Genomic DNA, 72089 nt, shown 5'->3' on the forward strand with positions numbered 1-72089 from the left:
TCCATAAGATGCGGAATCCCATGAAACCTTAGGGGGTGAATTTGCACCCTGATTTAAGATTCTGGTGGAGCATAGCAAAGAGAAATTCAAATCAAGGGAAGAAACTATTTGCATTTTTCATGACCTACCGAAGTTTAGGTTCAAAGTAAAAATTGGTACTAAGGGGTTTCAAGAGGTTCTGCTTCATGTGGACCATTCAGATTTTCGAGACTCATCAGATATGATGAGTTCTCAAAAAAGTTCGTATGTAGTCCGTGCGAACTGGTTCGCAGGTGAGCGTTTCGCTATATATATATATATATATATATATATATATATATATATATATATATATATATATAGGCATGCTCACCTACGAACCTATGCATGTGCGCACCTTTGCACACATGTCATGGGTGTCAAATCCGAACGGTCCATAAGACGCGGAATCCCATGAAACCTCATGGGGTGAATTTTCACCCTGATCTAAGATTCTTGTGGGCCGTAGCAAAGAGAAATTCAAATCAAGGGAAAAAACTGCTTGAATTTTTCATGGCCGCCGAAGTTTTGGTTCAAAGTAAAAATTGGTACCAAGGGGTTTCATGAGGTTATGCTTCATGTGGCCTGTTCAGATTTTCGAGACTCATCAAATATGATGAGTTCTCAAAAAAGTTCGTATGTAGTAGGTATGAACTGGTTCACAGGTGAGCGTTATATATATATATATATATATATATATATATATATATATATATATATATATATATAAATATATTATATATAGGGAAAAGGTACTATGCGCTCGACCTCACGAGTTCATCCCATGAGGTCGAGCTGTGTGGGCCCCACCGTGATGCGTTTCAAACATCTACCCCATTAGTCAGATGCAACATTCCATCGTGGGCCTAGATCTTAAAAATCAAGTCAATCCGTGACTTGTGTGGGCCACACCACATACAGAAGTGGGGAGGGGCCGTGCACCATTAAAACATTCATAATCATTTTTTGGGCCCACCGAAATATGGTTTGCAAATCCAACCCATCCATTATGTGTGTCCCACTTGGATGAGGGTTCAGACCAAGTTTCAGCAGCATTCAAAACTCAGGTGGGCCCACCAAGTGCTTTTATATATTTTAACGATGTCTTCACATGATTTTAGATGGTATGGCCCACCTAAGTTCCGTATACGGCTGATTTTTGGGATATCCCATAATTTAGAGGGCACCCATCAAATGCACAGTGTTGATGGTCGACACGCATCATGGTGGGGCCCACACAGCTCAACCTCACGGGAGCTTATCGTGAGGTCGAGCGCATAGTACCTTTTCCCACACACACACACACACACACACACACACACACACACACACATTGGCCACACCACCGTGAGTTGTGGCGGCATGAGTTTTGAGTCAGGCTAATGTATGGAGTGCCACTTCATCCTATAGACTGGCACCTGATGAACATGTTCTATGCAAGACAAACAATATTGTGGGCCTCACACATATCTATGAATGGGTCGGCCTCTTCATTGTTTCCCATGGCGTCGCCCACCTTAGATATTAAATAAGAATTTTTAGTAAGTTGTGTTTTTTTTTTTTTTTTAAAGCATTTTAAACCTTAAACATACTCAACATTCATCAACACTTGTTAATATAGTCCATACGATGAGCGTTTTCTCATACGGCAAATAAGAGAGTTATCACCTTCATCCAAACCCAATCTATGGGCATCTTATCTATTTTATGCATTTCTAGTTTCATTGACAACAGGAAATATGTTTACAGATCCAAATGTGCTATCTTCTTTAGGATAATTGTTTATTTCTTCTAAATCAGAATGTGGTGAAATTTTATCATTATGTTTCTGTATAGATTTAGCTTAACTTTTTGAAGCTTTCTTTTTTTTTTTAATCATCGACGTAACCTGATCTTGACTCAACCTGACACAACCCAAGCACAACTATAGATAATCATACTTTAAAGAGAGAATCAGAGGAGAAAGAAATCAGGGAAGGAGAGAGAGAGAGAGAGAGAGAGAGAGAGAGAGAGAGAGAGAGGTGGTGTCACTCGTCATCACTTGTCGAGTGGCGGGGTCCTTGCCAGCGTGCCGCTCAAGTAGGGTAAAAGTAAAAAAGGAAGAGGAGCCAGGAGAAGGGCAGGTAGGGTAGATTTAGGTTTTAACTTTTTTAGTTTTTATAATATATATAATATAAAATATATAAAATTCAAGTGAGTCAAGTTCGAGTTTTGTTTCGAGTCGATTCAATTTAAGCTTGAAAAAGCACGAACTTGACTTGTTTTTTTTTTCGAACTATGGTTTAGGCACTCGACTTGACCCAAATTAGTCTGCAAGTTGAGTTAGATTGAGCTCAATTGAGTCGATTCAAGCAAGTTTCTCGAGCTCGCTCGACTTATGTTCAACTCTACAGACCACCACGGTGTGACAATCGAGATCATTCATTCAGTAGTGCCCAATGTGTCAATCTACGGCCAAAAAAGCTTGTAGTGATAAAATCCAAACTTCTGGTATAGATCCACATAAAATCAATTCATTTATTCAGTCAATTGAATAAGACGACTAGTCCAGTGAGAACCGTGTTTTGGGTGAGCACGCGAGGACGACTATACGACAACCAAAGTCCAGAACTAGGTTGATTTAGAGAAAGACTTTAATAAATATTCTGGCAGAGCGTGATGGGTGATACGCAGGTGGTTACAAATTACAAAGAAATTACATACGCGGACTGAAAATAATTTAAAATGAACCGTCTAAATTATGGGTACAAGATATATAGATGTGTCAAGATAAAAAAGAAAATCTCTTACCTGATTATCTAGCTATGATCAGATCGATTGACATTTATTTAACGGTTAGAAATTAATACCAAGTAATGGTCATTAAACAAAATGTCAACCGAATCGGAGGTTAGGATTGTTTGAACAATCCACTTACAGATAGTGGATTCAACAATTCCGTCGGTTTAATTAATTTGAGTGAATACTTGCCACGTTTGCCATTTCTAAGTGTCTGTATATCAAGAGTCGTATGTAACCATCGTTCCCCTATATTTTATCATCCTAAAGATCCTTGACCCATTTGGGCCACTGATCAGAATGTGTCCATATCTAGTTGGACATGGATACCGGTTCTGAAATGGTGGAGCCACTCATCTATCCTCAATCGGGCCCATTGCATGGACCGTCTGGATCTTCATACTTATATGCCTCCCTTAGAATAGGCCCAATTGAGGATGGAAGATAGCATCAAAATTATTCTAATTGGATGATCTGAACCATCCATTTAGCATGATAATTTTAGTTTTGAACCTTCCATTTGATAGGCCACCAAAGAGATGGTTTGATTCATTTGATTAGCGTTATTTTTGAGCTTGATATCAATGGCAGGCCCTATAATTTGAACGGTCTAGATTATTTATATGAATGACCCGTGTACTCTAGATGAAAATGGTGATGACCCACAAGGGAGAGAGAAAGAAACTTGGGTTATGAAGGAAACCAGCGTGTGCAAATAAGAATAACACTGCTAGTAGAGAGAGTTGACTCAGTGTGTCAGATGACCAAGTGAGTTGACCTAGTGAGTCAGGTGAATCCCACATGGGTCATGATAGAAACTGGCTATGTATATAAGGATAAAACCGCAACTCGAGCGAGTCAACTCAATGAGTCAGAATGTTGAAACACCTCTTTCTATAAGTCAAAAAGTAGAAAAACACACCAACCTCCTTGTATGACTTTTAGAACATAAAAATGAAAGTGTAGAAGAGTCGATTTCTTTAATCATCAAAACTCAATAAAGTTAATACAGTCAATGGCATTATTCCCGTGACTCGGTAGACCAGTCTCTCATGTGAGGATCAGCTGATTTCTAAGCAATTACATGGCAACTCCCAATTCATGGACCCTAAGGAATATTAATCTCCACCCTTGGAAAGTCAAGGCCACTAGCTTAGTCTACATAATCTTCGTGGAAGCACAGTGAGGTATTGTTGTTCCCAAAGGCCTATAAGTAGAGGGTGCAGAAGATTTCCTAGAAAAGATCAAGAAAAAACTAATTTTTGCATCCCTAATAGTAAAATAATTAAGCAGCTTCCGACGCAGTTGGCTACTAAGCATCGACTATGAAGGTAAATTTCCAACAAGCTTAAGGCCAATGGCAACAAGGCAGATGTCACACACAGGCTATCTTTAGACATCTATGCAAGATTGAGGCCATTCCTTAGAAGCTTCCCACCTCGAACAACCCTGGCTCAAAAGTCGGGCTGGTCCGGCATCATGTACATCAAATATCTACACTGGTCATTTTGTCCTAACCATCCAATTTGATTATACATGTGTAGCTTACTTGATGAGTGGACCACCTTGAATTTGTAGCTAGGAATATTTATGGTGGGCTTATAAAGTAGAATGCAATGAATCCCATAATGTTTAGGGTTTTCACTTAATCTGTTTTTCACTGTACTTTTAAGCAAATAGCCTTAACATCACCCTAAACCCTATATATTAGGGTTCGGATTTTTTTATGTGATTTTGTGCATCTAACTTAATAACTGATTTGTTACAGCAAAAGATGGTGTTAAAAGTCCACATGTGTAGCCCAAAGTGCCGAGCCAAAGCCTTGAAAGTTGTAGTTGGTGTACAAGGTATCCCTATATTTTAAATTCTATGCATTAGCATGAACGTCGGATATTCAGGTGCAGTCGGTCCATGGTTATGTCTCTAGACCATCTAATTAGGGTATTGCATCTTGCATGACCCATAGCCCTAAATCCATGCTTATTAGATGTTCATAACCATCTGAGCTATCATCCATTTTTTGTATGGTAAAAAAAAAAAAAAGCCAATGGTCCACTAAGCTATTGTGAACGAAATGTCCAATTATTGTGATATTTTAATGGAAGGTCATTAATGATGCAGAAAACAACCATGGAAATCTGATAATGCAAAAAATGATGAGATTGAAATCTGCATCTGCGAATGCCCGCCGTTGAAATCTGATAATGTGGAAAATGATGAGATTAATATCTACTTTCATAGGTTATTTTACCATGTTATTTATTATAGAAATCTTAAAAGGTCAATGGTTTAAAAGCTATTTATGACAAATTCAATGGATTAGCATTTTGGAAATAAATCAATTCAATCAATTCTTGAAAAAAAAAATGTATAATAACTACTTTATGTCTCCACATCTGCCTTGTGCAAGACAAATGGCTGAAAAATCATCATCTTTGGAAATCAATTTTATTTCCAACCATTTCTACTCAAACACTGCTCATCCAGCTCATTGTGATGAAGTTATTATCCATAGAGATGTATTGCGCAGCACGCCAATAACGCAGTGAACCGAGATCTAATCTCAAGTCTCACCCATAAATGATAAACAAGAAAAAATATAATCTATGAGAAGAATCAAAACATTTCAAACTAACCACAAGACAGAATATATGTGAAAAAATCCCAAACAAGAGTAAAAAACCACAGGTGCAAACTTCCACTCTGAAGAAAACAAGATTACAAGCAATATGCTAACCTTTTCCCCTAGATATATACAGAAAACCATTTGCCCACACTTTAAAATAACTCTCATTACCCTAAAAAAGCTACAGGGACCCCTATTTATAGTTTAGGCAACTTTCCTTTCGCACTTCTGTGAAAACTAACTCAAAAAATTCGCAGTCCATGCAAAATTCAGAAACGAATCTGCGTAACCTCGATTAGTCAAGCAGGCTGCTCGACTGGCGGACCATCAACTGGTCGAGCAGGGGCCTCGACCGGTCGAACACTTCGGACCCCAAAAAACATAACTCGCTTGACTTCGAGTCGAGCCAGTCCTCGACCGGTCGAGCAACGCCCTCGTGTGGCTCCACACCTCAACAATCTTCTGCTTGGAGACACATCACTATAAACCTTCATCTTCTATATCTGGAGTGCACCACCTCCCCGTCTTCAAGCCTGAAGACCAATCAAAGCTGAATAGAGATTCAGCTTCTCCTCTGTGACCGCCTTGGTCAGCATATCCGCAGGATTCTTACTTGTATGAATCTTCTCTAAAGCAATCCGCTGTGGTGTCCTGTTAATGCGCTCAGCCACACCATTTTGCTGTGGTGTCCCTGGAATCATTTTCTGATGTTTGATTTCATTTGCTACACAATACTCCCCAAATCTCTTATCACAGTACTCTCCCCCATTATCAGATCTAAGACGTTTTACTGTTTTACCTATCTCGTTTTCTACCATTACTTTTCACTTCTTAAATACATCAAATACATCAGATTTATTCTTTATGAAATAGACCCATAGTTTTCTACTAGCATCATCAATAAAAGAAACAAAATAACGTGAGCCACCAAGAGATGATACTGGTGTCTGTCCCTACACATCAGTGTGTACAAGCTCCAACAGATACATCTTTAGAGTGTGTCATGTCTTCTTGAAACTTACCCTCTTCTGCTTTCCATATATGTAGTCCTCACAAAATTTCAAATTGATAGACTTCAGCCCTAGTAGCTTCTCTTTTAATGATAGCACTTTCATCCATTTCTCACTCATATGTCCTAACCTCTAATGCCATAACTGCCCATTCACTCCAGTTGATGCGACTTCGAGTGAACTATACGATCCTAAAGTCACGTACAAAGTACCTTCCTTTTTGCCTCAAGATATCACCAAGGCACCTTTTATAATCTTCAAGGAATCACTACTGAATGTCGTCACATATCCGGTATCGGCTAACTGTCCCACTAAGATTAAATTCTGTTTCAAACTCGGTACATGTCCAACATCCTTTAATTTCAACATCATTTCATCTTTCTGACTTATATGAATGTCTCTCTTTCCAACAATACTGCACGGCTCATCATCACTCAGGTAGACTCTCTCGAAGTCACCTGACATATAATTACGCAGAACTTCTTTACACGAAGTGGCATAAAACGAAGCACCCGAGTCTATGACCCAAGACTCATTCATCACATCAAGAGATAAGATCAGCGCCTCTGTGTCACTCTCCTCAGATAGATTTACTGAATATTTCCCACCTTAAGAGCTTCCTTCTTGTTTCTTAAGCGCCCTGCAATCGCATTTCATGTGCCCATTCTTGCCGCAACGTTAACACCCGTCTTTGTCTTTCGCTCATTTGGACTTCTTCCTCGACTTAGAACGTCTGTGTTTATTGCCTCCTTTGTTTAGCGATCTTCCTCTTCCTTCAACATTTAGAGCATTCCTGGAATCCCTTGAAACTCTTAATGCCTTTCTTTTAGATTCTTCGCTGAGAATTAGACCGGTTACATCATCAAATTTCAGCTTTGTCGACCCTGAAAAATTGCTTATAACAATCACCAAACCATCCCAACTGTCTAACAAACTGGACAAGATCAATAACACCCTAACCTCGTCCTAAAAAACAATGCCAACGGATTCCAATTGGCTCGTGACTGTATTGAACTCGTTTAGATCTTCAGCCACACTCCCATTATCTGACATCTTCATGTTAAATAGTTGTTTCATAAGATGAACCTTATTGGATGTTGAGGATTTTTCATACATCGTAGCTAGGGCTTCCATTAATTCTTTTGTAGTCTTTACCTTGGATATATTGAAGGCGGTGTTCTTAGACAAAGAGAGTCGGATTGTTTCTAAAGTCTTCCGATCTAATAAAGATCATTCATCATCTGTCATCTTTTCTGATTTCTTCTCTTTTCCTCCTAAAGGAATATAGAGGTCTTTCTAATACAGATAATTCTTCATCTGCATCTTCTAGAAGGCAAAGTTTAAACTATCAAACTTCTCAATTCTAATCTTCCCTTCTTCCGTCATCGCTCCCAATAGAACTAAACCAATAGCTTTGATACTAGTTGCGCAGCACACCAACAAAACAGTGAACCGAGATCTAATCTCAGGTCTCACCCACAAACGATAAACAAAAAGAAATATAATCTATAAGAAGAAATAAAGCATTCCAAACAAACCACAAGACAGAATATATGTGGAAAAACTCCAAACAAGGGTAAAAAAACACGGGTGCAAACTTCCATTATGAAGAAAACGAGATTACAAGCAATATACTAACATTTTTCCTTGAATGTATAGAGAAAACATTTTGCCCATACTTTACAATAACTCTCGTTACCCTAGAAAAGCCCTAGGGACCCCTATTTATAGTTTATGCAACTTCCTTTTCGTACTTTTGCGAAAATCGACTCAAAAAATCCACAGTCCGTGCAAAATCTGAAAATGAATTTGCGTAACCTCGACTAGTCGAGCGGACCCTCGGATGGTCGAGCAGGGGCCTCGACCAGTCAAGGACCTCGGACCCCAAAAAACATAGCTCGTTGGACTTTAAGTTGAGCCCGTCCTCGATTGGTTGAGTGGGTTACCTGACCGGTCGAGTGGCTCCACACCTCAACAAGATGTTGATGAACTTAAACTAAGAGCTTAAATAATAACTGACATGAAGTGGCAAGTGGTGACCTACCAAGTCAACCATGTCGAACAACCCACCGAGTCGATCATGTGAAATCCATGTAAGCTTAGTAACCTGTTGAACTCTAGCTATGACCCACTGAATCAACTGTAGTGTCCAAATCCATGTTGCCCAAGTACCTTTCACTACCGAAGAAATGAGTAACGCCGACAGTCATGTGGTGGTTTTCCCGACGCTTTGTAGCCATCAGAGTTTTTAGAAGTGACATTATTTTCTCACCTTGTCTTTTTTTGGTAACTTGTCCAAGCCCATTGCTTAAACGACTCGGTGAGTTACTGAGTTTGAAGTATGATGCAAGATCAACATACCCTCATATTCATCAACATTTTTAGATACTCATGAACTTTAGGGTCCCCACTAGAATGGTCACATTAAAAATCATTAATATGGATGTTAATACAGTCTACTGCGTTTCGCAGGGGTAATGTCGGCTACAATAGAAGGGGAAGACATGAATCAGATTGTAGTTATTGGCAACGAGGTTGATTCTATCTGCTTGACAAAGTTACTGAGAAAGAAGATTAATTATGCAGAGCTTGTTACTGTGGAGCCTGCTGAAGAGAAGAAGGAAACGGAGACCGAGAGTGACGAAACGAAGGCTCAACCGTTAATCTGGACTTACCAATCAAGCATGCCGGTTTATGCATATGAGGTCCGTGGCTGGTAAGACCCTTGTTCGATTCTATGAGGTGATGATGAAAATATCAAAGAAGGATGTAACAAAATTCAGAAATGGCAAGGAGATTCATTTATTACTGTTGATCACGGACAATGATTTTTGTTCTAGCTGTTCATTTTTTTTCATGCATGTGTAGCACATCTGATAGCATATTTGTGGCATGAAATAGGGATCTTCTTAGCAATTCTTATCAAACATGTAATGGGATGTGTGTGTGTGTATAACTCAGCTGCGCACCAATTTGCACCGAACTTGTGCGAACTCAACCCCAACCATCAAAGCTCGGATTAGATGCCTATAACACATGTGCAAAGGTACACACGTGGGTAGCTATATATATATATATATATATATATATATATATATGGTGATGTTGCTAATAACACTTAAGAAAATTCAATATAATAATTGAGCTTCTTACTGCCTAGATCATAGGACTGATGAGATTCACACCGTCCATCAAGTGCGCGGCCATATTTTCAACATGGATCCTTAAAGATCAGTCTGATTCAGGGCTTAGGTGGCCAATATGGCAGGAATCATGTAAAATCGTGCCTAAAACCTGTAAATTCATTTGGTGTGGCGGAATGAGTCTTGAAATGTTCTGATTTTTGGGGGCGTCCTTCATCCTCGTGGGACTCGCCAGATGAATAGATTGGATGGCATATATATACACAAATGTATAAATCAGACACAACTCGGATGATTTTAGTAGTTGCCCTCAATGTCTCATTATTCCCCATTGTGTAGCGCCACCTAAGTTGGACACCACAGGAAACACCAGTGATTGAATGTTCACCGTTAAAAACTTCCTAGGCTCACTGCAATACTGCAATGTTTATTTGTCATCCAACCTGTTGGTTAGGTCTCACAGATCTGGATGAAGGGAAAACACAAATATCAGCTTGATTCAAAACTTCTGTGGACCCAAAATGTTTTTAATGGCGGGCATTCAATCACCACTGTTTCCTATAGTGTGGCGCACCTAAGATCTGGATCTGCCACTTTGAAGCCCTATTCCATAAATTGATCCCAGAAAATGGATAGACAGCATGGATAAAAAACACACATCATGGTGGGGCCCACAGAGCTTTTCCAGTAGTTCACAATACTCACTTCTGTGTTGTGTAATTCGTGTATGTATTCGGCCTCCATCCCCATCCAAATACTCAGGCGGGTCCCCATAGGGAGCACCTCGAAATCATATATGAAACCACTAAATTCACGTGGCATGGCCCACATCAGGATTGGAATAGCCTGATTTTGGGGATTTTCTTGATCAGGTGAGGCACGTTGGATAAGTGGATTGGATTGTACATATAAAAACATAAGAGACTCAATACATCTGAGGGCGAGCTTGACCATTACAATTGTTACCTATGGTGTGGCTCACATGAGTTTTGTATTGTAATAGATTTTCGTTTCTAGTGTGAGCATAGGGCGATACACCTGATGAACGGCATGGATCTCAGTTCTTATAAATGGCACAGGCCGCCCAAGTGAGAGCCTGAAAAATGAATGGGCCTGATGGGGGCCCAGATTCGGCCCATAAACGAGCCCAGTTAGACGTCTGTTTGATGCAGTCTGGGCCGGACGCCGATTACCTACTGAACCCGATAGTAGCGAATCTCCACACTGAAGTTACGTCACCACGTTCTTTGAGCCCCACCATGATGTATGTGTTGTATCAACCCCATCCATCCATTTGGAGAGATCATTTTAGAGAAGGAGCCAAATAATGAGGCAGATCAAAAGTTCAAGTGGACCCCACCAGAGAAAATAGTGGGGACAGTGTCGCCCACCGTTGAAACCTTCCTTGGGCCCATCATGAAGTTTATTTGAGATCCAACCTGTTTATAAGCTAATACAGACAGGAAATAAATGAAAACATAAATATTAGCTTGATATAAAGCTTCTGTGGACCAAAGATATTTTTAATGGTAGGCATTCATTTCCCACTTTTTTCTATGGTGGGGTTCACTTGAGATTTTAATATGCCTCATTCTTTGGTCCATACCATAAAATGATCTCTCAAAATGGATGGACGGTGTGGATACAACACATGCATCATGGTGGTGTCCACAGAACATGGTGACGTCACTTCAGTAGTGAGACTGCTACTGACGGGTTCAGTAGCTAATCCGCGTCCGTCTGGGCCTGCCAGAACCGTGCCCTTGCTTTAAAAACAGGATAGCTTGAGCTGAACTGGGCCTAGGCATGCTTTGGCCCATTAACTGCAGGAATATCTGCAGTATGACATTAGTCAAAACATAGGCTCGGCCACTCATCAGGGGCCATTGTAATATCTATCTCTCAAATAGAGATAGTTCTCATTCTTGTAACCGCCTGTTTCCCACACACAAGTATGGCCCACCAGCGATAACTGAATCTGGGCCAGTATCTGCTCATAGTGGGCCCCAGTAGTTAAATGACCTGGATCTAAAACCCAACCTGAATTTCAAATGGGCTTCAAAAAATTATCCCAGGCCCGTTTAACCAGATGTCGCCTCTTCCAAACCCAAGTATCCCAAAAAATCTACCGGCATGTATACAAGTAGGCCGTGTAGGCAAAAATAAGGAAATCGGACATCGTACAGAGTAAACTCAGTTGTGCCCACCTTGAATGTATGTGGTCTATCCACGCCGTCCATCCGTTTTTTCATCTAATTTAAGGGTTGAGACCAAAATTGAAGCATGTCCAAAGATCAAGTGGATCATATAACTGAAAACAGTGTGGATAATGATTTACACCGTTGAAACCTTTTTAGGCCCCACAGTGATGTTTATTTGTCATCCAACCTGTTCATGAGATCATAAATAAATGGAAGAAAGAAAAAACACAAATATAATATTGATCTAAAACTTCTGTGAGCCCCAGAATTTTTCAATGGTAAAAGTTTAATTCAATTGTTTACTATGGTGTGGTCCATATGAACATTGGATATGCCTCATTTTTGGTCTCAAGACCTAAAATTATCTAATAAACTGGATGGACGGAGCAGATCAAATATATAAATCATAGTGGACCTCGCATAGTTTACTCAGTAGGCTAAGCGTAGTGAGTTACCACACAATCCACTTCCAAAAAGAATAATAATAACAATTCGAAATCAGGACCAAAACCGTCCTTCTTGCTAGAGTTGGGCAAAATAGACCCGATTCGGTGGATCTGACCCGATCAGACCCGATCCGACCCAATCAGAACTGATCCGACGGTTTGGATCGGTACTGATCGGGTAGCCCCATCCAGATTCGAAATCTTTTCGGGTCGAATTTGGATTGGCCCTGATCTGACCTGACCTGAAAACCGATACGAATGGATCCGGACAGATCCGATCCTACCCGATCCGGAGTACTTCTTTTGATACTTCTACCTTTTCCTGTGGTATAGTCCACTTGAGCTTTGGATATACATCAATTTTGGGTTCAACCACTAAAATGATATGCAAAAATAAATGGATGGCGTGGATACATCACATGCATTCAAGGTGGGCCCCAACTGAGATTGCTATGTACAATAGCAAAATGATTTTCTGTGTACCACACACTGCACACAGCTACTATATAGCTGGCTTTCAACCTAGGTGTAGGTACGTGTCGTGCCAAGACGATGCTACTCTATTCAAAGGAGATCAACATTATATGGCCCCATAGTGATGTTTTTATTATATCTACACCGTTCACATATATTTACAGATTAATTTAGAGCATTATACAAAAAAGGCGACCCAAAAAGGGTTTCAATGATAGACGTTTAATATTCACTGCTTCTTTTAGTGTGGCCCACTTAATAGTTAGATCTATCTTATTCTTCGTCTCAAGCCATAAAATAAGCTTGAAAAATGGATGGATGGTTTTGATAACACATGTACCATGATCAGACCCACCTAACTTGCTAACGTGACGTCAATACCATGTACTACCAACACACAGGACAATCCCATTGATGCCATTCACAGTTGTAAACAGCTGTAACTTTTAAACGTCAAGCGTTGTACGAACAGTTCAAACGAATTCAACATGGGCCCCACAATGATGTATTTATTATATCCATACCGTTTAACCATTTTTCATGATCATTTTAGAGCATTCGGTAAAAAAAATGAATCATATCTGAAGCTCAAATAGGCCAAACCGAAAATAACAACGAGGATAATGATTTTCACCGTTAAAAAATCTTATCTGTATCGTACTTAATCCGATCCGACTCGGTTTCCCTGGCCGAGTCAGACTCGGTTCGGGTTAAGCCAACAAGGTGTCGGATCTGATCGGATGGCATGCCCAGATCCAACCCCGGATCGGAACGAGTTCGGGTCAGCATATTTAGATATCAGACAGAATCGGGTTAGGCACAATCCAATCTGACTTGCTCCGTTGCCCACCTCTACTTCTCGCTGCAGAAAAACACACATGGTGTCAAAGGAAAACCATCCAGTAAAGTGGCCTGGATTTTAAACCTGACCTAAATTTTAAATGGTCGGGCCTCAAAAAAATGTTCAGAAGCCCATTTAATAAGATGTCATCTCTTGCAAATCCAAGTATCCCATAAAATCTACTCACACGTGTACAAGTTGAGCATGTAGCCTTTGTAGGCAAAAATGCCAATAAATAAATAAATGAAAAGAAAACTGATTTAAAATGAGGAACAAAATTACCTTGAGGACATGACTTCTAATGTCTTCTTCAATGAATGATGAAAACATGAATGGTGATAAAGGGAAGTCTAAGAAGATGTTAACTCCGTTTGCAAAAGAAAAAGAATACTATATATATAATGAGATCTCTAAATTTGTTGTGAGGAAATGATTTCTTTATGTCTAGGGCTAGAGGGGGAAGAAAGAGAAATATCTAAGAGAAAGGGTTTACACCTATATTTATAAACCCTTCTCTTAGAAAAATTTCAATTAGAGGGGAATTCTATGTGTTTTAAATTATGGTAGTAACAAAGCGTAATGAGTTACCGCGCCCCCTTAAAAAAAAATGCAATCTACATCCTCCAATCAGCTAGATCCAATGTGAAACTTATGAAACTATAATTCTCTCTCTAAGAGAATTACATAGTGCCCGTTGATGCTGAGATCTGGTTGTCTCTGCTAAACTGTCATGTACTTGCAAAACCAAATGACAATGCGGGCTCTAGTTGTAGTCGGGGGGACCTCCGATGCCTAAGTTAGAATAACACACAGACTCTAGTCGAATTAGGGTAATAGTGCATACATGTTCCCATAGGTTGAGTCCTTATTTACAATCTTTTGGTACCCCTTACGTATATGATAATGCCTCTGCTAGGCAAATGTGTATCCAGATATGTCATGATTTGGCAGGATCCTCAGTGATGATTTTAGGGAGGTAACGCTTTTCGTATATGAACAGGATCTCCTAGTGGTCAGTATTCAAGGAGGTCAAGGTTGATAACCAAGACAGTCCTCTAAGTCGCTAGTTGAGGTCTTTCTAACCAAGGTTGATAATTGAAGTCGATGACTAAGGTTTGAATCTCTCTAAAGAATAAGTTCTCCACATGTGTTACATCGAGGGTCTTTTTACTTGAGATAAAATACGCCATCTTTGAGAAACGATCTACCGCTGCGAACACTTAATTAATGCCGGTCTGTGTTCATGGGAGACTAAGTATGAACTCCATAGATAAGTCCTCTCAAGGGCCTTCAAGCACAAGTAACGGGGTGTAAAGGCCAGTATTCTAAGACTACCCCTTGAAGGTCTAACAAACATGGTAGCATTGTACTGTTTTACCCACGTCACTTACCAATTGCAGTTAGTAATACCGCTCCTCCACAAGAACCTGAGTCTTATCTTGCCCAAAGTGTCCACCAAGGACACTTCTATGTAACTCTTGAATAATCTGCTCACTCAGAGAACTTTTGGGGTTGCACAGCCGATCCCCTTTGAAGAGGAAATTGTCTTGCATATGTAAGTCACTGGGATGACCCTCTTGGTACCTCATCCAGCATCTTTGAAGTCATCATGCTCGGCATATAAATCCTTAAGACAGTCGAAGCTGACTACCTCAATACTCATTTTAATAAGTAGTGAAGCGTGTCAGCTAAGTGCATCAGCCACCTTATTTTGTTGCCCTGACTTATATGCTTCAAAAAGAATATGAATTCCTACAAAAACGAAACGCATTTAGCATGCACACGATTCATATTAACCTAACTATTAATGAATTTGAGAAATTGATGGTATTTGTAAAAAAATGGACTCCCTTTGATTTAAGTAATGTCACTTATGTCATAGCTATTGGATATAACTTGTACGTTAACCACTTTTTGTGTATATCATTAAGCTTTTCACTGTAGAAAGCCACCAGCTTGCTTTCTTGAGGTAAAAATCTCCCAATTTTGACATCTGAAGTATCATATACGACCTCAAATAGTTTGTCAAAGCTGGGAAGTACAGGAACCGAGATTATGGATAATTCGAGCTTGCTTTCAGCAAAACTCTTGTTCGTTTCATCAATCCACTAAAATGGCCCATTCTCCATGCAATTTGTAATTGGTAATATAATTGTGCTAAAATTCTTCATGAACTTACGATAGAATATTGACAATCTGTGAAAACTCTGTACTTCATGGATGTTTGTTGGAACCGGCCATTCCTTGATGGCTGTTACCTTTTCGTTGCTCGCCAGATGCCCGTGAATGTCACGACAAAGTCCAAAAACAACAGGCCATCAGTCAAAGCTATATATTTTTAGATTGAGATACAATTTGTTTTCGGTGAATACTTGAAAGACCTGTTTAAGGTGTTCCATATGGCTTGCTTCATCCTGACTGTATATCAAAATCTTGTCGAAGTAGACTACTACGAAAAGCCCAGTAAATGGTTTTAGAACTTTGTTTATCAACCTCATTAATGTACTAGACGCGTTCAAAAGACTGAGAGGCATGACCAACCATTCATACAACCATTCCTTGGTCTTAAAAGCTACCTTCCACTCATCACCCGACCATATTCAAATCTAATAGTAGCACTCATTAAATCTAATTTAGAAAAAAAATTACACACCCTCAAGCATGTCCAATATATCGTCCAGTCGTGGTATAGGAAATATGTATTTATAGTATTCTAATTGATCGCCCGACTATTGACATATATGTGCTAACTATCATCTTTCTTTGGAGTTAATAGAGCTGGTACGGCGCATGGGCTCATACTTTCTCGGATTAGAACCTTACGGATCACTTCCTCCACTTGCCCTTACAGAATATTACACTCCTTCAGACTTATCCAATAGTGAAAACGATTAAGTAAATTGGACCCGGGGATAAGGTCAATATGGTACTGAATATCTCACATGGGAGGCTATGCATCGGGAAGGTTAGAGGTGGGCATCGAGTCGATTCAGACTAGATTGGGTCCAACTCGACTCGATCCAATTTTTTCAAAAACCTGACCTGAACACGATTCGATCCGAGACCGAGTCTAGCAAGGCTAACTCGATCCGATCCACATCCTTACTGGCTTGACCTGAATCGAGTTCAATTCGGTCAGGGAAACCGAACCGAGACGGATCGAGTTAAGTTTGTCTAGTCGAGCTAAATCAAGATCGGGAGAGAGGGAGAGAAAGAAAGAGGGGAGAGAAAGAGCGAGAGAAAGGAGGAAAGATGGGTGGGTGCGGTGTCGTTCGGGTAGAGGAAGAGAAGGGAGGGATTAGGGTTTCGTTCGGGTGAGGCGGGTAGGAAAAAATGAAAATAAAAAGTATTACTTATATAATACCCAACCGAATCGGATCTGATCGGATTTCGGATCTGATCGGTTCGGATTGACAACGATCCGAACTCGATCCGATGTACGATTGGATCTAAGTGATCCTACTCCAATTGCATCGATCTAGGCCTTTGGTTCTATTTAGATCGGGTCGGATTCGGCGAATCGGGTCGAATTCTGCCCACTCTAGGGAAGGTCATCGAGCCAAATTTCTTTGAATTCATTTAGCAATGACCATAAACTTGGAGGAATCCATAAGGGCTCCAATTCCTAACCCTTTACCACCACGGTGAACACCTCATCGGTTTCCTTAGATTCCTACATGAAATCCTGAATGGTCAAGAAGGAACTCCTCTCTACTTTAGAAGCCTTGGGGTGGTTCTTTAGTGCCCTAGGGGCAATAACCATTTTTTGACCGTCCTTGATGAACACATAAATATTGTCTCTTCCTCGATGGGTCGCATTACGGTCCGATTCTCATGGTCAACCGAGTAACATATAACATACTTATACGTTGACCACGTCATAAAATGCTTGACTCTTATAAATTTTACCAATTGAAAATGAGACAGTACATTGTTTGGTTAACTTGGTCTCATTCATCTTTTTTATCTAGCCAATCGAATAAGAGGAATAATGTTTTGTCGTAGATAGCTGCAACTTATCCATCTTCACCTTCGAGGCGATGTTCTCGTTACTACCACTGTCTATGATTATATCACAGACGTTGCCGTTAATGGTACACCGCATATAAAATATATTGTTGCGCTGTAGATACAACACCTTCTATGGAGTGTACAATAATCACCTCACAACCAAATATTCACCATGATTATCGGCAAACCATTCTTCATCACCAGCTCATTCGTCGATGGTCTAATCATCTTCATCAAATGCATGATCTTTTCCGCTACATCACCTTCAGTGCCTCCTTTGTTAATGGTCAAGTGGGTTACGGGACAGGTGTTTGATAAGTGGCTCGATTGGTTACAGCAGTAACAAGTATTTTGCCTTAGCCAACCATAAGGATTTGGAATTTTACTTGGACCCGTTGTTGTGGGTGCTACATGTTGAGTCCTAAATAAGTCGATCCCCATGTCACGGTTTGTGGTTGTGGGATGTTGAGGACATTCTCTTATTGATTCTTTTCCCCGTGCCAGCACTGAATCTTGCATGGGACCTATCATGGAAGACTGAGTTGAAGGATAAGACTGAGTAGGGACTCTTACAAAGCTACGTTTCCACCCTTCCTGTCAATTGAACTGTTTTATCCACGGTATTGATCGGGTGCCTCTAAACTCAGTCCTAAATCGTTGATCGTAACCTACCTATAAATCGTGCAATCTTTTGTGATTCGGCTTATGATGGGTCATTTCGCATTGCCAAGTGTTAGAATTCTTCGGTGTAATCTGTGATTATTTGATTCTCCTGTCGACAATTTTGGTATTGCTAGAACAATGCCTACTTGTAATCAGTAAGGATGAATCGTGATCGAAGAAGGCGTCTCATCCGTGGCAATGATCAGATGGGCGCCTTGTTCTGTCAAGCACGTGAGAGTTGTAATTGCTACAACCATGTAGAAGCACCAGATTTTAATTTGAATCCTATAATTTCACCTTTTTATGTTCTGGCACGTCCATGTAATCAAATATCGTTCTACTTTGGCTAACCAGTCGAAGAAATCTTGTATCTAATAAGTCATTAGAACTGGGAAGTTCAGCCTTACCTAGATAGTATCTTTCAATACGATCTAGTCGATTACCTCTATGGACTAGTCGTCGAGCAAAGCCGTCATCGATGTAATCAGCTTTGGCCCTACGATTCACCTTCGGTAGTGCCCTACGAAAATCTAGGTTACCTTACAACAACCACAAGTGGCTAAGCATCACCTTTGTCTCCGGAAAAAAATTAGTACATCCTTAAGATGGTCGAGGGTTGCCTGCAGCTCTTGCATGGTCAATTGACTCTCCTAATAGAAAGCTTCCATTCTTTCTAAAAGACAACAAATCCCTGAATCACCGTCTACAAGATTTTGGTCCATTCCTGCATTATTTGACATCGGTTCGAGGGGAGTCCTCACTCTGATACCAATTGACATAGGGATTGACATGCATGAGATCGATCACCATCTTCCTCAAGGGGATAATTACTTCAAATCCACAAAGCTTCTCTAGAATCCTCATAGAGATTCCACGAATCCACGAGAAAAAATAGAAATAAATTCCAATAAATCTGAAAATAAATTGATAGGGCTTTTTTTCTGTAAGTCGACTGAGCATCCGACAGTTGGTGATGGCCACCGGTAAAAACAGGTGGGATATGCCTCACTTTCTTGTAGTGCATACCAATGATTGAAATGACAGCACGCCGTGCATCTCCTTCAATCAGCCGCCCCACTTGTGTCTCTGTCTCATCTTCAACACCAACCACATCGGCTTCCTTGGCGATGGGAATCCCCTTCTCCCTCGACATCTGGCTTTGATTTGAGGAAGATGAAGCTTCTCCGCATCCTGGTATATTGTCGATGCCATAATCTGATCTGTTGGATGAAATCTCGTTGAGCCTTATTTCTATGTCACTGATCTCCTTTCCAATCTTGTGGATGGTGGGTATGTCTTTGATGCAACAAGTGAAACTTCATATGGATCCCATGAATCCAGCACTTGTCTCTCTTCCTTGCTTTTCAATGTTAAAGATGTAGGAGTCGATGATGTCATCAGCATCATAAGCTGCTTCTCTTATTTGGGCCACCCAAACCTTAACTCTATCAATATCTCTGCGCTTCCCATGGAGGTCTTTGAATAAGGCATGCATCCATCCAAGTCTGTCTCGAAGTGATCTAATCTTCCCATCTACTCCGAGTAGCAATTCTCCTTCCTGTGCTAGAAAATCATTCCGTCTTTGTATTGCGAACTGAACAGCAATACCAGCCATACTCTCTTTCTCTCCCCCTTCAAAAGCTTCTAAGCTCAAAACAAGCCTTTCTCAGGTCAACATTCAATAGGGAAGATAACTTGGTACAAAATCAAAGTCACTCAAGGATTTCATCCTTTTGCTTTAAGAAACAGCAAAGGCGCTCAATTATTTTGGACGCAGATTGTGACCTACCCTGCCATGATGTACGGGTCTTATCCACACCGTCCATCCAATTTTTGCGTATTGTTTTAAGATGTTGTTTAGAGGCAGATCCAAGGCTAAAGAGGACCACGCCACAAGAAGCAACAGTGACAATGATTCTCACCGTTGGAATTTTTTTAGGGCCCAACGTGATGTTTATTCGCCATATTTAGTCCAGATGGACGATTTGGATCATCAATCCATGCAACTATGTAGGACCTTCCAATGATTAACTCTTTCTTTATTAGGTGGATTGGATGTAGGAAGTCAATGCTGCTCTTCGTCTAATTTTGCCAGCTATATCCAGATTTTAGGTAGGATGTGATGTAGGAAGGTGGGCCTCCCTCTCTTTCTCCCTATATCTATCTGGTCAAAGAGGTGCCTCAATCATTCTGATCGATCTCATGTAATGTGGCAAGATGTATTGCAAAGATTATCTAGTGGTCCTCCTCCCTCTCCCAAAATTCAGAGTTCCTTGCCCCGCGGCTGATTCACGGGACCGGGTTAGGAAGCATGTGAGCCCCCTCCCCTCCCCTGCAAATAAGAACCATGTTGAGGTCATTCGCTGGATCGGAACGAGGCAAGGCTGGGTAAAGATAAATGTGGACAGCTATTCTAGGGGGAATCCAGGGCCATCTGGAGGTGGCGGGATTGTGCATGGCGACAAGGGTGAGTTCCTTTTTGCTTTTGTGGCTGCCTACGGTTTTGAGAGAAACAATTCTGCGGAGCTGAGGGAGGTGCATGATGGGCTTATGTTGTCCCTCAACAAAGGCTTATCCAACATCATCATTGAATCGGATTCAAAACTAACGGTAGACAGTCTCTTGGCTAAGTTGGCGGTTCCTTGGAAATGGCGCCCCTATCTATCCAGGACTTTGAGCCTCATGAGCAGAGGCAGGGTTCATATCCACCTCATCTATAGGGAGGGCAATGGTCCAGCTGATGGCCTAGCCCATGTGGTGAGTGCTAGACAGGAGTCTTCCCTTATCCTCTGGGAGCAGGACCTCCCCGACCCTGTTCGGGGTAGCTGTTTCTTAGATAGAATGGGGCTCGGTTCCATTAGAATCGCCCCCAAGAGTCCTTAGGTTGGTTTTTTTCTGATTTTTTTTTTTTTTGTAAAGAGGTGGCCCGCCGGGCCCCTGTAGATGATAGGATCATCGGTTTTTTCAGGGGATCTCGAATGTGTGCAGCCTAGTGTATAGCTTTTCTTCTCATATATGAAAGCTCTATTTTTGAAAAAAAAAAATCATTCTGATCAATCGTTTCAGAATCTTGATCTGTTCAAATCATGTGGGAGATCTGAGTTTTTCATCTTGTTGAAACTAATGTATAAATTCTCTCCCCCTTAAAAAAAATCAGGCAGTTTCAATTAAATGGGCTACAATTTATGGAACAAAATGATAGTTAAAACAATTTCCTTTGTCGATAATTTATATTCTGTATGTTGTGACTACCTGAGCTTGAAATAATTGATTATAGGCCAAAAGATATAAATAGTAAACCTCACCTGATGGAAACATCTGATCACCTTCTCTTGTTCCATTTCATCACTTTGTTTCTGAGTGTAAATAATAATGAGCAAGGCATTAACCTACATGTGGTGTTAGCCACCCTCTCTTTAAATGGCATGTTTTTCCAAAGGTTTAACATCTTCTGCTTCATTCCCATAGGATCTTGATCTAATACAGATAAATAATTAGTAAAACTTGATGAGAGGTTGGGTGGGAATTCAATAATTCATGCAAGTCCGGGTCCAGTAGTGCTGACTAAGGCTGTCAATGGGCTGGGCTGGACTGGCCTATGGGGCTTTCAGTCCTGTTATTCCTTAGGGTGGGCTTAATCTAGAGCATCAGGCGAGAGAGTTACATCATAAGCTTTTCGGCCATGCTTAGGCTGGACTATTTTGGATATGGCTGAAAGTCGGGCGGGTTCAACCTGACCGACCCGTGACTAACACGACATTGGGTTGGGCTCGGGCAGGATGTATCAGGTTCAGTCTCGGGCTTGGGCTATACAAACACCAACCCGATAAAACTTCGGTCGGGCTCGGGTTGAGATCTTAGGTTGCTTGACCCAACCCGAACCCAATCTATATAAAAGTTACTTACAACTTATAATTGACTGTGGATCGTCTGTGTTGAATGCACGAGATATTCTAGTGCCATCAGGTCTCATTGGTCCATGTCATTTCCGATGACTCGAGCTAACAAGATATGCTGAATTTCTCTATCGCAAATAGATTGCATGCCACACAACACAACTTTTAAAGGAGTAGTCATCCTATATTTTAGCCCGTTTGTTTAGAAAAAACGAAGTTCTTTATGATAAATAATTATATATATATAATTAATAAAATCATAAATACAAAAAATAAGATGTGCATTGAAATATAATAGACTAATGTTATAATGAAAATATTAGCATGTATTCACCCAATGAACCCAACCAACCTGACCAATCCTGCTTGGGTTGAGAATTCCCAACCCAAGGTTGGGTTGGATTGGGTTGGGTTAGGGTTGAGGTATAGGAACCTTGGGTTGGGCTAGGGTTGAGCACCAACCCGCCCGACTTTCAGCCCTAATTCTAGCTCGTCCATATAGTCCGGGCTTGGCCTATATCGGACAATGCAAGCCAGGCTTAGACAGAGGTTGGCCTGATCTTAACCGGTCCCATTTATACCAATAATGCTGACAATTTGGAAATGACAATGAAGCTTGTTATACCATTTAATCAATATGCAGGAAAGTGATCTTCTATGATCTCCCAATATTAATTGACTGGGCCTATTTGGGAATGTGGATTTGGAACTCCCATTTGGAATCCTTCCGGCATGTTTGGTACCTTGGATTCAGAATCCCAGTAATTCAAAAGTAGTTATTGTTGAGGGTCAAATATTGCATATCAGACCCTATTATTACCTGGGTTTTCAAACATGATACTGTTTAACGGCCCGATTTAAAACGTGTTTGTGTTGCAGGGCGTGTTTACGAGCTTGGACTGGGAAAAAGGTACTAAAAGCATGGTTTTAGCGGTCTGAAATCACCAAGGCAAGCGACAGACCCCAGGAGACCAAGATCGACGGATGTGCATGCTAGGGATTCAAGAAAATCAAGAAATTGGAACTTAAGTGGCCCAAAAGACGTCCAAAATGCAAGATCACAGGGTTATCGCCATCCGATCAGCTCAAAACTTTATACATGGCCTGAGGGTCATAAATTAACCGTACACGTAAATTTTCATCCATTGGATCGCTGTGGAAGGGGCCCAACGGACAGATCAGCCCACAATTTACTAATCTGGGACCCACTTGATCTTCGGATACTCCTCATCTTCGGTCTCAACGCCTTAAATCATGAGAAGAACAAGATGGATGGTGTGGATTTCTCATAATCATCATACAGTGTACATAGTACACTTTTTGCACTAAGACTGCATAGCAACACAGGGACGTCTCCCTCTCCAATTCAAATTCTCGCCAGCGCGCAAACAGAGCTCGCGGCTAGCGCTTGTGGGGCCTAGGCATTGTTCAAAAGACAGATCTGGACCGTCCATGTGAATCACAAGGGCCATATCATGCATGCTTAGGTGGAAAATTCTCAAAAGGTCCCAAAGATTCATTTTTGATCGTCTAAAAGAAAGATAGACGGTGAATGGATCTGGTCCAATGGGCCATGCATAATTTAAAGAAAACCCACTCTTCCTGACCAATTTTTCGTCAGGAATCTAAATAACGGAGTGGATTTATCATTCGAACTCAACGAGTGGGTCCCACCGACAGCCAGCGCAAGAAGCACTGGCTCTGTTTCGCACGTCCGTGAAATCCGGCGCTGAGGGACCGTTCTGTGAGCAAGAGGTCGTCCGAATCCATGATCTGGACCGTTCACAGGCTAAAATAGGTACCCATAAGACCGGCCAAGAAGTCGGTTTTGAGGACTGGACGGCGAGCCTCCCAAACTGAGGCCAAACACAACTTCTTTTGCGTTGCCAGCACGCTGCTGCATCGCTGGCTGCGTAAGAAACTTTCTAGGAGCTTTCCGCATCGACTCCAGGAGCCACGACATGCGCCTAATGCATATATAAAGTGGGGAGCTGAAGACAGAAAGGGAAGAAAGAGAAGAAACGTGAAGACAGGGAGCGTTTGGAGGAGATCAGCGTTTGAAGGGAGGTGGCTGGACGATTGCAAGAAAGAGAGATCCAGTTTTTTTTCTTTTCCTTTTATTTATTTCTTTCCTTTGATATTTTTCCTGTGGTTCTAGCATGATCATGCTAGGCTAAACCTCTTAGCTGGGGCTAAGAGGTGAAGCTTGTAGCCTGATGGGAGTTTTTACTTATGCCTTTTTTTTTTGGTTTAAATAGAACTGATGTTGCTTTTAGTTTAATTAAAGGAATGTTTCTTGTCTTTAATGGTCTGTTGTGACTGAAATTACAATGGATCTGCAATGGCCTTGAATATCTCTTTTTCCCTTTTAATGTATATGACGTCAGGAAGCCCTGTTGTTCACCATCGCCTCCTGGGCATGGTCGGATGATGATACCCTTCCTAACTTTCATGCATTGTTGATTGGTTGGTAATTAGTTTAATTCTGTTGTTTGCTTTGCCTCCCGGGCATGGATTGATGATGGAATCCATTCTAATTCATATACCTATCATCTTTTGAAGACTAGATCAAGTAACGTTCAGTTTAAATTTCATAATTCTTGATGTAGGCATAAGATCTCCCTGATCCCTACAAGTGGATCCTCTGAATCTCTAGTTTCCTTCCGTTGAATTCCTTAAAGTTTTACATTAATCTCTCACCATTATTCATCAATTTATATTTGATTTAGACTGCATCTTAGGCTAGTTCTATTTCTACCTAGTTCCAGGAAACGTACAAGTTTCAGTCCCTGTGGATTCGACCTCGGTCTTACCGAGTTTATTACTACATCACAACCCTATACTTGGGGAGTAAACAAGTTTTTGGCGCCGTTGCCGGGGACTGACGGTTACGTTTTTCTGAAATTAATTAGTTTTAAAATTAGGTTAGGATTAGGATTTTACTAACTTTAGGATAAAGGTTTTTTATTTTTTTTGGAACTAACCTGTTTTCTTGATTTTGTAGGACCCTGACATGAGTTTCTAAATTGGTAATTCCTTCCTAATTTCTCTACTTTTTATGTTTTTAGAATTAGGGTTTAATTCTTAGAAATTTTCTAACTCTAGTATTTCTCTATTTTGTAGGAAATAGTTTATTTTTAGAATTTTCCTTTTGTTTTTAGAACTTAGGTTAGTTATTTTCCTTTTTAGAAATTAACTTTCTATTTTATTTTTTAGTAACTTTCTAATTTTAACTCTTTTGGAATCTAATTTTGTTTCCTAATTTATTTTTAGAATTTTTGTTTAGAAACTAACCTTCCTATGTTGTAGGCCTTTAAGATAGAAATCTCTAATTCGGTAAGCTCTTTCTCTACTTTATATTCTTCAGTTTTCTTTTAGTAATTCACCTTCTAGTTTAAGGACTTTCCTAATTTATTTTAGAAATTTCCACTTTCTTTTAGGAATTCCTTCTTTTAGAAATCAGTTTACTGCTATTTTTCTTTTAAATGATTATTCTTCTTTTTTTTAGAATCTAACTTATTTTTATTTTATTTTGCAGGTTTTTAACTTAGGACTCTAATTTGGTAATTTCTTTCCAAACTCTCTCTTTCTTCCTAGATTTTCTTTTCCCTTCTTAGGATTAGGTCTCAAATTTAAATTGAGGGCAGCGAGTGTTTCATGCCCAAGTGGGCCCGTGACAACACTCGACTTCTCTTGACTGAAGGAGGATTGGTTGAGGGGTTGACTATCCATCATAGGACTAGACACCGCTCGAAATCCCCTGAGTTAACTGAAGTTATGGCTGAAGACCAACCTCCTCTACTTCCACTTAGGGGGGAGGATACCCAAGATGATAATGAGGTGCAACAGGCACCCCCGCCTCGTACTTTACGAGATTATCTACAACCGGCGGGAGTGAGTACGCCCCATGCATGATTTTTTCTGAAGACACAGGATAAATGGACATTAAGCCAGGATTTATTCAACTCCTTCCCAAATTCCATGGACTTGAATCAGAAAGTCCATATTTACATTTGAAAGAGTTCGATGAGATTATGGCAACATTATGTTTTCCTAATGTATCTGAGGATACAATCAGGCTGAAAGTCTTTCCTTTTTCCTTAAAAGAGAAAGCTAAGACGTGGTTACATTCACTGCGTCCTAGATCCATTGGCACATGGAACGACATGCAGAGGGAATTCATAAAAAAATTCTTCCCACATCATAAAACGATTACCCTCAGAAAAGTAATCATGAACTTTGCCCAAAAGGAAGATGAAACATTCTTCCAATGTTGGGAAAGATTCAAAGATTTGGTCAGTTCATGCCCACAACACGGATTTGAAACGTGGCGCATTACAAATTTTTTCTACGATGGACTGACATCTTCCATGCGCCAAATGGTCGAGACAATGTGTAATGGAGAGTTCATTAATAAAGATGTTGACGAGGTATGGGATTACCTCGATAGTCTAGCTGAAAAAACACAATCATGGGACTATTACCCAATGGCGAACACCACGTCTAGGCCGACTCAATTAAAGGAGAAAGGTGGATTATATCTCTTGAAAGAAGAGGATGATCTCAAGTGTAAAGTGACTACGCTCATAAGGAAAGTTGAGGCCATGGAAGGAAAGAAGGATAAGGTTAATGAAATTGTTTGCGGCATCTGTGATTGCAACATTCATACAACTGAAAATTGTCCTACAATACCCGCCTTTCGAGGAGTGTTGAATGAACAAGCTAATGCCGTAAACAACTATCAAAGACCTTTTACTGGACCTAACTCCAATACGTACAATCCTGGTTGGAAAAATCATCCAAACTTTAGTTGGAGGAATGGACAAACGGCTACCCCTCAAGGTTTCTTCAATCAAAATCCAAATCAAGTGAAACCTCAAGAGGAACCGGTTCAAAATTCCATACAAGAGCTGGCTCAGGCAATGCGGGGAATTACAGATTTTATGTAAAAGATAGATTCTCGTATGACGGTTATAGAAAAGGGGATGCTTCCTGCACAACCGCTCCCCAATCCTAAACCGCAGTACGAGATTAATGATCCCAGCTCTTCAAATCAGATGGGGCACGCTAAATCCATCACCACTCTTAGGAGTGGAAAGATCATTGATAAAACTCTTCCAGTTAGGCCCGAAAAGCCTCAAGAACCAGAAGAGGACAACAATGATGGATCCAGTGATACCCCACAAAAATTAGAACCGGAACTTCTAGAGAAGCCAGTTGCTCCGTTCCCCCAACGGTTGGTTTCACCAAAACCTCTCTCTAACTCTCAGGATATCCTAGAGGTGTTGAAACAAGTGAAAGTCAACATTCCTTTACTTGATGTCGTGAAACAAATACCTTCATATGCCAAATTCCTGAAAGACTTATGCACGACCAAAAGACGGCAAAGTATTCAAAAGAAAATCTTCTTGACTGAGAAAGTGAGTGCCATCCTGAAGCAAGACGTGCCGCAGAAATTCAAGGATCCCGGTAGCCCAACCATATCATGTGTAATCGGGAACCATCGAATTGATCACGCACTTCTTGACTTAGGAGCGAGCGTAAATCTGATTCCCTACTCGGTATATAAACAGTTAGATTTGGGTGAGATAAAACCCACCCTGACCACACTACAACTTGCTGATCGCTCTGTTCGTGTACCAAGAGGGATAATTGAGGATGTGTTAGTTCAGGTCGATAGATTTTACTATCCTGTAGATTTTATCATCCTGGACACCGAACCCATCAATAACATGAGCACTCAGATTCCCATCATTCTTGGTCGCCCATTCCTTGCCACGTCAAATGCAATTATCAATTGCAGGAATGGTGTCATGACTATGTCTTTTGAAAATTTGACATTGGAGTCAAACATTTTTTTCAATAACGGCAGCAACTCAGAGGATGATGACGATTTCCACGACATTAACATGATTGACTCTTTCATGGAAAATACGACACCTCTGACCTTATCATCCGACCATCTAGAGACGTGCCTGGCCCACTCCCATGATTTTGATGATGACATGATTAGGGAGACATGCGCCTTGCTTGATACTGCACCGGTACTTGAAGTTAACCGGTAGAGGCCACAATTTGAAGAATTACCACAAACCAACGTAGTGCCTCTACCGTCTAACCTCAAGCCACCGAAGCTTGACCTAAAACCTTTGCCCTCTGATTTGAAATATGCCTATTTAGGTCAAGATGAGACGTACCCAGTGGTGATCTCTGCCCACCTAGAGAAAGAACAGGAGAGTATGCTCATATCTACTCTCATTGAGCATAAAGGAGCCCTGTGATGGATGATAGCGGACCTCAAGGGAATCGATCCCTCGATTTGTACTCACCGCATATATCTTGAGGATAATGCAAAAACCGCTCGGCAACCACAACGTAGACTAAATCCAAACATGAAGGAAGTGGTTAAGGCCGAGGTTCTTAAACTATTAGACGTGGGTATCATATACCCTATATCCGATAGTCAATGGGTGAGTCCAACTCAAGTGGTCCCTAAGAAGTCCGGAATCACCATCGTAGCCAATGCCAATAATGAACTCGTGCCAACTAGAGTCACTACTGGTTGGAGAATGTGCATTGACTACAGGAAGTTGAATACCGTCACGAGGAAAGACCACTTTCCTTTACCATTTATTGATCAAATCTTGGAAAGGTTAGCTGGTCATTCCTATTACAGTTTCCTTGACGGGTATTCGGGCTACAACCAGATAGAGATAGCCCCTGAAGACCAGGAAAAGACCACATTTACATGTCCCTACGGCACCTTTGCCTATCGAAGGATGCCATTCGGACTATGTAATGCCCCTGCCACCTTTCAGCGATGTATGCTTAGTATCTTTTCTGATATGGTAGGGCAATATCTAGAGGTCTTCATGGATGATTTCTCTGTTTACGGTCCATCTTTCAGCAAGTGCTTAGAAAGTCTTAAATGTGTGCTGAAAAGATGTGAAGAAAAGAACTTGGTACTTAATTGGGAGAAGTGTCATTTCATGGTTCAGAAGGGAATTGTCCTTGGGCATATCATCTCGTCCAAGGGAATCGAGGTAGATAAGGCAAAAATCGATCTTATCTCTAACCTACCTCCACCCAAGAACATCGAGACGTGCGATCCTTCTTACGACACGCTAGGATTTTACAGCGATTCATAAAGGACTTTAGTCTCCTCTCTCGCCTTTATGTAATCTTCTTCAAAAGGATGCTCCATATGAGTGGATTGAGCAATGCCAGGAAGCTTTCACTAAGCTTAAGGGCACGTTAACCACGCACCTATCATGCAGCCACCCGACTGGAGCCTTCCTTTTGAAATTATGTGTGATGCCTTCTGATTATGCTCTTGGGGCGGTCCTAGGCCAGAGAAAAGATAAGAGGCCCTACGTCATTCATTACGCGAGTAGGACTCTAAATCCTGCCCAAGTGAACTACTCGACTACGGAAAAGGAACTCTTAGCCGTAGTGTTCGCCTTGGATAAATTTAGGTCCTACCTGATCGGATCCAAGATCATTATCTATACAGATCATGCGGCACTGAAGTATCTTCTTTTTAAAAATGATTCTAAGCCCCGCTTGATACGATGGATCCTTCTACTCCAAGAATTCGATTTGGAAATTAAAGATAAAAAGGGAGTAGAAAACGTTATGGCCAATCACCTCTCTCGCCTTAATACCTCTGATTCCCTTGAGACGCCCCATATCAACGACATGTTCCCTGATGAACAACTGTTCAGAGTCTCCCATTCACCTTGGTTCACTGATATTGCTAATTATCTTACTACAGGTGTCATACCGACACAGTGGACTGCGCAAGATAAGAAGAAATTTTTCACCGAAGTGCGCAATTTTTTCTGGGATGATCCTTATTTATTTAAATATTGCCCAGACCAAATCCTAAGGAGATGTGTACCAGACGATGAGCATCAGAGTGTCATCTCCTTCTGTCACTCACAGGCCTGTGGTGGTCACTTTTCTGCTAAAAAGACCACGGCCAAGATTCTGCAGTGTGGCTTTTACTGGCCCACTATGTTTAGGGACACTCATGAGTTTTGCAAAGCTTGTGAGCATTGTCAGAAATTGGGAGCATTGTCCCATCGAAATATGATGCCTTTGAATCTCATCCTTATCATTGAAGCATTTGATTGCTGGGGCATCGATTTCATGGGACCATTCCCCCAATCATTTGGAAATCTGTATATTTTGCTCGCTGTGGATTATGTCACTAAATGGGTCGAAGCGATTCCGTGTCGAACTAATGACCATCGCACGGTCATTAAATTCCTAAAAGAAAACATCCTTTCTCGATTTGGAACGCCTCGAGCCATCATTAGTGATGGGGGCTCACACTTTTGTAATAAACCATTTGAGAGCTTAATGAAGAAATACGGTATCTCTCATAAGGTGAGCACCCCATACCATCCACAGACAAGTGGACAAGCTGAGATTTCCAATAGGGAGATCAAACATATCCTAGAGAAAATGGTTAACCCTGATCGTAAGGATTGGTCAATCCGATTGACCGATGCCTTATGGGCATACCGTACTGCCTTTAAAACCCCTATTGGAATGTCTCCCTTTAGACTTGTCTATGGGAAAGCTTGTCACTTGCCTGTGGAGATGGAACATAAAGCGTATTGGGCGATCAAAAATCTTAATTTCAATCTAGACATCGCTGGCTCGCTACGCAAACTTCAATTAAATGAACTTGAGGAAATCCGGAATGATGCATACGATAATTCGAGAATTTATAAGGACAAGATGAAAGCATTTCATGACCAACATATTTTGCGAAAATCATTCACGCCTGGTTAGAAGGTCCTTTTGTACAATTCTCAATTACATCTCTTTCCAGGTAAGCTTCGATCTCGTTGGACCGGCCCTTACATTGTTGTCACTGTTTTTCCGCATGGGGCCGTTGAGATAAGAGATCCCGACAATGGCAAGGAGTTTAAAGTCAATGGACATCGATTGAAACCATTTGTCAAGAAATTTGATTCAGAGGACATGTCCATGCCTCTGACTGATCCTGTTTACCAGGATTGATCTCCTAGTCTGATGGAGGTATAGGTAGGTTTCCTGTTTTCTTAGGACTAGGGTAGTTGCTTTATTTGTCTGGCTAAAGACGGTAAACTTAGCGCTCCTTGGAGGCAACCCAGTTCTTCATTTCATTTCATTTTTATCATTAGTTAGTTCAATGTTTGTGGGTAACATTACTGCAAACCCTCACGAGACTACAACTCGTCCACTAGGGGCAACCTAGGGGTTTAAAGGCTTGTTGCATACGCTAAATGCAATCGAGAGCACCTACGAAAGTGGTGTAGGTAGGATTTCATTTTTATTTTTTCTGTTGGTTTCTCTCTTGTGCTGACCCGCTCTTATGTAGATATCTTTGGAAAGCCTATTGATTCCTTCGTCCAGGTACTATCTTTTCATCACTTCTCTTATAATTTTGTTGTCCCATGTGCATTGCATGCTTATTTCTTTTACATTGAGGACAATGTAGATTTTCGGTTGGGGGTGGGAGATTAGGTTTCTTAATCAGTGTTTTCTTAGTCTTGAGCAGAAATTGTGAAATTTTTTAAATTTTTCTAGAATTTCGTATGAATTCGAAGCGATTTTGACGGCCATCTTGGACTTAGAATTACAAGATAAGTGATGTTGGAATTGATGACTCTTGGATTCAACTATTTGTTAGATTTCACAGTAAAGTTAGAACTATTAATCCATGATTACAAGTTTTAAACATTGAGTGAATCATAATTTTACATGTCACATCTCGCTTACACATTAAGGTTTCATTCGATATTGAAGGATTAATTTGGTGATCACGAAGCTTGAAAGGAACCAACTTGAAAAATTGAAAAGATTGGGCGAATGGTTTTCACCATAGGTTTGCTCCCTACAGGTGAAGGTTTGATTCCCCAAGGTTGACATTCATAAACTTTTTGGCAACCGGTCTTTACCATAGGTTTGCTCCCTATAGGTGTAGATTCGATTCTCCTCCTTGGTTGTACTTTTAAACAAGTTGACATAGTGTGAAAATCATCAAAAGCTGGAAGAATGAATCAAGCTTTGGTTTAGGTGTTGGTTATCATGAATTCTCTTGTGGTTACCAATGATATCCTGAAATTAAGAAGTGAACCTTAATGATAAGCCGAGATTACACGATACACTCATGGAATTCAATATTTAGAATCGTTCTAATTAATGGATTAATATTTGAGCTTGATTATGAAGTTTACCATGAGCTTGATTTCAGGAGAAATTAATGCCAACATTCATGAATCTTAGAATTTGAGTATCTGAATTGTTTTCATAAATCTCTTGAGTTTGTAGAAATTGTCCTGTAATTCTCAATTTATTTTTCGCATACCTTGCTCGGGACTAGCAAGATGCTGGTTGGGGGTTGTGTTGAGGGTCAAATATTGCATATCAGACCCTATTATTACCTGGGTTTTCAAACATGATACTGTTTAACGGCCCGATTTAAAACGTGTTTGTGTTGCAGGGCGTGTGTACGAGCCTGGACTGGGAAAAAAGTACTAAAAGCATGGATTTAGCGGTCTGAAATCACCAAGGCAAGCGACGGACCCCAGGAGACCAAGATCGACGGATGTGCATGCCAGGGATTCAAGAAAATCAAGAAATTGGAGCTTAAGTGGCCCAAAAGACGTCCAAAATGCAAGATCACAGGGTTCTCGCCATCCGATCAGCTCAAAACTTTATACATGGCCTGAGGGTCATAAATTAACCGTACACGTAAATTTTCATCCATTGGATCGCTGTGGAAGGGGCCCAACGGACAGATCAGCCCACAATTTACTGATCTGGGACCCACCTGATCTCTGGATACTCCTCATCTTCGGTCTCAACGCCTTAAATCATGAGAAGAACAAGATGGATGGTGTGGATTTCTCATAATCATCATACAGTGTACATAGTACACTTTTTGCACTAAGACTGCATGGCAACACAGGGACGTCTCCCTCTCCTATTCAAATTCTCGCCAGCGCGCAAACAGAGCTCGCGGCTGGCGTTTGTGGGGCCCAGGCATTATTCAAAAGACAGATCTGGACCGTCCATGTGAATCACAAGGGCCATATCATGCATGCCTAGGTGGAAAATTCTCAAAAGGTCCCAGAGATTCATTTTTGATCGTCCAAAAGAAAGATAGACGGTGAATGGATCTGGTCCAATGGGCCGTGCATAATTTAAAGAAAACCCACCCTTCCTGACCAGTTTTTCGTCAGGAATCCAAATAACGGAGTGGATTTATCATTCGAACTCAACAAGTGGGTCCCACCGACAGCCAGCGCAAGAAGCGCTGGCTCTGTTTCGCACGTCCGTGAAATCCGGCGCTGAGGGACCGTTCTGTGAGCAAGAGGTCGTCCGAATCCATGATCTGGACCGTTCACAGGCTGAAACAGGTACCCATAAGACCAGTCAAGAAGTCGGTTTTGAGGACTGGACGGCGAGCCTCCCAAACTGAGGCCAAACGCAACTCCTTTTGCGTTGCCAGCACGCTGCTGCATCGCTGGCTGCGTAAGAAACTTTCTAGGAGCTTTCCGCACCGACTCTAGGAGCCACGGCATGCGCCTAATGCATATATAAAGTGGGGAGCTGAAGACAGAAAGGGAAGAAAGAGAAGAAACGTGAAGACAGGGAGCGTTTGGAGGAGATCAGCGTTTGAAGGGAGGTGGCTGGACGATTGCAAGAAAGAGAGATCCGATTTTTTTCTTTTCCTTTTATTTATTTCTTTCCTTTGATATTTTTCCTGTGGTTCTAGCATGATCATGCTAGGCTAAACCTCTTAGCTGGGGCTAAGAGGTGAAGCTTGTAGCCTGATGGGAGTTTTTACTTATGCCTCTTTTTTTTTGGTTTAAACAGAACTGATGTTGCTTTTAGTTTAATTAAAGGAATGTTTCTTGTCTTTAATGGTCTGTTGTGACTGAAATTACAATGGATCTGCAATGGCCTTGAATATCTCTTTTTCCCTTTTAATGTATATGACGTCAGGAAGCCCTGTTGTTCACCATCGCCTCCTGGGCATGGTCGAATGATGATACCCTTCCTAACTTTCATGCATTGTTGATTGGTTGGTAATTAGTTTAATTCTGTTGTTTGCTTTACCTCCCGGGCATGGATTGATGATGGAATCCATTCTAATTCATATACCTATCATCTTTTGAAGACTAGATCAAGTAACGTTCAGTTTAAATTTCATAATTCTTGATGCAGGCATAAGATCTCCCTGATCCCTACAAGTGGATCCTCTGAATCCCTAGTTTCCTTCCGTTGAATTCCTTAAAGTTTTACATTAATCTCTCACCATTATTCATCAATTTATATTTGATTTAGACTGCATCTTAGGCTAGTTCTATTTCTACCTAGTTCCAGGAAACGTACAAGTTTCAGTCCCTGTGGATTCGACCTCGGTCTTACCGAGTTTATTACTACATCACAACCCTATACTTGGGGAGTAAACAGTTATGCATAGTATATTTATAAGGGTTTGAATTTAATTACTAAATCGGCTACAATATCTCTAATTAGTGTACATATGTAACGTTTGATAGAATAGTTGTGATAAGTCTGTTGAAATATATACCTTGCCCAAAGGTGATAAAATTCTAAGTCTTGTATGGGCCACAAGTACAGGATCACATCCGAGTTACTTACCAACGATTTTTAACTGTTGATTTACATGGACAATGTTTGGATGACACAAGCCTCACCAAAGTGGCCCTGCCATGATTGGGGCCATAGCAATATTTTAGAGTAATCCAATCTGTTCACAAGTTTGGCAGAACTTTATACATGGCGTATCAAAATATGGAGCATGTCCAGAGGACCGTAGCTCTAAGTGGGCCAAAATGTCAGAAACAGTGAACTATTAATTACCATCTGATTTTTGTTGCCGTTGGTACACCTGTACCTAAGATCAGCCTCAATTTTAACCCACACCATAAAATGAGATAGGAAAAATGGTGAATAGATTGGATTTATCACAAGCCTCATGAAAGTGGGACCCGTCAAGATTGAAGGTTGTTTCAGGACCTGATGCAATTCACATCAATGACTACTGGTGTAGGATTAGATTCGAGATGGATACGGTGATCTTTGGGCCCACCGTGCCGGTTGAGAGAAATCCAATCTGTCTATAAGATTTTCCAGGTCAATCTTTGTATGGCACCGAAAGATAAAGATGGACCCTTAAAGGCCACCATTCTAATTTTTCCAGCTGTGGGATCCATCTTTGCAATGGATTAGGCTCAATTTTGGACCATGCTCTAAAATGTGATGCAGAAAATGGTGGACGGTCCGGATTTGTCAAAAGCCTAATGAAAGTGGCCCACCTTCCTCAATGGTATCATTTAAGTTAGATTGGAAAAGGTTTTTTAAGTCTATAAACCAAAACTGAGGAAGTATCAATTTTTCAGTGTATAAACCAAAACAGAGGCGGCTTATGAGAAAAATCTTTCTTTTTTTTTTTTTGTATAGAAGGGTTGGATGAGTAAGATTATTTTATCCCACCATGCTCCAATATGAACAGTGCCCAGCTGTGTGAATGGTCTGGATGGAATTACATCCGAGCAGTTCGGTGGCTTTCATTTGAGGAGTAATTCGGTGTTTTGGCAGTGGCCATGCTTGATAGTAAGCATTGGAATATGAATGTGACCTCCGTGTAGCCCGAATCTCTGTAGGGCCGGCCATGATGCTTGTGTTATATTCATCTGCTTTGTCATCTCGTTTTAAGACCTGGGCCCAAACATGAGGGAGATCCGAAACCCAAGTGCCCCACAGACCAGAAGGCCTGATTTTTGGGTGCTTATGAGAACCTGAGTGGGCTTTTTACCCGCTATGTGTTGATTTAGGTTTCATAAAATTTGAAGTTTTTGTTATATTTGTTTGGAATACTTCCGCTAATAATGCAAAACCCATTCTGTAGGTTCTCTCATGGGAGATGCTAGCATTGATAGTTGCAATTGGTGAAACTCTTCCTACACAAATGATATGTATTTTGCTCAGCAACCTTAGAGTATCCTTCATTGAAGTCACAAGCAATGCTCTCAATGCCAAATACGGTTAAAAAATAAGTGGGGCAACTCCAATTCTATGCATTCATGGCACCAGTGGCAGTAGGAAACATATGGAGTATTTGTGTGGAGTTTCTTACAGAGAACCCAACCATAACCATCTTTCTCATATGATGTATCAGGGCGTGTTTGGACAGGCAAATCCCATGGGATTGGGTTGTATTACGGTGGATTGCACCCTTTTCGAGCAATTACTGACTGCGTCAGTGGATTGCTTGCAATCCCATGGGATTGCTATATCCAGTGAGTCACCTGCTGGGATGTTTGGACTGGCGGATGGGATTTGCCCTATCCAGCCCCTGTTGTGTTTGGACGGGCATGGGATTGCAACATACCCCATATAATACACGAGAATTATTCCCATTGGTGTGACCAATAGGAATCTTTGATCAGAATTATATTTAGTATTTATGGTTTAAATACAGGTTTGCACCTGATAGACGAAGTGGATTTACATACATATACACAGTGGGCTCCACATGGGTTTTATATCATCAACCAGGAAACAGGTGCGCATCTGCGAGAAATACCACCAATCCCACGAGAAATTCAGCAAGGAAATCCCAAATCCAGCACGGAATCCATCCGAATCCACCTTTAATCCATCTGAATCCACCTTTAATCCCATCATTCTTCACTCTTGCGCCCCCAAACATACCTCAATAGGATTCAAAAAACCTATCCACCCTAATCCCTTCCAATCCCATCCAATACGCCTGGCCAAACAAGCCCTTAAACGAAAGTGCTAACTTTTGTAACTCAATCAGATCAATCAGAAATTGTGCAACTCGTCCTATTTTTATTCAATGTATCTTCTTCCAGAAGTTGCTCCTATATGTGGGATGGTTCTCTTCTTCTGCTGTAATATTATTTTGATGTGATCATTTCTATATGTATATTTACTTTTGGAAAGTCAATTTTGAGTTTTGAAACCATGAAATAGAAGATAATAGAATTTCAAGCAGGCACAAGAGAATTGCATTATTCAAAAACGTGGGAGCTCACTACTTGAGTATTATTGAAGTGCTGGTGCTGTTGCTAGTTGATATTGAAGTCGAGCCTACACAAAAAATAAAAAACCTTGGAAATAGCAAGATAGATAATGAGAGTGGAGAGCGTGAGAGGGAGATGGTGAGAGAGAGAGAGGTCTCATCTCATATGCGTGTGGGATGAAGACCCACGTGTGGAGACTTTTTAAACCAATATAATTAGGATTGTAAATGGGCCGGGCTCAGGCCTGTAAACTCATATTTCAAATAGAGCTTTATGTCGAAAACAGTTCAAAATCCAGGCTAAGGCCTACCCTAGGCCTGGCCCATTGACAACCCTTCAAATAGTGTCCGAGAATCACTCACTTTTCCTCGTTTCTTAGCTGCAGGCTCCATCCGGACAATCATTGGATCCAACGAAATGGTTTGTGGTCTCGGTCACAGGAAGTGCTGTCATTGGGCTGGGCCTGGATTAGTATCGGCCCAAAATTTAGACTGGGCCGGGATTAGTCTTGGCCCAGATTTTAAGTTGTTTCAGACTGGGTCATTGGGCCAGCTCTACTCAAAAATCTGGTTTTTCAGATCCGAGCCCAGCCCATTGACACCCCTGCTCATAGGGGACGCGGATTGCGTCCTACCCCCGCCTGTCTTCAGCCACGAACCGGCAGTTCCGTGGGCGGGCCCACTGTCATCTATCGGTTTATCCACGCCGTCCATCCCTCCCCTCGGAAGATCCAACGCTCAAGTGGACCACAACAAATAATAAGCTTGGTTGCATTAAATGCACAAAGCATTAGATGTCAGTAGCATTAAATGCGAGAGTCACCTGTAGTGTGGTCCACTTGAGCGTTGGATCTGCCTAATTTTTGTACTTATGCCTTAAAATGATCCGAGGGGAGGGATAGACGGCGCAGATAAACCGATAGATGACAGTGGGCCCGCCCGCGGAACTGCCCGTTCGTGGCAAAAGACGGGCGGGGGTAGGACGCAATCCGCGTGATCAGAGAGCACAGGAGCATCTTTATATACATACAGAGTTACTTTGAGAAGGACCCTAATGCAACAGAGTAAGGTCCATGATAAATGCATTTCTACCGTACACATGGCAAATAAGTGATTGGAACTGCATTGAAATGCCAAAAGCGAATTGTATATCTATCATGCATGGTCTTAGATAAATAATATAAAACATAAAAAATAAAAATGACAAAAAAGCCATCCTTACTCTTAGTAGAGGTTAAGAGAGGGTATGTGTCGGATCTTGAGCCAGTCTTCTCCCTCATTCTCTCTCACCCTTTCTTTCAATTCTTCTGGCATTTCTATCAAGTTTAATTCTTGAAGGTTGGTGAGATGTCGCATTCCATCTGGAAGCATCTTCAATCTTTTGCAGCTAATAAGTAAAGATGTAAGATTAGGCATCGCTCCTTCCTCTACTCTCCACTCCTCTAATTCATTGCATTCCCAAATAATCAAATCGTTGAGAAGCGGAAACCCTCCAGCAGAGAAAACCATTTCCTTTGTCACGTAAGCATCGCCACCATAACGGAGAATCCGAAGGTTGGGCAGCTTCTCCAGCGTTCCCATCGGGTCTTGCTCTAATTTGGATCCAAACAAGTGTAACTTGGTGAGGTTAGGTGGGAATTCGTGCAGATCCGGTAATTTCTCTAAGCGTCCACTCAAATCCATGTTATATAGATGGTGATGATTTGAGAAGGACTCAACAGCTGGAATGAAGCTTCCAGATCCTCCCCTTAGACACAATGATCTGAGGTGTACTAATTTAGAAATAGGACCGGATGATGCCATACGGAGATCTCCGCATATAGACAATTCTCTCAAATTGATCAGTTTCTCCAACTCATCTTCTGTCCAGCTGCCAGCACCTATGTATTTTAGAGTCTGGAGATTGCTTAAGCGATGAACTGCTGTACCTTCGCTGAATTGACATTCATATTTTACCACTAGGTGCCGTAACTGTTCCATCTTCCAAATATCAACTGGTAGCATTTTGATATTTGTTGACCATAGATTGAAAGTCTGTAAATTGGAGAGGCGGGTTATGGTGGATGGTAGATTTTTTAACTGGGGACCCACGAGACATAGGTACCTCAATTGGATTAGAGACCCAATTTCATCGGGGAGACTAGTGAGCTTTACGTACCGGAGATCCATCACCCGAAGAAATTTGAAAGCCCCGAAGAGGCTTTTCAACACCGGTGTTTCAAACTCTTCCCGCTCGTCATTGTAGCGCAACAAAGATCGGAGGCGGTTCTTCTTCTGCCCGAAATAGGCTTGTAAAATTTTCTCTGCAATGAAAACAGTTGAATGGTTTTTTTATTTTTATTTTTATTTTTAAGTTCCTCTTGGTGCAAGGATTGGACTATATTGTAATCCAACTTTGCAAATTCAAGCAAATCAACGTTCCTCCCAAAAAAATAAATAAATAAATAAATAACAAAGATCGGAGGTGCAGAGTGGAGCGGTTAGAGGAGATGAACTTACGAAGGCCACCAGAAGCAGTAATTGCAAGCCGGCGTGGCTTGGTTGATGATGTAGGCGCTGTCTTCCCATACACGTCCAGAAATCTCTCCTCCTTGGCATTTGCTATGGAGAGGTCGCGTAGAAGATCATGAATATGGCATTTCCTAGCTGTTCCATTTGAATTCCTTTTCATCACCTGAATCATGCTTCTGTTGATGAGCTCTTCTACGTAATCCTCTGCAACATCCTCCAGTTCTTCTTCTCCTCTTTGCTGCACAAACCCTTCAGCTATCCACAACTTAATCAAGTTGTCCACTTGAATTTCAGAGTCTTCAGGAAAAGCTCCGAAATAAAGAAAGCAGAACTTCAAGTAATAGGGTAAGTCATGGTAGCTGAGGGCCAATATGCCCGAGATGGCATCTTCGCTTTCACTTAGATGCCATTTGAGACTTGTAAGCACTTTGTACCAATCATTCACTGATTTCTCTTTCCTGGATAGGACGCCTCCTATTACTGCGATAGCTAGAGGTAAACCTCCACATTCCGCAACAATCTTTCTCCCCAACTCCTCCAGATTTGCAGGGCATGGAAGAGCAAGATTTCCAGGAAGTGCTTTCTTACAGAACAATGCCCAGCTCTCACTTTTATTAAGAAAATGCATTTCATGGGGCATGCTCTGTGCATCTGCATACTTGGCTATTTCTACTTTGCGAGTGGTGAGCAGCACCCTGCTGCCCTTTTGCCTGTCTGGAAATGCAGAGACCAAACCGTTCCAAGCGTCTCTCGTCCATATATCATCAATTACCACCAGATATTTCTTCCCTTCCAAGTGATCATAGAGCTGCTTACCCAAGTCTTCCTCAGCCGTCGTCTCCCTTTCATTTCTTCCCAGAGATTTTAGAATGCTCAGGAAAATCTCTCGCAGTCGATGTTCTTGAGAAACAGACACCCAGGCATGAAAATCGAAATTCTTCTTTACATCGACGTTATTGTAAACTTTCTTAGCAAGAGTGGTCTTACCTATTCCTCCCATACCAGTGATTGAAATGACAGCACGCCGCACATCTCCTTCAATCAGCCGCCCAACCAGTGTCTCTGTCTCATCTTCAACACCAACCACATCAGCTTCCTCGGTGATGGGAGCCCTCTTCTCCCTCCATGTATAGCTTTGATCTGAAGAAGATGAAGCTTCCCCGGATGCTGATATATTGTCGATGCCAAGCTCTGGTCTGTTGGACAAGATCTCATTGAGCCTTCTTTCTATGTCGCTGATCTTCTCTCCAACCTGGCGGATTGCTGGGATGTCTGTGATGCGACGAGAAAAACTTCCTAGGATTCTCATGAATCCAGCACTTGTCTCTCCTCGCTGTTGTGCAATGTTAAAGATGTAGGAGTCGATGATGTCCTCAGCATCATAGGCTACTTCTCTTATTTGGCCCACCCAACGCTTAACCACAACATTTTTTCTGCGCTTCCCATCGAAGTGCTTGAGTAAGTCACGTATTTCTTCAAGTTTTTCTTGAAGAGATGTGACCCGATCATGTACTCCTTCAAGGAAATATGCTTCCTTTGTTAGAAAATCGAGCAATTTTTGCATAACGAACTGAACAGCAATCTCAGCCATTCTCTCTCTCTCTCTCTCTCTCTCTCTCTCTCTCTCTCTCTCTTCTTCAGAAGTCTCTGTGTCTAAAGCAAGCCTTTCATCAACTCCTTTGAAAGGAAGAAGGAAATATCTCCGTAAAAAAGCAAAAGCAAAGGCGCTCAATTATTTTGCCTTCTGCTTTAGCAAAAAAAGCAAAGGCACTCCCATTGAAATAGGGAATGGAATCTTTGAAAATTCATTGTTGTATCAATGTGACTGGACACATCCAACTTTATACAGCTTAAAACGCAATTCCACAGGTCTACTGTGTTGTGGGCGATCAATGACCACCGTTTCTTATAGTGTGGTCCATTTAAGATTTGGATTATCTCGTGTTTAAATTCATTCCCTAAAATGGCCTAGCAAAATAGATGAACGGAGTAGATGTAACACATATATCTGTGTGGCCCAATCATCCTGCAGCCAAGCACTAGAGAGAATCCGCGTCCGTAATCCCCGCGGCTGTAATAGTTCAAAAGAGTTAATAATGCAAATGTTGGTGACTTGACATTGAGAAAAGACGTTCGGAATATAATACTTAGGCAGCACGTGACACTTCATACTCAGCTACTAATAAATTATGTGATATACCTTAGCTCATGGTAAAACAACTAGACTGTGAAACTCACCCCATTAACTCACGGTCAGAAATTCCTATTGTTTGAAGGATTGCAATCTCAGATTCGTGAACATGTGCGTGTTGAAAGACAACTATTTTATTTATCAATTTGGAACCGTCCAATAAATGTTCACCGGTCTAAGATGAAAATAATAGCATAAGCTTATTTCTTTTACTCATGATATATCTAAACAATGAGGTTGTTGTTGATAGGGTTTTTTCTACAGGCACAACTGGTCGTGAGCTTCACTCGATCTATTGAAACCCCCGAGTCGCAGGTACCTCAATTGGATTAGAGACCCAATTTCATGGGGAGACTAGTGAGAGCTACCTTGCGGAGATCCATCACCCAAAGAAATTTGAAAGCGCTGAAGAAGCTTTTCGACACCGATGTTTCAATCTCTTCCCACTATTAATTGAAGTGCAACATAGAGCAGAGGTGTAGGGTGGAGCGGTTAGAGGAGATGAACTTACCAACGCCACCAAAAGCAGTAATTGCAAGCCGGCGTGGCTTGGTTGGCAATGTAGGCGCTGTCTTCCCATACACGTCCAGAAATCTCTCCTCCTTGGCGTTTGCTATTGAGAGGTCGTGTAGAAGATCATGAATACGGCATTTCATAACTGTTCCATTCGAATTCCTTTACGCCACCTGAATCATGCTTCTGTTGATGAGCTCTTCCACAAAATCCTCTGCAACATCCTCCAGTTCTTCTTCTCCTCTTTACTGCACAAACCCTTCAGCTATCCACAACTTAATCAAGTCGTCCACTTCAATTTCAAAATCTTCAGGAAAAGCTCCGAAATAAAGAAAGCAGAACTTTAAGTAATAGGGTAAGTCATGGTAACTAAGGGCCAATATGTCGGAGATCATCGCATCTTCGCTTTCATTTAGCTGCCATCAGAGACTTGTTAGCACCTTGTACCACTCATTCACCGATTTCACTTTCGTTGATAGGACGCCTCCTATTACCTCAATAGCTAGAGGTAAACCTTTACATTTCGCAACAATCTTTCTCCCCAACTCCTCCAAAATTTAGAAGGCATGGAGGAGAAAGATTTCCAGGAAGTGCTTTCTTACAGAACAATGCCCAGCTATCACTTTCATTAAGAAAATGCATTTTATGGGGCGTGCTCTGTGCATCTGCATACTTAGATATTTCTTCCTTGCGAGTGGTAAGCAGCACCCTGCTACCCTTTTGCCTATTTGGAACTGCAGAGACCAAACCATTCCAAGCCTCTCTAGTCCATATATCATCAATTACCACCAGATATTTCTTCCCTTCCAAGCTCTCATATAGCTGCTTACGCAAGTCTTCCTCAGGCGTAGTCTCCCTTTCATCTTGTCCAAGAGATTTTACAATGCTCAAGAAAATCTCTCGCAGTTGATGTTCTTGAGACATAGACACCCAGGCATGAAAATCGAAATTCTTCTTTACATCGATGTTATTGTATACTTTCTTAGCGAGAGTAGTCTTACCTATTCCTCCCATACCAGTGATCGAAATGACAGCACGCCGCGCATCTCCTTCAATCAACCGCCCCACCAGTGTCTTTGTCTCATCTTCAACACCAACCACAACAGCTTCCTCGGCGATGGGAACCCTCTTCTCCCTTGACGTCTGGCTTGGATTTGAGGAAGACGAAGCTTCTCCACATCCTAGTATATTGTTGATGCCATAATCTGATCTGTTGGATGAGATCTCGTTGAGCCTTCTTTCTATGTCACCGATCTCCTTTCCAATCTTGTGGATGAGAAGGAGATCTTTGATGCAATAAGCAAAACTTCGTGTGCATCCCATGAATCCAGCACTTGTCTCTCTTCCTTGATTTTGAATGTTAAAGATGTAGGAGTTGATGACGTACGTCCTCAGCATCATAAGCTGCTTCTCTTATTTGGGCCACCCAAACCTTAACTCTTGTTGGAGAAAGGGCACTCAAACACTGCAAAAGAGAGAATTGGGCAGAAATATACTCAAATAGTTTTTGCTAAATGCACTTTAGTCATAACCCACGATGCCTTTAAATAGGCATTACATGTTAACTAAAAAACAACAAAGATGTCGAAATAATTGGCACTAACACCAACGTGTTTGCAACTGAATAGAAAATTAAGGAGCAAATACTAACAAACTTAGACCAAATTAATAACAGCAAAAAGGCTATTGTCAATTTTGAATCACCCTTTCAACACTCTCCCTTGATTCGAAATTGCACACACCAATCAATGATCTGAAGTAGATATACTTTTGACATGGAAGAACTTTTGTGAATATATCCGCTGCTTGCTTTTATCTGTTTTTGGTATGTCTTCACATGGTTTTAGATGGTATGGCCCACCCGAGCTCCATTTAAGGATGATTTTTGAGATATACAGTAAACTAAAGGGAACCCATAAATGCATGGTGTTGATGTTGTACACACATCACGGTGGGGCCCACACAGCTCGACCTCAGGAGAAGTTTCCATGAGGGTGACCTCATAGTTCCTTATAGTACCATTTCCATATATATATATATATATATATATATATATATATATATATATATATATATATATATATATATATATATCGCTGCACGACTCACTTGCGAACACGGACTACCTACGATTAGAACTCATCATATCTAATGAGTCTAGAAAATCTGAACGGTCCACATGAAGCAGAACCTCATAAAGCCTCCTACTACCAAATTTTACTTTGAACCAAAACTTCGGTGGGCCATAAAAATGCAAACAGTTTCTTCCCTTGATTTGAATTTCTCTTTTCTATGGCCCACCAGAATCTTAGATCAGGGTGAAAATTCACCCCCTAAGGTTTCATGGGATTCCTCATCTTATGGACCGTTCGGATTCGACACCCATGACACGTGTCAAAGGTGCGCACGTGCATAGGTGGGCATGCCTATATATATATATATATATATATATATAGTCTCTTATAATTTAACATACTATCAAAGTTAGGGTTCTGATCAACTGTACCCACTTGACCATCATCACCGGCCTGCCCTTGTCATGGCATTCGCTCGTGACATTACCATTGTCCATGCAAAAGACACCACCCAAATCCATCACTTATGCAATTCATACACTGTCATTGTCATTGGGGCTAGGTCACCAACTTATGCTCACTAGAATACCCACATTTAAAATCATAAATATAGATGCTGATACAATGGCTATTTACCGTGCCTGTCACAGGGGTGATATCAGCTTCATTAGAAGGAGAAGACATGAATCAGATTGTCGTTATTGGCAACGAAGTCGATTCTTTCGTTTTGATAAAGATGCTTAGAAAGAAGATTGGTTTCCGGAGCTTATTTGTCTTGGTCCGGTTGAAGAGAAGGAAACAAAGTCCAAGGAAACAAAGCCAGAGTCGGGCAGTGAAATAATGGCTCAACCGTCAATCTGCGCTTACCCATCAAGTGCACCACCCCTTTATCCATACGAGGCCGGCAGCAGTCGTGGATGACCCTTTTTATTCAACCATGTGATAATAATGAAAATGGCAAGAAAGTGCTAAGGAGATTTGTGCAAGACCGTTAATAATGGTCTCTCTCTCTCTTTTTTATTTTTTTATTTTTATTTTTATTTTTAATTTTTTTAGGGGCATTTGCAACTGTGGGATCTAGTCATTCATTGGTTGGCGGGTAGAACTATCTGGTTGGATGCACATGTATGATGGACATGAACCATGCATGATTTTATTTCTAGCTGTTCATTTTTCTCATGCATGCATCCAAGCCGATAGTGAATATCGTGTTTCCCAACTGATATATGAGCCGGATATTGCACATTTGTGTCACGAAGTACATTTCTTCTTAGCTTATCTGAGTAAAATATGTAATGTGACGTGTCGTTACGAATATAAGTGTGCAACGTTGCTAATAACGCTTAAGAAAAGTCTAGATAATAATCAAGCTTCTTATTACTTAGATGATATAACAGACGAAATCCATACCCCATACCGTCCATTAGGTGTGCAGACACATTTTCACCTTGAATCCTAAAAGATCAGTCTGATTCAAGGCTTAGGTGGGAAAAACCACAAGGAACCGTGTTAAATCATGCCTAAAACCACCAAATTCACTTGCTGTATCGTACATGAGTCTTGAAATATCCTGATTTTCAAGGCGTCCTTGTGGGATGTACCAGATGAATGTATAGGATGACGTATATATACAGAAAGGTGTAAATCACACAATATTTGGACAATTGTAATGATGGGAGTCCACGTCTTAACTGATCTGTGTACACCACCTAAGTTGAATCGGCTTGATTTTTGGGACTCAATCAAACGGAGGGGTGCACCTGATGGATGGAGTCGATCTCATCCACATGAAGTCATTTCATCCGCGTAAGTGAATGTTGTTGTGGGTAGAAATGGACCAGCCAATAAGATAAGGTCAGGTCGTACATCTATACGCACCGTAAAGTTACTCAACAACGGTTACAATGAAGACCCCAACCCGAGTAGGAAAGCAGCTCCAGTTCAGCCATGGTAAAGACCTTAGCTCCATCCCCGACCTAAGTAGGAAAGCAGCTCGGCTTCGACAGTTTAGGACAGGTTGGCAGATCGACCATCCACTTAACGCCAAAGGAAAATACAACCTTGATTTATCAAAGAATCCAGGTCGATGAACTGATATCCAAAACAACGGTATAGATCACCTCGGATTCTCCACCTCGGCTCCCCATCGCATGCTTCCGCTAGTTCCGACATGCACCGGACCGATTCTATCCAAAACCCTAGCCGAGGGTTTTCGAAGTCGATTACAACACGAATATCTCCAAGATCTCGGCCGAAGATCTCAGGAGATATTCGGGGTATTCTCGGATATATACAAATCCAACTTGGGATCCGTATCCTACTACAATGCACTCTTACTAAACATGGAAGATCCATTTACACCATCGCATCTCCTCACCTATAAATAAGGACACCCCTAATGGTGAAAGGTACACACAATCTTAAGTCAAAATTCCTATTTACGACTAGACCTAGCTTCCCTACTTGACTTAGGCATCGGAGGGTGCCCTGTCGAAGCCAGGGTCTCATTTGTCTGTTCTTTGTGCAGATATTCAGAGATTCGAAAAAAGTTACCCAAATTTCTGCATCAACAAAAGTCATTACCATGCAAGAAGGCAAGCATTTTAGGCATGATTAACAATATGGCTTGATAGAGTTGTTACCTTGCCAGGCTACTTTGAAAACTGAGACACTATACACCATTCGTGGTGGGGCCCAACACATGAACTGTTTCATTCTCGACCATACATACAGTGGCCCTGTCATGCAACATACTAAATAGGCATGAAGTTGGCCATTCAATCACCAAACCCTATATATATATATATATATATATATATATATATAGAGAGAGAGAGAGAGAGAGAGAGAGAGAGGCATGCTCACCTATGCACCTACGCACATGCGCACCTTTGCACACGTGTCATGGGTGTCGAATTCGAATGGTCCATAAGATGCGGAATCCCATGAAACCTTACGGGTTGAATTTGCACCCTGATTTAAGATTCTGGTGTACCATAGCTAAGAGAAATTCAAATCAAGGGAAGAAACTATTTGTATTTTTCATGACCCACTAAAGTTTTGGTTCAAAGTAAAAATTGGTACCAAGGGGTTTCAAGAGGTTTTGCTTCATGTGGACCGTTTAGATTCTCGAGACTCATCAAATATGATGAGTTCTCAAAAAAGTTCGTATGTAGTCCGTGCGAACTGGATCGCAGGTGAGCGTTCCGCTATATATATATATATGCAAAAAGGTACAATGCGCTCGACCTCACGATAAGCTCTGGTGAGGTCAAGCTGTGTGGGCCCCACCGTGATGCGTGTCGACCATCAACACCGTGCATTTGATGGGTGCCCTCTAAATTATGGGATATCCAAAAATCAGTCGTATACGGAACTCAGGTGGGCCATACCATCTAAAATCATGTGAAGACACCGTTAAAACATATAAAAGCACTTGGTGGGGCCCACCTGAGTTTTGAATGCTACTGAAACTTGGTCTGAACCCTCATCCAAGTGGGACACACATAATGGATGGGCTGGATTTACAAACCACATCTCGGTGGGCTAAAAAAACTGATTATAAATGTTTTAATGGTGCACGGCCCCTTCCCACTTCTGTATGTGGTGTGGCCCAACAAGTCATGGATTGACTTGATTTTTGAGACCTAGGCGCACGATGGCACGGTGCATCTGATTGATGGGGTAAATTTTTGAAACGCATCACGGTGGGGCCCACACAGCTCGACCTCATAGGATGAACTCGTGAGATCGAGCGCATAGTACCCTCTCTCTCTCTCTCTCTATATATATATATATATATATATATATATATATATATATATAGCTCGACCTCACAAGTCCGTCCCATGAGGTCGAACTGTGGGCCCCACCGTGATGCGTTTCAAACATCTACCCCATCAGTCAGATGCACCATTCCATCATGGGCCTAGGTCTCAAAAATCAAGTCAATCCGTGACTTGTGTGGGCCACACCACATACAGAAGTGGGGAGGGGCCGTGCATCATTAAAACATTCATAATCATTTTTTGGGCCCACCGAGATGTGGTTTGCAAATCCAGCCCATCCATTATGTGTGTCCCACTTGGATGAGGGTTCAGACCAAGTTTCAGTAGCATTCAAAACTCAAGTGGGCCCCATCAAGTGCTTTTATATGTTTTAACGGTGTCTTCACATGATTTTAGATGGTATGGCCCACCTGAGTTCCGTATAGGGCTGATTTTTGGGATATCCCATAATTTAGAGGGCACCCATCAAATGCACGGTGTTGATGGTTGACACGCATCACGGTGGGGCCCACACAACTCGACCTCCGGGAGCTTATCGTGAGGTCGAGCGCATAGTACCTTTTCATATATCTACACACACACACACACTGGCCACACCACCGTGAGTTGTGGCTGGCATGAGTTTTGAGTCAGGCTAATGTATGGAGTGCCACTTCATCCTGTAGACTGGCACCTGATGAACACACACATTGGCCACACCACCGTGAGTTGTGGCTGGCATGAGTTTTGAGTCAGGCTAATGTATGGAGTGCCACTTCATCCTGTAGACTGGCACCTGATGAACAGGTTCTATGCAAGATAAACAATATTGTGGGCCCCACACATATCTATGAATGGGTCGGCCTCTTCATTGTTTCCCATGGTGTCGCCCACCTTAGATATTAAATAAGAATTTTTAGTAAGTTGTGTTTTATTATTATTATTTTAAAAGCATTTTAAACCTCAAAACATACTCAACATTCATCAACACTTGTTAATATGGTCCATACGATGAGCGTTTTCTCATACATCAAATAAGAGAGTTATCACCTTCATCCGAACCCAATATATCAGCATTGCTTTCATCGTCCTATCTATTTTATGCATTTCTAGTTTCATTGACAACAAAAAATATGTTTACAGATTCGAATGTGCTATCTTCTTTAGGATAATTGTTTATTTCTTCTAAATCAGAATGTGGTGAAATTTTATCATTATGCTTCTGTATAGATTTAGCTAACTTTTTGAAGCTTTTTTATTTTTATTTTTATTTTATTTTAATCATGGACGCAACCTGATCTTGACTCAACTTGACACAACCCAAGCACAACTATAGATAATCATACTTTAAAGAGAGAATCAGAGGAGAAAGAAATCAAGGAAGGAGAGAGAGAGGTGGTGTCACTCGTCATCGCTCGTCGAGTGGCGGGGTCCTTGCCAGCGTGCTACTCAAGTAGGGTAAAAGTAAAAAAGGAAGAGGGGCCGGGAGAAGGTCGGGTAAGGTACATTTAGGTTTTAACTTTTTTAGTTTTTATAATATATATAATATAAAATATATAAAATTCAAGTGAGTTGAGTTCAAGTTTTGTTTCGAGTCGATTCAATTTAAGCTTGAAAAGGCTCGAACTTGACTTGTTTTTTTTTCAAACTATAGGTTTAGGTACTCGACTTGACCCAAATTAGTCTGCAAGTCGAGTCGGATCGAGCTCAATTGAGTCGATTCAAGCAAGTTTCTCGAGCTAGCTCGACTTATGTTCAACTCTACAGACCACCACGGTGTGACAATCGAGATCATTCATTCAGTAGGGTCCAATGTGTCAATCGACGGCCAAAAAAGTTTGTAGTGATAAAATCCAAACTTCTGGTATAGATCCACATAAAATCAGTTCATTTATTCAGTCAATTGAATAAGACGACTAGTCTAGTGAGAATCGTGTGTTGGGTGAGCACGCGAGGACGACTATACGACAACCAAAGTCCAGAACTAGGTTGATTTAGAGAAATACTTTAATAAATATTCTGGCAGAGCGTGATGGGTGATACGCAGGTGGTTACAAATTACAAAGAAATTACATACGCGGACTGAAAATAATTTAAAATGAACCGTCTAAATTATGGGTACAAGATATATAGATGTGTCAAGATAAAAAAGAAAATCTCTTACCTGATTATCTAGCTATGATCAGATCCACATAAAATCCAAACTTCTGGTATAGATCCACATAAAATCAATTCATTTATTCAGTCAATTGAATAAGACGACTAGTCTAGTGAGAACCGTGTTTTGGGTGAGCACGCGAGGACGACTATACGACAACCAAAGTCCAGAACTAGGTTGATTTAGAGAAATACTTTAATAAATATTCTGGCAGAGCGTGATGGTGATACGCAGGTGGTTACAAATTACAAAGAAATTACATATGCAGACTGAAAATAATTTAAAATGAACCGTCTAAATTATGGGTACAAGATATATAGATGTGTCAAGATAAAAAAGAAAATCTCTTACCTGATTATCTAGCTATGATCAGATCCACATAAAATCCAAACTTCTGGTATAGATCCACATAAAATCAGTTCATTTATTAAGTCAATTGAATAAGACGACTAGTCTAGTGAGAACCGTGTTTTGGGTGAGCACGCGAGGACGACTATACGACAACCAAAGTCCAGAACTAGGTTGATTTAGAGAAATACTTTAATAAATATTCTGGCAGAGCGTGATGGGTGATACGCAGGTGGTTACAAATTACAAAGAAATTACATACGCAGACTGAAAATAATTTAAAATGAACCGTCTAAATTATGGGTACAAGATATATAGATGTGTCAAGATAAAAAAGAAAATCTCTTACCTGATTATCTAGCTATGATCAGATCCACATAAAATCCAAACTTCTGGTATAGATCCACATAAAATCAGTTCATTTATTCAGTCAATTGAATAAGACGACTAGTCTAGTGAGAACCGTGTTTTGGGTGAGCACGCGAGGACGACTATACGACAACCAAAGTCCAGAACTAGGTTGATTTAGAGAAATACTTTAATAAATATTCTGGCAGAGTGTGATGGGTGATACGCAGGTGGTTACAAATTACAAAGAAATTACATACGACGGACTGAAAATAATTTAAAATGAACCGTCTAAATTATGGGTACAAGATATATAGATGTGTCAAGATAAAAAAGAAAATCTCTTACCTGATTATCTAGCTATGATCAGATCGATTGACATTTATTTAACGGTTAGAAATTAATACCAAGTAATGGTCATTAAACAAAATGTCAACCGAATTGGAGGTTAGGATTGTTTGAACAATCCACTTACAGATAGTGGATTCAACAATTCCGTCGGTTTAATTTGAGTAAATACTTGCCACGTTTGCCATTTCTAAGTGTCTGTATATCAAGAGTCGTATGTAACCATAGTTCCCCTATATTTTATCATCCTAAAGATCCTTGACCCAATTGGGCCACTGATCAGAATGTGTCCATATCTAGTTGGACAAGGATACCGGTTCTGAAATGGTGAAGCCACTCATCTATCCTCAATCGGGCCCATTGCATGGACCCTCTGGATCTTCATACTAATATGCCTCCCTTAGAATAGGCCCAATTGAGGATGGAAGATAGCATCAAAATTATTCTAATTGGATGATCTGAACCATCCATTTAGAATGATAATTTTAGTTTTGAACCTTCCATTTGATAGGCCACCAAATAGATGGTTTGATTCATTTGATTAGCGTTATTTTTGAGCTTGATATCAATGGCAGGCCCTATAATTTGAACGGTCTAGATTATTTATATGAATGACCCATGTACTCTGGATGAAAATGGTGATGACCCACAAGGGAGAGAGAAGGAAACTTGGGTTATGAAGGAAACCAGCGTGTGCAAATAAGAATAACACTGCTAGTAGAGAGAGTTGACTCATTGTGTCAGATGACCCAGTCTAGCGAATTGACCTAGTGAGTCAGATGAGTCCCACATGGATCATGATAGAAACTGGCTATCTATATAAGGATAAAACCGCAACTCGAAAAAATAAAATAAAATAACCCCGCTACTCGAGCGAGTCAACTCAATGAGTCAGAATGTTGAAACACCTCTTTCTATAAGTGAAAAGTAGAAAAACACACCAACCTCCTTTTATGACTTTTGGAACGTGAAAATGGAAGTGTGGAAGAGTCGATTTCTGTAATCATCAAAACTCAATAAAGTTAATACAGTCAATGGCATTATTCCCGTGACTCGATAGACTAGTCTCTCATGTGAGGATCAGCTGATTTCTAAGCAATTACATGGCAACTCCCAATTCATGGACCCTAAGGAATTAATCTCCACCCTTCGAAAGTCAAGGCCACTAGCTTAGTCTACATAATCTTCGTCGAAGCACAGTGAGGTATTGTTGTTCCCAGAGGCCTGTAAGTAGAGGGTGAAGAAGATTTCCTAGAAAAGATCAAGAAAAAACTAATTTTTGCATCCCTAATAGTAAAATAATTAAGCAGCTTCCGATGCAGTTGGCTACTAAGCATCGACTATGAAGGTAAATTTCCAACAAGCTTAAGGCCAATGGCAACAAGGCAGATGTCACACACAAGCTATCTTTAGACATCCATGCAAGATTGAGGCCATTCCTTAGAAGCTTCCCACCTCGAACAACCCTGGCTCAAAAGTCGGGCTGGTCCGGCATCATGTACATTAAATATCTACACTGGTCATTTTGTCCTAACCATCCAATTTGTTTATATATGTGTAGCTTACTTGATGACTGGACCACCTTGAATTTGTAGCTAGGAATATTTATGGTGGGCTTATAAAGTAGAATGGAATGAATCCCATAATGTTTAGGGTTTTCACTTAATCTGTTTTTCACTGTACTTTTAAGCAAATAGCCTTAACATCACCCTAAACCCTATATATTAGGTTTCGGATTTTTTTTATGTGATTTTGTCCATCTAACTCAATAACTGATTTGTTACAGCAAAAGATGGTGTTAAAAGTCCACGTGTAGCCCAAGTACCAAGCCAAAGCCTTGAAAGTTGTAGTTGGTGTACAAGGTATCCCTATATTTTAAATTCTATGCATTAGCATGAACGTTGGATATTCAGGTGCAGTCGGTGCATGGTTATGTCTCTAGACCAGCTAATTAGGTTGTTGCATCTTGCATGACCCATAGGCCTAAATCCATGCTTATTAGATGTTCATAACCATCTGAGCTATCATCCATTTTTTCTATGGTAAAAAAATAAGAAAATAAAAAAATGAAAAAAAGGCAATGGTCCACTAAGCTATTGTGAACGAAATGTCCAATTATTATGATATTTTAACGGAAGGTCATTAATGATGCAGAAAACAACCATGGAAATCTGATAATGCAAAAAATGATGAGATTGAAATCTGCATCTGCGAATGCCGCCATTGAAATCTGATAATGTGGAAAATGATGAGATTAATATCTACTTTCATAGGTTCTTTTGCCATGTTGTTTATTATAGAAATCTTAAAAGGTCAATGGATTAAAAACTATCTCATGTACCTGTGACAAATCCCATGGATTAGCATTTTGGCAATAAATCAATTCAATCAATTCTTGAATTTTACTTTTTTTTCATTTTTTAAAATGTATAATAACTACTTTGTCTCCACATCTGCCTTGTGCAAGACAAATGGCTGAAAAATCATCATCTTCGGAAATCAATTTTATTTCCAACCATTTCTTCTCAAACACTGCTCATCCGGCTCATTGTGATGAAGTTATTATCCATGGAGATGTCACTATAACAATTCAATCTTTTTGCGACAGGTCAACTCGTCGCTAAAAACTCCAAACTTGTTTAGCGACGAATGTGCTCGTCGCTACGTTTGATGCAGATACGGCGTCACTAATTATATTTAGCGACAAAAACAGCAACTCGTCGCCAATAACTCAACTATTTACGACGACCTAATAACTTGTCGCAAAATATAGTTAATTAGCGACAAGTTGACACGTCGTCATTGCATATCGTAAAACGTCGTTAAATATGAGACTCGTCACGAATAAAGACATGTTGCGACGGGTCCTCATTGTCATTAAAAACTTTTAGCGACGACTGTGCTCGTCGCCACGTTTGATGCAGATATGGCATCACTAATTCTATTTAGCGACGAAAATGGTAACTCATCGTCAATAACTCAACTATTTGCGACAACCTAATAACTTATTGCAAAATATAGTTAATTAACGACGAGTTGATATGTCGCCATTGCATATCGTAAAACGTCGCTAAATATGAGACTCGTCGTGAATAAAGACGTATTGCGACAAGTCCTCGTCGCCGCTAAAAACTTTTAGCGACGACTGTGCTTGTCACCACATTTGATACAGATACGGCGTCACTAATTCTATTTAGCGACGAAAATGATAACTCGTCACCAATAACTCAACTATTTGCAATGACCTACTAACTTGTCACAAAATATAGTTAATTAGAGATGAGTTGACACGTCGCCATTGCATATCGTAAAATGTTGCAAATTATGAGACTCGTCGCGAATAAAGACATTTTGCGACGAGTCCTCGTCGTCGCTAATAAATTCAAATTTGTCACAAATTTTTTTTACGGCGAGTGTTGCTTGTCGTCAATAATAAGTATTTGCGACGACTTAATAAATCGTCGCTTAATATAGTTGCAACGATTTTACACGTCGCCATTGCATATTGTAAAACGTTACTAAATATGAAAGTCGTTGCGAAAAAAACGTTTTGTGACAAGTCCTCATCGTCGTTAATAACCTCACACTTGTCGTAAAAGCTTTTTTGCAATGAGTGTTGCTTGTCGCCAATTTTGTTGCAAATACTAATTATTTGCGATGACCTAATAAATTGCCACTAAATATAGCTTATTTGCGACAAGTTTACACATCGCCATTACATATCGTAAAATGTCGCTAAACATAAAACTCATCGCGAATAAAGACGTTTTGTGATGAATCCACTTATTACTAAAGAAATCATAAAGTCATCATAAAAGCCTTTGTTGGCATCAAGGAATGCTAAATTCAGTTTTAAATGATTGAACTTATGCATATTTCACCCATTTAACATTCATCATAACAATAATCAACATAATATCAATAAAACAATTAATTTACCAAAAAAACTAAAAATGTGTTCCTTTCCTAGCCTTCCACCCACAACATCTTTGAGAGAGTAATAAGAATTTACCAAAAAGAAAAAAGAGTAAAAGCAAGTGACATGTGGCATCCTGTCTATAAACCTTTCAGCATTAGCAATCTCAGTTACTGTTCTAATTTCTTCCAATGTAGTACCCGCCTTACCATATGCGATATTCTCCTTTATAGTAGTTGTGAATAAGATGAGCTCTTGGCTAACAAGCTGCAACTTCTTCAAGTTGATGTCATCTATGAGCACTTCACTAGCTTGGGGGTCATAGAACCTCTCCAATAGGCTAATCACTATCGACTTCCCACTGTCGCTCTCTCCAACTAGATCCACAGTTATGCCGCTTGGAACATGCAATGAGAACCCAGAAAATACATGAATGTCAGGTCTTGTAGGGTAGCTAAAGCAAACATCTCTCAGTTCTATATCACTGTTGATATCTTCCAACACAATTCAACATGACCAGTGTATCAAAGAAAGTTGCAAACATTTGAAAAACAAACCATGAGAAACAATGATTGAAAAACATTACTATATCTATATTTATTCCGTTGTAGTCTCATCAAAAGTCCTAATATCTTATAATATATTTTCATGGTCCTATATGTTTTGAAGGTGGCTCTACTGCATATTCTCTTGCATCCCTTACTGCTATATGTATAATTACTTAGTTGATTCTTCCATCATATTATGCATTGACTTGGGACTCAAAGAAATGATTGTGTTAAATGTTTCTATTCACCATCATTTCGGGTTTAGAGGTCTCTAAAGGAACAATATAATGAATTGATTTCTAAATTATTTAAATTGAAAGAGATAAATTTTAGTGACTCTGAAACACTAGAGATGTTTTTGAATAAAGAATCCTATTAAGCTACATTATAAATTAATCTTGATGAAATGGCCATTTGATAGGTGAATAAAAGGTAGAGAACCTGATAAATCTATAGATTGAATTGTTGATGAACTTCATCAACTAGAGGTCCTCGCACAATCTTCAAGGGTACCTACAGTCGAATGATATTACATTCAAGGTTTAGTAACCTTAAAACCACAAACAAGCTAACCAACATTGCTTTTTAATGGTTTCAATTTTCTCAAGTCATTATTCAGCAATTTATGATGAATAAGAAACTGGAAACTAGCTAGATTACCGATCTTGAAGCAGCTGTTTGAGGAGCACCATTTGGTCGAAATATGTATGTGCCAGAGGCCTTGAAAATTAGAATACTCATGACAATAAATAGTTACCACAAGTAGTTGAATTTCGTAACAGTGCTAATGCTAAGCATAGAAACGTCATACCTATGGGTCCTTGTCTCCAATGCTTGAACCATACCACATATCGCTTTGTTGTATAGGTATATCGACCTGATGCATTGCAACAGTAACCCTTAGGCCTCCAAGTTTTTCTCTTATTTTATTGAAAACCAATTTGTCCCACATGGATGATGGATTCCTGCATGTTCAATCACATGTAACAACACGAATGAATACATGACAATATATCCCATAAGAGTATGAAGAACATTGTAAGTTTGCTACTATTAAATGGATTCTAAGTTAAGTCTTTAAAACTATAAACTAACCCTGAAGAAGTCAAAGACCCAAAATTGAAACAAGTGTAGTTTGTTTCTACGATAGTTGTAAAGTGTAATGCTCCATGCTGCTATCTTCTATAAATGGTGTGCCAACAATCCACCCTGAGACAGAGGATACTTTTGGTGCCCAGTGCAGCAATGCTCCATGCTGCTATCTTCTATAAAAGTTGGACACATCTGTAACCGTTAATCAGTTGGTTCCACCATGGATATACACGGATATAGAAAACCTCGCTGATCAGACTATCCTACCTACAAATTAGAGGAGGAAGTGAACAAATGCAACGGTCGGGATGAACATGAAAAGCCCAACATTCATATTTTTTTTTTCTTTTCCTTCTTTTCTTCTCTATTTAATCTGCCAAAACAAAGAAGGGATTAAGAAAATGGAAGTAATGAAGATAGAAGAAAACCGAAACAATAGACTAAAGAAAAATACAAGAATGAAATCAGAATTCCAATGAAAAATTCCAAAGAAAACCCAATTCAGCTACAAATTATAGATTGTTGTCATTCCAAAATTACAACTAGATAATAAGTTACAAAAACAATAAGCAGCACAAAAGATTAATTTATCCAGTGGCATCAAACTGATCAGATAATTGGAATAGTCCAACCGTAGTCAACTACTAAACAGGGGTAGGTGAATGTTAGTTAATTATCTTATAATTGAATGATACATGTGCCAATGCTTACATGCCAAGGCAATGCAGCTGTCTCCTTGCACTAGTGGACGTAGCTCGTGTGTAAATGGGGTGACAGAAGGCTTGATGCTATGTCTGGCAAGAATGCCGAATGGTGAGATGGATTTGTTGGTGGAAGGAGGGCTCAGGTTCTAAAGCCTTCGAGATTAGAATTCAACATGCAGCTTCAACAATCTACAGCATGAGAAATCAATCATTTGGGTTGATTGGTTAGAAGTACCTCAGAATAGGAACAATTCATAAAGAACTCACATTCAACAAAAAAGAAAAAAAAAAGCTTATAAAATAGTGGCATGGCTCTGGATCATCTGGTTTTTATGATTTCAGACATATGGAGTATCCACAGTTAGGTATAATAGATGAACAGTTTGGATCTCATGCATATGTGCCTTACGTAATTGATATAACTAAGATATTAGCATCTAGCATTGGATACTTGAAAAGAAAACAAAATGACAAGTGGAATTCTACATATTTACTACTTTGCATTGGAACAAATAACCAACCAATTAAAAATCAGACATTTCCAACCAATTAAAAGAACAAAATTCTTGTCAATTACAAGAGATGAACTGATAAATGAAGATTTGTATTGCATTAATCATACTGATTGAAGATTAGGCTCACTAACTGTTCAAATTGAATATATAGGCCACATCAAGGGCCCAGATTGGTCTGATTGAAGATTTACAAGAGTCCAATTGAACTGTGATAGATCCAATGCACGATTTTGATTGACAGACTATTCAAGAATTGAGTTATGAAGTTGAGATAAGTTAAGCTTAGACGCATCTTCATCTCATCCTTATTTTTGCCAATGGACAATTTGTCTCGTCTGCAAAAAGAGATACATCCAAGTTATTCCCAAGTGTATGAAATTGTATACTAAGCAACACAAAACTAAAATGGTTGTGACACAACACACCTGAAATATCACATTTTCCATTAGCTTTCTTTGTATTTTCATCATTATCTTTATATATATATATATATATATATATATATATATATATGTATATATATATATATATATATATATATATATATATATATATATATATATATATATATATGTAGCATGTCAAAGCCACTTGAAATATCACATTTTCCCTTAGCTTTCTTTGTATTTTCATCATTTTCCTGTAAAAAGAGCATATCATAGCCATGATGAAGTTACCTCTCGATTCTAACCAAAAAGGGAATAAAACAAATGACAACTAGAAAGATTGTTGTAACCATCAGCTGACTTGTACATTTTGGTCCATTTGAGGATGAGACTACCTAATTTTTAAGGTAGAGATCTAAGCATTATTACCAACTAGATGGAAACATTGGCTCTTCGGAAGGGTTTGTGTGTGGTATCTCCTTTGGATGATTGAAGAGGACTCAATAATGTCATTAAGTGGGTTTCTCCTGATCCACCAAGCCCATGGAAACTGTTCTTTTCTATTTCTTATATTAGCAATCATTGTATAGAGTTGTATCTTGTATTCGACAATTAAAAATATATGTGCCAGAGAATGTAATGGTTGGTTTAAGCTCGGTATCAGATGATACCCGCTAAATATCACCCATGCCGATGTGAGTTTTAGTTTCACCAATTTAGAATTATACTGAGAATAAATTAAAAAAGAATCATATTCTTGGGATCAAAGAATTAAAATAAATAAATAAATAAGAAGAAGAAGTGATACTTATCAAGTTACACGTGTTAATTTGGACAAAATTTTAAACTGTAATGGTCTCTCTCTCTCTCTCTCAAAATGCATTATTTTAGTGTAACACCCTGGAATTCGAGGGTCGCACATGCGCTCAACTCCCGAGTTCCCGAGAGTCACTTACAACCGATTTCCATTAATGAGCATTTAATCCAGTTTAATTGCGCAGCCTGAAATTTCCTGGAACATGAACATAACCACACAAGTCTACTGAGATGAAAGAGATCTATCATATATACAGGTCTTAAACTATAAATGGGTCACACAAAGTGTTGCCCAACCAAAACAACAAAAGAATACTATGTCCAAAAAAATAATACGGTTGAGCCCACAGCCCAGCAATCCCGATCCTGCCCATCAAGCCGATGGAGAGCCGCTCATCAACTGAAAATAAGATAGCTCGTCCTCCTCGTTGAGGCTCACCTCGCCAGGCTCCTCTAGTCCTAAGTCACCTGTATCTATAAACGGGTCTAGTTGGTGTTTTAAAACACCGTCCCAGAATGGGAGTGAGTGATCAACTCAGTGGGTGCTATTAGTCTCAAGTTATCATAGGCATCAACTATAATATGATCTTAATGAAAAGTAGACAATCACATACGTCTAAGTAATCTTATTAATGCACATGTATGCAGCATGACATGATGCATGCCCTCACCACAACGCTCCCTCGAGCGATACCATCTAACGATCGCAAATGACAACACTCCCTTAGTGCGACTTCGACTGCCGAGTCGCCATCCTAACTAGTGCAATGCAATGCGATCGTGTTAGCCGAGTTATTAGTTAGGTCCATTCATCCAGCATATTGGGGAATCTGGTACACCCCATGTATCAACGCCCTAATCTGGTTGCGAGGTCAAGACCCCCCAATGCGTGAGGCCGAGACCCCGTGGTCCATGATCCCGTCGAGTTCCTCATCCCCGACTTCAAACACATGAAGAGTGTCGAGAGAAAGAGATCGCTCACGGTCACTACGGGGAGGCGCGGTACCCCAACGTAGGCCGACAGCTCGGACATAGTGTCCCATTCCACCATGCCCGGCTCACGAGACTGTGGACTAGTGTCAAGTGGGTTATTGATGGGCTATAACGGTTGTAGGGTGGATCAAGTTCCATACATATGTGAGCAAACATGATTAACAATCACGATTGGCCAGTGAGTAGGCTAGACCGCACGAGTCAGGCGAGCGCGCGACGGACGACATCGAGCGCAGGAGGCCCATGTAGTCGAACTACTGCTGCCCATGCGCACTCGCCCAAATCCACGGGTTTAGCCTTAGGGTAGCCCTACCAATGGGGCTACCGTCTCTCCTCATATTTTCTAACCAACCCAAGGGTTTGAGAACGGATCATTATATACTAACATCAAGGTTATCAACAAGCATAACAGTGTTCACATATATCGTAACATATGATTCAAATACTTCTATCGGGCAAGCTACAACATCATGATTAAGGTGCAAGTGAGTAGTGTGGATTAGGGAGGAAGTTAAGCACTTCCTATGCCTCAAGGGATCAAATACACAAAGCAATGGATCCTACACACTAGGAAGCAAACACATATGAGGGAAATCAACCAAACATGAGCATGAAATCATCCATATACCAAATCATGTGAGAGGCAATATCAATCATCAAATGAGCACTAAGCATGCAAATCCATACAATTCCAACGACATGTCATTCCTAGGTTTCCTCTAGATTCTTTAATATAACATTCCAAACAAACAAAATCATTAAACTCCTACTATAATTGGTGCTAGGCCACGTAAGGATAATAGTCCGCACCTTCGGATTCGTTGAAGGCTTGAGAATGACCTAGGAGCGGGGATTTTGGGATCGAATTGCCGGAATCCCTAAAGCATACATTTGTATGTTAGAATCTCATGTAAGTTCATCCTCTTTACAAGGGTTCCAAGCAAAAGGGATGAAGGATCTTACCTAGATGATCAACGGACGATCCTTGGGGTTGTAGTGTTGGGTGTTCCCTTTGAAACAAGAATAGGGAGATGCAAGATCGGCTTCCTTAGTCCCCACCTCGATCTAGGGTCCACCTTGAATCTCCTCCCCTCACACTATCCTCTCCTCTTAACTCTCTCACTCTCTTTCTCTCTTGGTGGTTGTGGTAAAATGAGGGAGAGTTATGAGAGCTAGGGTTTATTCCCTAGACTTGGGCCCTTTGGCCTTCCCAAAATCCAAAAATAGCCCACTAGAACTCATTTTTGGAGTTGGTGTGGCCCTAAAACTCATTTGGCCAGCAAATTTGGTGGGTAGGTGCCCTATGGCCCGATTAGGGCCCGTGTAAAATTTGGGAGCAAACGGATGAACGGTTGTGGGGTTTGAGTCAACGATTCTGATCTTTAAACGGCCCTAGGGGTTCCATTCTGGTGATTGGAGTGGTTCTGGTGTCCCTCTAGCTATGAAATTCATGTGATAGTTGCTTCATGGCCTGATGAAGGGCCATACAAAATTTGGGGGCGATCAGATCTGGGGTTTGGTCGTACGGGTCCGATTTGTGATCGACGGTCACCGTTCCATGATCGGGTCCCAGAGTTTGTGGATGGGTGTGGGAAAATTCATTAGACCTCCACCACAAATGTAGAAGAGATCCAATGGTTGGATAGCCTGGTACATCGGTTTCATTGCAAGCACCAGATTCCGGTCCTGGCATTGGTGGGGCGCATTTGGTCAGTGCAAGATCTCACTTTTAGGTGTCCATTGGGTCCGTGTTCTGCGATGGTCCACAAGCCCAGTGAGATTTATGGTTCCCTTCATTTTTAGAATTTTCTGACCTTCCTACATCACGGTGTAGCCCATACGGGCTGCCGCTAAGGGCAAATGAGCCATCTGGCTTGACGGCCCACACTGGGTCCTGTCATGACCCGACCGGTTTATTCTAATGGGCTAATCCTAGGTTGATTTGCTTGTGGTACCTCACCGTGCATGGTTTAAATAATCAGTCCTGCGAAAAATCCTACGTGGACGCCCCAGGACACTGTACTGGTTGGACGGGTTGTTACATTTAGGGTAAAACATGACAAAACAGTAGAATATGGAATTTCTTACCATACACAGTGCACCAATGGCTAGTGCTATCTTCTCAGCAGATAAAGGACTGGATTCCTCTGCAATTTTACACATACTTTGCAAGAAAATAAATAGAATAAGTTTTGTCATATGTGCTTGCTAAGTCAGGTGTTTATATATCTACCTTGTTTTTGGATCTGTATTAACCTTATATTTTGATTCTCCTTAAATAAAAATTTTCACTGCTTGTCAAAAATAAAAATGGATTATCAATTCCAAAGAACCACAAAAAAGGAAGGTGAGTAGATTTTATTACTAATCAAGAACAGGTGAAGGCCCACACTATGCCAAAATCGTGGAATTGAAACAGACCAAATCCATCGTAAAACCAAATAAACAACGGATTTCGTCTGTCGCTTGGTTCGTCGCTGTTTACTAGTTCATTTTTTCTTTCCGACGGATAAAATCCGTCGTTGAATCTACGACGGATAAGGTCTGTTGCATATTACCGACGGATAAGATCCGTCGCAAAATTAAAAATCCGTCGCTGAAATTCAGATAAAAACCCTAATTTTTCATCATTAAAAATATTGGCGACAGATTTAGTCCGTCGCTAAAATAACAGTAAATAAAAAAAATATCATCAGAATTTTTTTTTATTTTTTTTTCAATCTTACACCTGATAGTCATTCATTAAATAATTCACATGATTTTTAAATAAGATTCCTATTCACAAAAATGATAGATACACATATAATTTCCAACTTTTATTATGGGGAGATCCTGCTGAACAAGTATGCCATACTTACACCCCCATAACACTCAAATTCTACAAGGACTTGTAGAGGAACGAGTTGTTTGATATACCATTTTTCAGCAGTCCATTGCAGGTCATTGATTGAATGAGCTAAGATGATCTAAGAAAAATGAGAGAATTTGGAAAAGAAAAATCAAATTTGGACCTTTAAAGCTGTATCGGCCTATAACAACTTGAATATGCTCATATAGCCAATATAGCCTGATACAACCCAGTTTTTCATTGGGACCTATACGAAATGGAAACAACTATGTTAATCCATGTTGTTCACTAATCAAATCCTGAAATGGAAACAACTATGTTAATGGAACTTACATGGAAAGGTATATAAGTATGCCTGCCATTAACACGTCCCACAATGGAGCCTGTGCATCCAGCCATAGCACCATCAACAACAATCTGAGCAAGGAGTGTGCAACATATGTTATCTGATCTGATGCATTGCTTGGAATAGCCCGGATCATATATGTTGGATCAGTGAAACATCACATAATTAAATAAGCTCACTTATCATAAGTTTTGTTAAATATCCCAGGAGAAAGAAACTAATTTTTTTTGCTAGAGACCTAGATATTTGAGATTTATCACCATCTTCTGTCTTCTTGAGAAATAATCCTACAGATTACAAACAAAAGGTCATCATGATGTATCTGTTTTATCCATCACGATTATTTATTTTTTTCCAAATCAGGTTAGAATATGAGCAAAGAGAGAGAGAGAGAGAGAGAGAGAGAGAGAGAGAGAGAGAGAAGAAAGAAAAAGAGGACATGAAAACAAAACAAACCAGATTTCTGCAATGGTGCAATGGAAAGAGACTTGGACCTTCAGTGCTATCCATGCCCGGAATTCGATCAAGCACAAAAAATTAATTGTAAGATAAACCTGTACGAAAAACAATATCATATTGATAAGCATATAGTACATCCAAATTCAGTTTCCATAGAAATTGGCAACCAAATCATAAGAGGGCTTTCATTGAAAGAGAAGATATGAGCAGTATATAGGAGTTTTCAGCTACTAAGGCTAATACGCAGAAAATCTTTTGGACTTCTCCATGCTGTAGCCGCTAATAAGAGCACTATTCTTCAATAAGGAGTTTCCTCAAAATCTGGACAGGGACCAGTCATTATCATAAATTCATGTTAATGAATCTCGTAACTTCGGCAGAACTTCCATTGTAAAGACCGCATCCATTCCGTACCATTTTCCATGCATATGTGCATGATGATCGATGCCCTTAGCTAGACCTGGATTGGTCGTTCATAGTACATACCCGATTGACCGGAACCCCAAGACCTCGAAACCTATCTCATATCGACCGCCCAGTCGCCGCGATTGTGGAGGTACCACCCGTGCATCGGTATGATACTCCGTTAGTGAGATACGCTGTGAAGAATAATAAGTGTATCATGTGTGCATGGCGCCATGTATTTCATTCCACACATGTGCACAACACATGTGATACACACATGTACATGCTACACATGGATAAGAGAATCTCTACCCATGTGTGTGATGTCACACACCCATACCCCTCCCTCTCTCATGCACACCTCAAGTCAACTCTCCTCCATGCCACACCTCATGTATGACATCATCATACCATGTCATCTCATGTCCCTTTAATCCACCATTAATTACAAAGCATCTATTAATTACCATAATCCTAGCCTAAGCTAACTTAACCAAAAATTTATCCATTTCTTTATAAATACCCCTCTATCCCTTAGCATTTCACCATTTTCCATGGAGAGAGAGAGAGAGAGGAGTGATTTTGGTGGGCCATCAACACCATTAATCCCATCCCTTCCATCCATCTCAACCATCATTTCCATCCCTTCCATCCATCTCAACAATCCTTGTAATTCATCAAGGTGATACACCCTCTCCACTTATATTTATTTTTATTTTCATTGTGTTTATGGATGGTGAAGATGACACTCTAATGTTAGGAATGATATGGATGATGAACATAATATGAATGATGGTGGAGATAATTATAATGATGATGATGATGCTATTAATGGTGTGGATGCATAGGAGAATATATATATATATATATATATATATATATATATTAAAAAAGAAGAAGAAGAAGAAGAAGAAGAAAAATCAAATTATTCTAGACTTCTTGTGGGACCCATTGATAGTGGGCCCCACCAAAATGTTTATATGACATCCAAATCATTCAAGCATTGGCCCATTAGGGTGGCCAAACTCACACATGCACACACACACATGCACATATCAAAGAAATATATATATATATATATATATATATATATATATATATATATATATATATATATATATATATATACACACACACAACACACACACACACACACACACACACACACACATATATATATATATAAGAGAGAGAGATGGAGAGACGTTGCTGCCCAGCGTATAGGGACGCTGCTTGCCTGCTGCATGAATTGGAAAGGAGGGGCTGTGGGCCCATCATATTTCCTAGTTCATTCTAGGCCTTGAGCCGAAAAATGAAGCCAATCCAAATCTCTGGTAGGTAACACCATCAAAAAAATTATTTTAAAGGTAATAATTTGTTAGGGCCCACTATGATGTTCTGTACGTCGAAAAATAATGAATATTGGACTTGTTACATTTGTCCCGGGCCATAGAACCCAGCTGATGGACTGGATTGTCCTATTGTGGGCCCAATACTTGAAAAACTATCATTTAAAAAAAATGGCAGCACCTGACGTTGTTGCTGTCAGCGTCAAAATGATGCTGCAGCAAGCAGCGTCTACTACTGGACGCTGGAAGAATGTGGCCCCACCACAGGCCCCACGTTGATGTATCATGAACATCAGCACCGTACATTTAATGGGTTCCGTTTAAAAATGGGTCACCCTCAAATTTTAGCCATACATGAAACTCAGGTGGCCCACACCATTAAAAATCATGTAAAGACATGCTAAAACATATAGAAGTAATTTATGGGGCCCACTTGAAACTTTGATGCATTTGAAACTTGGACTGACCCTTCCACCAAGTGGGACACACATAATGGATGGACTGGATCTCTCAAGTGACTCACCTTGATAAGAAAATATACAAATAATAATAATAATAATAATATCAAAATAAAATAATGGTGTGAGGAAGTGACGTCCTCACTGGACGTCCACATTTGGGATAAAATTTTGTGGGCCGATCATGGCCACACCATGATGTATGTGCTAAATCCACACCATTCATCCATCTTACTAGCACCATTTATTGTATGGTCCCAAAAATCAGGCCGATTAGAAGTTCATGTAGGCCATGCCACTTGGACAGTGGAAATTGTACACAAATACTTAGATTTTTCTAGGGCCCACCTTGCTGATGAAAGGTATATCTGGGCCATTCATTCACTCATTCAGACCATTTTAAGTCATGAGTAAAAGAATGAGGCAGATCCACAACTTAGGTGGACCACACTATAAGAAACAGTGGGAATAAAATTCCCTACTATTAAATCATTTGAGTTCTACTATGATGTGTGACTGCCACCAAAGTTGGGTCAGCCATTAGATCGTGGAGCCAACTCGTTACATGTATTTTACATCCCAGTCGTCCATCATTTAGACCATTCATGTGTTATAAGTCCCACTCGACGTATGTACCTTATATCCATGTCATTCATCTAATGGGTGATATCAGCTATGATGTTGTTTGTTATATGAATTGTTCATGGGGTGAACCCTACCATGTCAATGGGACCCACAATTATACAAAATATAATAATAATAATAATAATAATAATAATAATAATAATAAGGAAATGGAATTGCATGCTTACCAATGAAAGCTTCCCTGGACATAATGCGATGCATGTGAAGCCCACCTAGGTGCATGTGTTGTATACCCACATTGCCTATATATTTTTCAGTCACTTGAGAAGTGAGCCCACCTCCTGCCCGTGGACACAAGATGAAGTAGAACTCAATTTATGTGAGCCAGGCCATGCTACAAGTAGAAACAATGTAATAACCATTGGAAATTCTTAGGCTCTAGTGTGCACTTATATGCTGGGATGCTTCCTTAACCATGGACTCCACTTTGTAGTATGATGTAGATTTATGCCTTTCATCGGTTTATCCTCATCATTTTAGAGTATGGTTCCATAGACTAGTCAGATCCAAATCTCATGCCATGGGAGCAATATTGATCACTTGTCCACCGTTAAATATTTCCTAGAGTTGCAGTAATGTTTGTGAGAAATTTATCTATCTATTCCTTTTAACCGATCATGGACCACCTAATATACATGTTTTACCAGTCATTCATCTATTTTGATTAGATCATTTTAGAGTGTGGGGCTTCCTATATATTTACTGCAATCTAAGTTGTTTTCATGGTGCCTATTGTAATAGTTATTCCTCATTTAGTCCGCCAGTTGGTAGGAATCATGTGGATCACTACACTATAAGAATTTGGGATCTTGGGTGGCCCAACTAGTAGTGTGAATTGGTGAAAGTTGTATGGACCACCACATGTGAGTGCTTGATTCTTTATAGCACACCTAACTATATGAAATTTGGGGCAATCATGTGACTACTTGTCTAAGTAGATTTATGCAAATTTTCATTTCAACATAACAATAAGTAACATGATTGAAGGATAAGAAGCAAAGAATAGGACATCCATAATGGCTTTCTCTATTAGTGGGTACATGATAGGAAATCGTGTTATCGACCCATTGCTAGAAATGGTTCAATTTTCCATTGGCCTGCCAGTGGAAGCAAGTTCTCAAGCTTCCCTGCTTGGAGAAAATGCACCCAATGGTTGTAACAACAAACACATAATCTGATCAACATTTATATATCTTTTTACAAAATCCAACCACAATGACCGAATGCATAAACACTACAATTGGAAGCAGAGAATGCGCACCATGTTGTCAGTAGATCTAATAGAATGTAGATGGTTACTAATAGACACAAAGAGTGTGACCTAGCCCATTATGTCCATACCATGACTGCCAGCATAATAAAGTTGGGGTAATCCTATGAATTCATAAACCTGAAATTGATGAATGTCACCATCAAATATTGATTGAATGGAATGTCACAATAAGATATATATTGCTAGGGAGATTGAGAGAGAGGGAGTGAGAGAGAGAGAGAGAGAGAGAGAGAGAGAGAGAGAGAGAGAGAGGGTGGGGGGAGAGGGTGAGGGCGAGGGCGAGCGTGCGCGAGAGAGAGAGGGAGGGAGAGGGAAAGTGACGCGCCAGAGGGATTTCGAGATTTTTACCCCAAAATAACCCACCCCGCTAGTATGTTGAGTACTGTAAATGCATTAACGGTCCTATTATGGGCCCGTGGGGCCCACCGTGATGTATGTGGTTTATCTAATCTGTCCATTAATTTTAAAATATAATTATAAGTCATTAAATGAAAAATGAGGCAAATCGAAGGCCCAAGTAGACCACACCAAAGATAAATGATAGGGACTTGATATCCACTATTTCCTATGGTGTGGTCCACTTAAGCCTTCGATCTGCCTCATTTTTTGGGCTCAGCACAAAAATTATCTTTCAAAATGGATGGACGACTTAGATAAAATACATACACATCAGTGGCCCCCATGGAGGCTCTTAGGAGACCGTCCAACTCTAGGTGGGATACTATTCGTTTGCTACGGATTAAATCTGTAGTAATTTAGCTACAGTTTATATCCTTAGAAAAATGCTCCTATAATCTGTATCCTTTGTTATTTTTTGGTAGTGATCATACTATTTCCTATGGTGTGGTCCACTTGAGCTTTGGATATGCTTCCTTTTTGTACTGTACACCTAAAATTATCTATTAACATGGATGAACGGAGTGGATAAAATAAATAAATAACTGTGCACCCCGCAGAGTTTACTCAGATTGTAAGGGTACTAAGTTACTCAGTACACAATCCGCTTCCATTAGAATACTACCCGCCCATATGGTAATCCATTCGGTCAGGGTATGTGGGGCCCACCATAATGTGAGTGTTTTATCCATCCCATTCATTATGTGTGTCCCACTTGGATGAGCGGTCAGACCAAGTTTCAACCGCATCCAAAACTCATGTGGGCCCCACCAACTGCTTTTTATATATTTTAGGATGTGTTCACATAGTTTTGATGGGATGGCCCACCTGAGTTTCGTATACGAATGATTTTTGAGATATCTGATAACCAAAAAGGGACACATCAAATGCATGGTGTTGATGTTCGACACACATCATGATGGGCCCACAAAACCTACATCAATTCTTAAGTTTTCATGAGGTCGGTAAATTGGGTCACAATTTTGAACAGAATATTTGGCCCATTTTACATGTTTGGTCCATTTACTCTATTTTGTTAATCAATACCCTCAATTTGACTAGTTATTTGCCCCGATCAGGCTACATATGAGAAATATTGGGCATACAAGATTGCTCAAAATTTTGAATGAAATTTGATTTAAACATATGAAATTATTTACTGTTCAATTCGGACTGATTAAATTGTCCAAAAACAGTTAAAGGTTCAATTAGTGGATGTGCCTAATAATTTACTAAAAAATATTTTTCTTTTCCACAAATAAATCTCAATTTCCATTTAAAAATCACATTTTCTTCAAAATGTATATTTTTTTACTCTTAATTTTTCTTTCAAAACTTTTAACAAAATATCATTTTAATTATTAAATATTTCAAAATAAAATACAAATTCTCAATTTTTATTTTCAAAATCTCAAAAAATTTCTCAAAAAAAAAAAAAATTTCTCAAAAATTTCAAAATGCTGATTTTTTTCTTCAAAAGCATCATTTTGTTTTCAACTTTTCAATTTTCTTTTTTAAAATGATTTTTTTTTTTTTCAAAATCTCAATGTTTATATAAATAACTTTTTCTTTTAATTCCAAATTTTAAACATTTTCGATTAATTTTCAATATCACAAAAATTTTCAACTTCTTTACTTTCCGTTTCAAAATATCTGTTTTTTGTTAAAGTATCAATTTTTTTAATATCATTTTATCTTAAAATTTTCAATTCTTTCGAACTTCTCCATTTTTTTAAAGCATTTTTTTTTTTTTGAACTGGTCAATTTTTCAATGGTAGTTCTCAATTTTATTTTATTTTTCAAAATACAAACTCTCATTTTCTTTTTCAAAATATTTTCATTTTTCAACGTTGTCAAATTTTCACATTTTTTAATCTTTTTAATTTTCTTTTTCAGGATATTATTTTTTTCTCAAAATCAATTTTTTTAAAAAAAATTATCAACTTTATTCGATATTCTTTTTTTCCCAAAAAATAGATTTTTATTAAATCATCTATCCATGCATCTATCCATCCAACCATACTATCTATCCATCCAACATCCAACCATCTCATTCATACATCTAATCATCCCATCAGTCATCAAAACATCCATCCATCCATGCCATCTATCCATACAACCACCCCATCCATCCATCCATACATCCATCCAACCATCCCATCCATCCATTCATCCATCTATCCCAGCTATCCATCTAACCATCCATCGAACTAACCCATCCATCCATCCATATCATCTATACATCCAAACAACCACCCATCCATTCTCATCCCAACCATCCAATCATCTATCCATCCCATCCAAACATCCATCCATTCCATCCAACCATCCATCCCATCGATCAATCTATCAATATCCATCCATCTAACCATCCAACCATCCCATCGACCAATCTATCCATCCGTCCATCCAGTCATCAAATCCGTTCATCTAACCATCCAACCATCCCATACAAACATCCATCCATCCCATCAATCCATCCCAAATATCTCATTCATCGATCCATCCATCCCATCTATTCACATATTGATCTATCCAACCATCCCATTCAACCATCCATCCAACCAACCATCCCATTCAACCATCCATCAAACCAACCATCCAACCATTCCATCTATCCATCCATCTAACTATTTCATCCCATCTATCCATCCATCTAACTATTCCATCCAACCGTCCAAACATCCATCCACCCAACCATTTACCCACCATTCAATCGATGATTGAAGCTTGATTTAATGATCGAAAGCACTTTGTGTTGTACGATCATTGATTGAGAGGTTGATTTTGTGATTGTTGGTGATGTGCAACATTCGATTGTTGATTAGAGACTTAATGAAGTGATGTACAATGATTTCCACCATCCGATAAAGGATTGAGGTTGATCGGATGGTCAACAACACTTTCTATTGTTCGATTGTTGATTGGAGGTCGATCAAGCGATTGTCGATGTGCATCATTCCATCGTCGATAGGGGAATTGATAAAAAGATTTATGTTAATTTGTACCATTCAATCATTAATTGGAGGTTCATCAGATGTTCAACAACACTTCGTGTCGTCCGATTGTTGATTAGGAAGTCGATCGAGCGATCATTAGTAATGTGCACTGTTTGATCGTCAATCAGGAACTTAATGAGGCAATATCATTAGTTTCCACTGTTTAATTGATAAGTACATAAACAGATGAAGGAAAACTATTCATAAGAGTATATAGGTATATAATTTACGATGTTATTGCAAATACTCTACCCTTTCACAATGAAACTACATTCGTCACAAATAGTTTTAGTTGAAATTTGTTGCAATGAGTTAAGTTAGTCGTCGCTAAAACAAACTATTTGCAGCGATTTTTTATATTGTTGTAAAAAATGATGTTTTGCAACGACACTCAATTCGTCGCATAAAGTGGACATTAGTGATGACAATTGAAACGTGTGGCGAAACGTCTTTCCCGCTATATAATCTTCCCGAAAAAAGTTGGTGGGAAACGCTT

At 40.0% G+C, this 72089-nt stretch overlaps 2 protein-coding genes, 1 long non-coding RNA gene and 1 other non-coding gene across 4 annotated transcripts; all 4 read right to left on the minus strand.

The window, feature by feature from the left end:
* Positions 1-26321: 26321 nt before the first annotated feature.
* Positions 26322-26428, minus strand: LOC131257291 (small nucleolar RNA R71). The gene has a single exon (XR_009177300.1). It is a non-coding gene; the product is annotated as a small nucleolar RNA R71 (small nucleolar RNA).
* An 11751-nt stretch (positions 26429-38179) lies between these two features.
* Positions 38180-41461, minus strand: LOC131255980 (disease resistance protein RPP8-like). Its single transcript, XM_058256953.1, has 2 exons — positions 39686-41461; positions 38180-39489 (listed from the first exon to the last, which is right to left on the minus strand). The coding sequence occupies exons 1-2, from the start codon at positions 41286-41288 to the stop codon at positions 38411-38413; spliced, it is 2682 nt and encodes an 893-aa protein (XP_058112936.1). The 5' UTR covers positions 41289-41461; the 3' UTR covers positions 38180-38410.
* A 1456-nt stretch (positions 41462-42917) lies between these two features.
* On the minus strand, positions 42918-43724 carry LOC131255328 (disease resistance protein RPP13-like). The gene has a single exon (XM_058256028.1). It carries the CDS (start codon positions 43722-43724, stop codon positions 42918-42920), a length of 807 nt encoding a protein of 268 aa, XP_058112011.1.
* Positions 43725-55363: 11639 nt separating this feature from the next.
* LOC131255983 (uncharacterized) lies at positions 55364-56818 on the minus strand. Its single transcript, XR_009176550.1, has 3 exons — positions 56721-56818; positions 56570-56629; positions 55364-56422 (listed from the first exon to the last, which is right to left on the minus strand). It is a non-coding gene; the product is annotated as an uncharacterized LOC131255983 (long non-coding RNA).
* Positions 56819-72089: the final 15271 nt, after the last annotated feature.

This window comes from Magnolia sinica, chromosome 9, assembly GCF_029962835.1.
Source record: "Magnolia sinica isolate HGM2019 chromosome 9, MsV1, whole genome shotgun sequence".
In the NCBI taxonomy this organism is placed as follows: Eukaryota; Viridiplantae; Streptophyta; class Magnoliopsida; order Magnoliales; family Magnoliaceae; genus Magnolia; species Magnolia sinica.

What these genes read in the sequence shown, in the direction of transcription:
- LOC131255980 (XM_058256953.1), bottom strand. Translation starts at nt 41,288, where the DNA reads ATGGCTGAGATTGCTGTTCAGTTCGTTATGCAAAAATTGCTCGATTTT. An exon ending in TACTGCTTCTGGTGGCCTTC is followed by an intron (nt 39,490 to 39,685) that starts GTAAGTTCATCT and finishes TTTTCATTGCAG; the next exon opens with AGAAAATTTTACAAGCCTAT.
- LOC131255328 (XM_058256028.1), bottom strand. Translation starts at nt 43,724, where the DNA reads ATGGGATGCACACGAAGTTTTGCTTATTGCATCAAAGATCTCCTTCTC.